The sequence below is a fragment of the Physeter macrocephalus genome, chromosome 12 (genome assembly GCF_002837175.3).
Source record: "Physeter macrocephalus isolate SW-GA chromosome 12, ASM283717v5, whole genome shotgun sequence".
NCBI lineage: Eukaryota > Metazoa > Chordata > Mammalia > Artiodactyla > Physeteridae > Physeter > Physeter macrocephalus.
This window is the reverse complement of record NC_041225.1, coordinates 28,394,199-28,466,287: the sequence shown is the minus strand read 5'-3', so window position 1 is coordinate 28,466,287 and position 72,089 is coordinate 28,394,199.

The following is a 72,089-nucleotide window of genomic DNA, read 5'->3' as shown; positions in this document are numbered from 1 at the left end:
AGCTACTGCCAACTTTTTATCGACAAAATAATTTTTATGCAAAGGACTTTGGATCGGAGATTTGTATCATGTTCTCTCTTGCTGCATTCCTGCACCTGTCTTTCAGAAATACTCACACATTTCTGCCTTAATACCTTGCATCAAAGCAATAGAATACAGTCTTAATATTAGTGGCATTTGATCCCCAGAAAAGGTATTTTTTAAGCGTCTCCCACTTTGAGTATTTGGTTAAAGAGAGGGCATATGAGAACTCAGAAACCCTTGTGGGGTTGCATGTCTAGACCCATGTGAGGAGTAGTAGAGTTATAACTCACATGCACCACTACATTTTTCTTAGAACATGGAGAGACAATGTAAGTAATGCCCTTTAAATATGGACAATTGGCTCTTTCTTATACTTATAGCAGTGAAAATTAAATTTTCCATTAGCCAGTTTGGATTGTTTCTTATTTTCCAAATACATCTCTCTAGGAGATAAGCAACTCCCTTACTGAAGAGACACTTTCGTCTTAATCAGATGGAAATTAGGGATCCATTTGTTGATGAGGGGCATGAAGGGAAAATCTTGAGCTTCACATCCATTGATCATTAAAAAGATGTCTGGTGCTGGCACATAGGTCCAGAGCAATTAAAATGGCACTGATGTTTCCACGAGGGATGGTGTGTATGGGGGAGAGAACTGGTCTTCAGGGCGTCCAGCCTTGGTCTCTCACAGTAGAGATGTCCTTGGCCCCAGTGAGTTTCTCCACTTTACCCTCAAAGTAACATTTTAAGAGCAAAACATGGTATACGATTTGTTTTCCCTAAAAGATAAACTACCATTTAAGAGTTTTCATTCTAGGAAGTTAGATGTGACAAAAAATGTCCACACAGTGTAAGGATTTCTTTTTGACAATAACTCTTAAAAAGATCACAATTTCCTCTACATCTGAAGGTAATCCATTGTGATGTTGTTTGGTTTACCTGAGCATGAAAACCAAAAAGCAACTAAAATATTAGATAAATCATCAAAAAATGCAGCTCACGCAATGTCACCAAGCCTCTCAGATTAGATACAGCAGTTGAATTTCATCCTTACGGCGGCTGTAACAAATATCTTGTGGGTGTCAGCCATTTATTGAAAGTCATTATTATTCTAAAATCAGCAAGTTTTCAGTGTCTTTCCCGTTACTGCCAAGTTTTGATTAATCTGAGCACAGAAACAACAAGAATTGTTTTCGACTGGCATTTTGCTTTTTAGGGGAAAGTAAATCCACGACTTTATCTGGTCTTCCATCACAAGGAAGTACATTTTAAGATGCTCACACTCAAAGTCTGCTTCATGTGTCGGCATGCAGTTAGCTTTCAAAGCCTTAGACACTTACCTCTACAATACTGTGTGGTCATAATTGAGCATTTTGCAGACCCAAAGGATCTGTAATAGTACCATTTGTTCACGGAAAGACTCCATTACCTTCTCAGACTCTAATTACCACTCAGGGGGTTCAGGTTTACACTTTGGGCTCAACTCTGGCCCTTTGAGAAACAGAGACCTGAACAGTTGAATCATTCTGGACGTCACTGCAGTTATCAGAAGCTAGGATGTTAATCACGGCCATCATCCTGTGTACCGCGTGGTATTGTTGCCTGATTTCTCTCAGTAGAAAATCAGAGCTGAAGACCAGTGGGCACCGTGCTCTGTGTGTTTCCTGCATCCCATTATTCCGTTCTCCCAGCTATTCCAAGATGTAAGCATTGTTCTCACCACACTGTATAAGCGAGGCAACGGAGGCTTCAGGAAGTGAGGTCTAGCCACCACACTCAAAACCACAAGGATTAGAAATGATGGATCAAGAGGCACCTTGTGTCCCGTGTGACCCAAACGTCTGAGCTATGCTGCTCTGAAAGTACATTCACACCTGGCCAACTCCATGGCCCGGGGTCTGTATCCCCAGAGCAAGTTTAAGAACGCAATACTAGTCAGGGGCACAGCTGCAACGACCAAAGTGGAAGACGTGTTTTGAGCGACCTTCCTGGAGAATATTCTGCTCTGCCCATTTGTGTTTACTCTTTCCCAAATGTCAGCCGCCAGATGTAACCTAGTAACTTGTTTTTCTTCTTGTGGTTACTGCTGAAGGTGGGCAGAGTAGAGACCTTGATCTAATGTTTTTGTTTTTTGCAGCCATAAATACTTAACAAACTGTTTTCCGGTGTCCTCTTTGAGCACTTCTGAAAGGCATTATTTTTTTTTTAAGGAAATGACCTGAAATTCCTGGCCACACTTAAATGATCCAGGAATGAACATTTGATCTAAACGGGGTCAAGGAAAGCCCCAACTCCCAGAAATGCGGGGACAATAGAATGGAGAGGAGCAGGTGTGGGACGGAAAAGAAATGACATTAGACCACGGAGGTATCTGCACGCTGCACTGAATGCCGCTGGGCTAAGCAGCTTGGACTTTATAAAGCTCCCAGTGAATGGCGAAAACACAATGGTTCCCTTAGCTCTGTCTTTTAAGAGACCCGGCCTTCCACACACACACACACACACACACATTCAGTAATTCCCAGGGTGACATTTCCTTTTCTCTGATTCCCCTAGAGTTTTCTGACCTTTGCATAACTGCTGGAAAGGAGGCTGCTTGTCTGAAACAGTGTGTGTCTCTTAGAGTGAGGGGGACGGGCAGGGTGTCAGGAAGTGCGATTGGAAGAGCTTCGTCTGCATTAAATGCTTCTAATTTTGGAGCAGAGCACGAGTGGAGAGAGAGCCATGGGGGCCAATTAAGAGGAGACAGCGGACTCCAGGGACGTTTGCCTCAAGCCATGTGGCACCACAGCCATGTCATTTCCAGGCTGGCCTGTGACGGTGCATCTCGCTTCCCAGGGAGAGGTGCAACGAGAGAAGATGAAGGAGGGAAGGAACTCTCCCACAGGGAAAAAAGGAAGAGAGCAGCCTCAAAGTGACACTGCTTCAGACAGGCTGTGTGCTCAGGATACTGGGCAAAGATGAGGTCTGCTCTTCAATCCGGAAGGGTTTTGCTGTCAAAACCATGGTGAGAGCCTACGTCTTCATAATGGAAGGTGTGTGCCGGGACTTTTCCGTGTCATCTGAGAGTACAGCACAGCCCCCTCACATCCGGTCAGCTATTCGATGGAAACTTCTCTCAGGTGAAGCTTCAAATTATGCAAACAGAAGAGCAGAATATACACACTCAGTTTCTACCATCTTCCAAAGGAGTCAACTTCCTAGGATGTTACAAGAAATTCCCCTAGCCATGTTTTCTAAATTATACTGTTCTCAGTGGCCCCAGGACAGTTTATCTAGTCATTATGTTTTTGTTTTTGTTTGTTTGTTTGCTTGCTTTTTGCATGCCCACCTCTCTGTTAAGATGCAAGTTAGGCAAAGAGGGGCTTACAGATTCGTAGGGGCAATAAAGCATGCTGGGCTGATGATTTTGGAGATGGGTAATTCAGTGCCTTGTACAGGTCCTTTTGTGGTGGAGGTACATTTGCTCCTTTCCAGAAACAGTTCCCTGATAACAGGAAGGTGAGTCTTGTAGCTCTGGTCAGGTGCCCCTTGCTGGATGAGTTTCACGGCATGAACTGTTTATTTTGGTTGAACCTGCTACTGCTGGAGCAAGCTCATTTTTTTTTGCTTAGAATTCTTTTTTTGTGAATGGCGAATAAGCTCAAAAGGGCTCCTGGTGAACGGGAAGAAAGATTGTTTTACGAGTTGATGGGCTCCTCCTTTGGGGCCTGTAGAGATCAAAGCCAACGAGTATTACACAAAATACACAAAATAGGGTTCTAATCACTGTACACTTATCACCAGGTGCTGTCACTAATGGGATTGAACTAACTTATTCTCCACCTAATAAAATGGTCGAGAGATGTACGTTCAGGACATTAGTCACACACACACACACACACACACACACACACACACACAAGTGTGTGTGCATGCAGTATCTTAGACAGTGTTTTCCGATAACACATGTTTGTGTGAACCAGGAAGGAACTTCTCGTGCTAATTAATTTCGAGTTTAAAACCTTTAGGAATGAAGTGATTGTGTCAAAATGAGGAGCTCTGGTCCGTATTTACCGGGTCTTGGTCACTGCTGTGTCCCCGTGGAACCTGGGATGAGGCACTGTAACCATATACTATAGTTAACTTCTCAGTCTTCAGGAAGAAAAAAATAATGCCACCACTGTCACCACCATCACCCCCAAAACCAAAAACCTAGCATATCACAGAAATCTAATTGATTCTCGTAAGCATCACCAATGCCACTATTATGCATGTATTCAGAGCTGTGAGACATTCATTTTGCTGATGGTTTGCATTTATAATTTGCTGATAACAACTTTATAAAGCTAATTATTAGTAGTATTTCAATTGTTACTAATACCCCAGTTTTTAAAGTGAGAAAATCAACATTCAGACAGGATTACCTGTCTGAGGTTATACAGCTATTTAATGACACAGCCAGAATTTGAACCAAAAATGTAAACTTATTCCTGCTTTTCTCCTTAATTTTTAACACACTTTTTGAGCATCTCTTACATGACCATCACCATCTTAGAAACAAGGGATTCATTAACGAACAAAACAGGGCAAAGCCAATGCCCTTGTGGAAATTACATTACAGTTGATAAAAGAGATAAATGAGCAATGTGATCTGCGGCGGGGTGAGGGGCTCTAAGGAGAAAGTGGATCCGAGGAAACAGCTGGGGTTACAGAGGGCCACAGCATTTTGTGTGTGGAGCATGTATTCCATCAGACATCACGGTAGTTGTTTCTATCACAGGGATAGATGTCACACTCCTAGAAGACATTATGTATATCTTATACCTCCTTCCTGTCACAAGCTTTCGCACACACACTCATAGGAGCCAACCAAATATATCACATAATTGGGTTAAATGTATTTAGTTTGATGACTTGTCCCAAAATAGCTTTCAGACCATCTCATATGTTCACAGGCAGTAAGGACTCTTAAAGATGGCCTGGTCTATAGGGCAGGGCTAATGGGCACCCGGGCCGTTGTAGGTATAGCTTGTATGGCCTTGGACCTGGAGGTTGCCTCTTTGAGCCTCAGCTTTTAATTCGTAATAGAGGTATTATTATTCAGATTATTAGCTTGATTCTTGCTCTGCTACTTATTGTCTCCGTAAAACTCTCCTGGCTCTGTTTCCTTGCGTGTAATATTTGGTTAACAGGAAAGCCTCACTATTTGAGAAGGGGCTCACTTTATATAACATATGAGAAAGCTCGTATTAAACAGCAGATGCTGTCTAAACATCAGTGGATTTTTTCTTTTTAAAGTTCCTCAAGTGCTAAGGGATACTTTTCTCTTCTGGAAGCGTGTTATTATTTCTGGTGAATATTGCGTCTGTATGCAGCCCTTTCCAATGGTAAATAAAAGTATTCGCATAGGAGCAGGCAAGATTGGAAATCACACAGGAATTGTGAGAAACAGCTGAGCGTGTTTAGAATTAAATGAAACTTGCCTGTTACATTATTATTTCTTTTAGAACGGTTTTTTTGTAATTAATTTTCCCCATTGTAATGACTGGTAGATTATCAATATAGTTGATTATCAGATGAAGACATCATGATTTCTTTGAAAACTATGAAGAGGAGGGGAGTGAGAAGGAAGGTGGGAATTACGAAATTCAAAATCAGGACATTTGTGACATTGTGAAGCAATCGTCTGAGAATATTACGCATTAGAGAATTGGACCATTTGTTGGTTAATGGTAGTTGTAAACTCTGTGATGAGAAGTGTTTCCTAGTAAATAGCAAATTATAGAAATAGGCCAAGAGTCACAAAACCAGTTTCAACAGCAATCTTTTATATTACTGTGAATAGTTCATATGCAACCTCCTGGGCAAATGTGTATCACTTTTAATACAGAACTATGCTTGTTTAACAAAATATCTTTATGCAATAAGTTGCACATTTTGAAAAATAAACGTCTTTAAGATTTTTTAGGAAAAGCTTGATCATTTCATGAAGCGAAAGGAAATATACAGACATCAGCAATAAACTTAAGATATTTTAAATACTATCATTTATAAAGCACAAATGTACTCTGTATGATTTTTTGGAACTGTAATTTCCTTTTTCACTCTGCCATGTATCGTGGCTGTTTTCCATGCCAATTATAAGTATTTATTATGCTGTTTGCTGCCCAGTATTGCATTCAGGTTATCCTCCACCCGGGTCCAACTATAGAGCATTTGAGAGGTCTTATCTGAGTTTGGCTATTCATATTTCCCTGACTAAATTTTCTACATATTCTTACATTTGCCTTTCATTAATTTTTAACGTAGAATGGATGTACCGAAGAATGTGCATGTCTTTAATGGATTCGGATTCAAATTTCAGTGAATCGGTCCTTCTTTGCTGGTTCCCTAATGAGGCTCTCAACAGTTTGCGACACTCTTGGAACAGATATAAGCTTCCCAGAGTTGAGATGTCCTAGTCTTGTAATCACCAGCATTGAGAGCCTCATCCCAATAGCACTGGCACTGATAAGAATCTAATCATGATTATGCAGGGTTCATTTTGCTTTTAACATTCCAGGATTATTATACATTGTTTTAATATAATATTTTCTTGTTATAAACTTCTTATAGCAACAAAGATTTTACTGCATAAGAATACCTGCTGAAGACCATTTTGAACATGATGCACTGTCAGTTAATATTACCTAAAAATAAACTCACAGTTGATATCAAAATCAATTTTGTATTTTCTATTCATTTTAATATCCAAAACAACCTATTTCATACTAGATGCCAGAGATTAAAGCTTTTCCACAATTTTGTTTTGTATATGTTCCTGAAACCATAACCAAAATATATAGACATCATGTTTCTATGATTTCAGAGAGTATATTGCAGCAGGTAACTTTCCAAACATATTTCAAGCCTACCATCTTCATGTTAAGAATTATGAAATGAAAAGATCTCAAAGATTAAGTAGTCTATTCTGAGTCACATACTTCTCATGTATAACATGAAATAAATGCCAATCCCTGAATTTATATACAAGTTCAAACAGAATGGCTCTTTGCGTAGCATAATCCTTGATCTTAACTTTGAAGTTAAGTTCATATAGAAAAATTACACATACTAAGTTAATTAAATATTATGAATATAACATTCTGATTTTAAAATTAGAAAAAAGAGGGAAAAGTTTCAGAATGTCTCATCCTGAGATAACTCCTCTTATTTGCTGGTGCTTTTCCATGAGGAATGTTAAGTGCCTGGGTGCAGCTATAGCTTGTAATTCAGTGGGACACACATGGTGCCCCTTGATGAAACCTTTCTCCCTTTGGGAACTAGAATCTACAACCCTGCAAAGACTAGAGTTTCAGGAATGGAAACCACAAGCCCCCCAAAGTAGGTCCCTGGAGGTGACTTTAAGCAGAAACACTCCTATTTCCACCCGTTGTTTCCCAGACCCACGTACCCTAATTCCTGGGGACTCAGCACCAAACAGTGGTCATGATTTTAGGTGGAACTCCTAAAGATGGCACACCATAAGTGTCAACTGGTGTAATCTTTCCAGCAGTATCACTATGCTCCACCGTACCAAAAGAGACGTCTTCCATCACCATGGTGTCATCTCAGATACAGAGTCTCTGTTGTGCCTTTGAGAGGCTGGTAACAAGCTTCAGCGTGGAGGGCCAAGGGAAAGAAACCAGGGATGCTATTGCCAGGTGCCTCTTGCTTTGCTGTGAAGTGGACCCCTTGGTCTTCTCTTAGCAGGCTCTGCCTTTCCCCAGTTATTGGTCTGCTGCTCAGAAGCAGACATTGGGCTAGATCCTGATGGGGACACATTTTGTCTGCTAGACCAATGTCTCCACATTCACTTCAAGAAAAGGAGAGCACTAGCCTCTAACAGGAGGAGTAGGGCTCCACTGGGGTCCTGTGGGTTCAGGGGAGTCTGGAATGCAACTTTTCAAGTGTATCAGTTCATGTGTCCCCACCTCAACTGCCTGGGACCTACTTTTTCCCAGTCTGACCTGGAAGGTCTGCCTGAGTGAAGAGTTTGACCTATTTTGGAGCTGTGCCTCTCCTAGGACTTAGCTCTTTGCCAGCTGACACATGCTTGTGCCATCTGGGTGCAGGAGGTGACAGTCATGTCTATGAAATGCACCTCTGACTTTTACACCTAGCCTTCAATTGCTGATTACAGGTTCTCATCTTTCATTATGTTTTTCCAAGTAATAATTTTCCCTACAATCCAATTAATTCCATTGTCCTTATAATAGCTATTTATCCCATGTTTCTCAAACATCGGATGTATTCAATCTTTTAGTCCATTTCCTTCTACTGGTATGTTAACCCAGTTCATCCTCATGAAAATTCTAACGATTGTACTTCAGCTTGTGCTTGGGACTATATGTCTTCCACATACTGCCTGTGGTGGGCTCCTCATTGCTGACCCTCCAACCGGTAGTTCAACTCCAGAATCCAATTTTAGTGTCTGCTTTCGTGGACCACGGTTGGTGTAACAGTTGAATGATGGTGTATTAGCTTCCTATGGCTGCCATAACGAAATGCACCAAAGTGGGTGGCTTAAAATAACAAAAAAATTAGTCTTTCACAGTTCTGAACGCTATGAGTCAAAAATCAGAGTGCCATTAAGGCCACATTCCCTCTGAGAATCTGGCAAGAATCTTTTCTTGTCTCTTCCAGATTCTGGTGGCAGCTGTAGATCTTGGCATTCCTTGACCTGCGGCTACTTCACCCCAAACTCTGCATCTGTCATCATAAGGTGTCTTCCTCTGTGTCTCTGTCTTCACATGGCATTTCCCTTCTTATAAGGTCACCAGTTATATTGCAGTAGGGCTCAACATAATGACCTCATCTTAACTGAATTACATCTGCTAAGACCCTATTTGCAAAAAAGGTCACATTTACAGCTACCTGGGGTTAGGACTTCAACGTATCCTTTGGGAAAACACAACATTACCCCTAACATGGGTCCTTCAGGAGGTAGATTCTAAGATAAGACTATTTTAGGTGGGTCTGTGGGATTAACACATGTTCTAGGAAGGGGAGAATTCAGGGTTGCAGAGGAAGATTTTAAGTGGTGAGAAAGTCACAATAAAAACCTCAGCCAACTTGAGAGAAAAGTCTAAATCTGGAAGGAGCCCATAGAATTGTTCCATATTAGGACAAAAGGGCTGGAAAATTGTATCACCTACATGGTCTTAACCTTAACCTTTGAATAAGTGGACCACTTAGCTGAGGGCTGTCAGCTGGCAGAATCTCCCATCCTCAGCCCTGAAGTGTCGAGGTGGGGAGAAGGGGTGTTGTCGGCTTTCAGTGACACCTGCAGCCTTTCACAAGGTGTCCATATTCTTCACATTTATCTCCCTTTTGAGTTGCTGAATTACCTCTAAATACACTAGAGACAAGTTAGAATAGTGATTGCCAAGCAATGACCAGAAGTCATGAGAGTGCATACTTCAGTTGTTAACAAAATTTTATTTCATGCAGATTGCTGATTCATTGGTCTTTGGAAAAAAAAAAAGATACACCAATTAACTAGGTACATATTGCACATAAACTATTTCAAAGACAAAGTGTGTGAAGGGAAAGGAAAAGGTTTTTTGTGGTAGTAAGAATTTTGCAGACCACTGCTCTAGGTGTCTTTAAACATACCTACTCATGTTTCTTCCTTCCCCTGATGGAAGACCAGCCTCTGCACAAGGGCCGAGGATACCATGCCCCTCTTTCTTTGTCAGCCCCTCCAGTTTCTGCATTTTTGCCTCTCCCTCTCACCTGGCTCATCCTCATGGGTACACATGTCTGTGCACGAGCATCTCCCCAGCAAATGTCACTTGACCTGCCACCGCCACCCACTACAACTCAAGTCCTCTGTTCCCCTTCTTCCAAATTTTGCCCTTCCTATTTCTTGATTCTTAGCCTCTTTGTTGCTACACTTCTCAGAGAGATTTTCTACTCAATTCTTTCTATTTTCTTATTCCCTCTGTCAGTTCCACCCAGACTATTAACTGAAATGGCTTTTGCTAAAGCCAATAGATATTCACGTGTTGTCCAATTCAAGAAATGGCAGTCTGCACCATTAGATTTCTTCTTAGTTGCCCAATCTCAGGAATGTTGGACACAGTTTACCATCCTTCCTTCTTTAATCACTCTTCAAGGGTTTCTTGATTTCACTTACTCCTGCTTTTGCTTCCTATTGCTTCTCTCTGCCCTGGCTTATTTTTTTTCTTACTATTTTCCTGGTGACTTTTGAAACCAGTAGAATTTAGGAACCTCTTCCTCCTCACCCTCAGTCCTGACTTTCTTTCTCTTTCTGCATTGTATCTGATGGCTCTAACCACCACCCAGGCACTGACAATTTCAAAATGTACATCTCATACCCAGACGAAATCCAACTCTGTTTTTCATGTCTAACTGCTCAGTAAATGTCTGACACAGCTTTGATTTTTAAAATTGACATGTCTAAATTGAATTCTAATATTTACTCTCCTAAACACATCCATGTCGTTAGCTCCTAAAAAATCCTTTTCCCTCAGCATCCCTTGTCTCTGCCAATAGCACCAATCTCGAATCATTTGCTATAAACTTACTTCAATATTTGGCGTAATTTCTGAACAACCGCTCTTCTTCCCTTCAAAGAGTCCTGTGAATCATATATTCACTAGCCTCAAATCCATCAATTTCTCTCCAGTTTCACAGCCACCAGCCTACCTCGAAAATTTTTCAAAAAATTGTTTCCAGTGCGTTTCCACACAGAAACTTCTTACACGCCCAAGGACGCGCCGTGTGAGCCGGACCCAGAATCACTTACTTACCATTCTGTTTCCTCCGAAATGAGACTCCTTTTCTGCCTCAGGACCCGCACACGGCTGCACCTTCAGTCTGGATGACCCCTTCTTTGTTCTTCTCCTGGTGGCTTTTTTTATGCCTTCACATCTCATCGTAAACATCTCCGCAACAGTGATGTCTTTTCACCCTTCACCACCTGAATCCTACCCTGCTTTCTTCCCCAGAGTCCTGATTACGCATATTTGTTGTTTTCCTTTTTATTATAGATGTCCACAGCTAAACTCTTCTCAGAAAACAGGAATTATATCTCCTCTGAATTCTTATACATTGAACAAGGGACTGGTAAATGGCAATTACTTGATATGTATTTGTTCAGTGACTACATAAAAGGATTCCTCTATTTCCACTTTCCAGAGTCACTTGGGGTATACTGGGTCACATCTCGACCCTTTTGTTATTTCACTTGACATGGAATAAGCTGGAAAGCCCAGTCACAAGGCCTACTCACCATCCACCATCCGTAATCTCACCTCCATGTGTCACTGCATCCCATGAGGGACCAGGTTTGAGCAGGCAGATGAAGAGTTATGAATCACAAAGAGAACGAAAGATTTCAGCTGTCCAATGCAGTTCAGGTGCTGGGCTCCTCAAGGAACAGGTGGCCTGGCCCAGGCTTTTGGGGGAGCCTCTAAGACCATGATTAGTGAACGGCTCACATAATGTGTTAATACTTTACATCTGAATGCCTCCACTTTTTGTACATATATTAGTGCTCTTAATCAGCCTTAGCTTGAAGTATAAGTAAGGTTGGTATGATATACATTTTATATACATTTTATAAATACAAGAAATACCTAAGAGTCAAAAAGATTCTTCCTTACGGGACCTCTATGCCCTCAGTTTCTCATTTAATCCTCTTATGCATCAAACACATTGTTGAGGGTTGATGTCTATTGAGAGTTCTGCAAACACTCCATTCACACTGACCCTTGGAGAACTTGTGCTGTTTAATATCAAGAATTGGACTGAGATTAAGGATGCTTCCTTTGCCCTTAGTTCTTCCTTTAATGTAGTGTGAGGTCAGAGATTGGGCCTCTAAAATATCCTCCAAAAAAATAATGTAATGCACTGAGACCTGCCCTCTGAAAATATGGCATCTGCTTCACTCAACAAATCCTTGACAAACTGCTCAAGGTGATGAGAGGCACGTGGTCTCAAAGGAAGGCCGCTGTGAGCACTCGGTCAGCCACAGATTCAATGCACACGTGTTCAAAGCATCACAGAGACAGCCAATCTTGGCCACAAATCTGGAAAAAAAAATGTTGCAAGAACAGTATCGTTCATGCACTCCTAAACCGAGGTAGGCATATAGAAAATCAGAAAAAAAGAAGAAATAGAAAATGCTGCAACGGTATATCATTGTAAGAAAAAAAAAGCATGCATTTATCCCAATTGTCTTAATTATTGCAAATTATGCAGCTAAAGGAAAGGAGCTTGTCAGATCCTTTCTAATTAAATTCATACATTTGTTCCTCTTCAAAAATGGCCACACACTCCGTCTGCTAGTGCAGAATGCTTGGGTTTTTCAGCCAAGATTCTCATGTTAAGCTGTTCTACTGAGTCAAGGGGCACAGGGTCTCTGGACTCTTAAAGCAGCTCCCTGAAAAGTATTAAAAGAATTTCTGTGTGCACTTGAGTTATTTACCGACACTTTTATGGTAAGAAAATGGAACCCTGCAGGAAAGGTAAATCATCAGAGTGTTCAAGTTGCAGGCACAGCAGTGACAGGCTGACGAGCATTTTTAGTGGTATGATAATTTGGTTGAAATGCAGTGATTCTTTTCAACAGCTCATATTAAATCAGAGGGGTCGTTAACTAGAGCCACCCCGAAAGTCTCAGACATTTCCAGTGCATTTTCCCTGGCACGCACGTTTAATCCACACTCTGGGTTCCCGTGTTCCATACTGCTGCACAAACCCACAATGATCACTTCTACTCCCTGAAGGATGGGAAGCCCAGCTTCTGTTATGTCACCTTCATTATGACCCGCTCCAACGGCCCGTGTAAACCCTCATGCAGCCTTCTTCCAGCTTCAGCTCAAGTGAAACCTCTGTGAATCGCACAACAACACCCCCCCCTACAAGAATCATGTCATTCATTTCCCCTTTCGTGCTCATCGCTCTTGGACTCAATCAGTTTGCAAATATTGGGTTGATTTTTGTTCTCTCAAGGCAATCCTTTTGCAAGAGCTTAACTCTCTTATTCCTCTGGGTTGCAGGTACTTACCGCATTCATCATCCTTGCTTCCTTTAACAATGTACCTTTAATGTGATTTTATTATTTGTTTCCATATAAAATTTGTATTGGGGTCTGATTTTTAAAGTAAATATATACTATACGATATTCCATTAGGTAAACTTTAACCATTTATTTATTATTATTCTATTGTAAATAATAAAGTCCATAGTAAGTGCTCAATAATTTGGCTGGAAGATTATTTTTGTTCTTAGAAGATACCATTGGACAGTTTCAGGCAATTTTCTCCGTGAGTTATGTGTCACGCTAGTCAATTCCACATACTAACAGGCAACACAACGTCTCCTTGGTGTGCGCAAGTGGCACAGCCCACCTGAGCGAATTACACTGTCCTTCCCCACCCCCCTTAAAAGTTCAGTATCGCATACGAATTTCGAAAAGAAAAGCTTCTGCCCTTGCATAAGTGCATTGCAATTTTATTTCATAATGTTTGGAGAAGTGAAAACTTGTCTCTGATTTATACCTGGAGAACTATGGAGAACTATATGATAGCAACTAAACCTTCATCTGAAGCGTGAGAGACACCCGAAGAGGAGGCTCTGGTCCTCCCCACATTCCATTCTCTGTCTGAGCTCCGAGCAGACTCCCATGCCCAGCCATTTCCGGGCTCTTTTTCTTATTATTTGACACCAACCTTGTCTGTAACTCAGTGTCAAAGAAAGAAGACGTCTCCGGAAGCCGTCTCTCTGGGTTCCACTTGCTGTCCCCTCTTCGGCCACCAAACGGTGTCTTTCTTCGGGTGGCCCCTCGGCTCTGCCCAGACCCCGTTAGAGACACTCCTCACACCTGGGGAGTAGTGGGTACAGGGGTGAACCGGGTTTACCCGACTTAGGAGCACAGGCTCTCCTCACAAGCAGGTTCTGAGCTGCTTCTCTGAGGTCACATGTTCTCTTTCTCAGCCAGAAGCCCTCTCAACATGCATTCTGTTCAATGAGGATGAAAAACACAGCTTCAGATCTAAGTGGAAAACGTTGTCTCTGGGAGGGTTCTCAGGCCAACTACGTATTGTACATTGATTCACGTTCATTTACGCCCTTGCTCTGCAGATCAGAATTATCATCGCATTTCCCAGAAGAAGGCACTCATGAGGCACGGTTGCCTCCTGTAGACAACTGACATCCCACCCACTCTGGGGAATTTCAAAGGACCTTACTCTCTTTTCTCCATTCAGCCCACTGCGTGGCAGAACCCAGAAACCTAAAGATTAGTGATGCACGCAGACGCGAGGCTCCTGGGGCTGCATTGCCCTAATCCAGGTGGAGACTGTTTCCTTCTGATCGGCCATTACCTGTTGGGGCCAACCAAAAGCTAGGAGCTTGTTTTCCTCTGGTCCTGGGAGCCTGGAATGGGCTGTTTACCCAAACTATGTCAAGAAACAAAGGAACAAAACTTTGTGGTATCTGAGCCCATGTTTTATTTTTCAAAAGAAGGGAGATGTAAAACAGCAACACATTTTACTCTGAGGGGAAATAGAGCCAAAAATGTCAAGGCCACCTGTCGTATACAAACTCACTGCTAATCAAGCAGCTGTGAGAGTGGCTTAGGATGGAATTTGCTAGAAAGACGTAAATTTTTGGTCAAAATCCTTTGCAGGTTGACGCAAGCCTTTAGTTCTCAATTGCAAGATCGTTGCGCCTACGTTGGTACCTAACCAAACGTCCTCTTGAAGTCACACTTTCTGTTAAAAATTTTAATACATAATTACTATGAGAGAACTCTTGATAGGGTTTCTGGTCATTCATTTGGAGGAACGGGATAGAGAGAGAAACTCTTAACTGTTGAATATCTATCATAGTCTAAGTAATCTGCTGGGTATTTATTTTATTGAATACATTTAACATGTAACATTGTGTAAGTTTAAGGTATATGGCATGATACATTTGTGTATTGTAATATGATTGATGCAGCAATGTTTATCATATTATGTATTTATACTGCAATACTACTGTCTCTATTCATATAGACATATATTCACTGTGCATTTGATCTCTATGGGTTATTTGCTATTTGTTACAATTTGTAATCTTGGAAGAATATCCTTCTTTCTCATGGCTGGATAATATTCATTGTGTACTATGTACCACGTCTTTTTTATCCATTCACCCAATGATGAGAATTTCGGTTGTTCCCATATTTTTGCTATTGTGAATAATGCTAGGTATTTATATACATCTATTATTGTAACGTTCAAAGTGACCCCAATGTTTCAGTATTATTCTCATTTGAAGGAGAATCTGCAGCTGAGAAAGTTTAGTAACTCGCCGTGTTCACAGAGTTGAACAGACACACCAGGATTCAACCTCGGGTCTGTCTGACTATAATATCGTTTCTCCCAAACCACACATCATTCCAGAAGAAACCTGCATGCCATTTCTTTAAGCAGCAGACCTTCTCTTCTAAAAATTCAGCTTGTTGCTTTGTAAATTTGGGGGACGTGTTTTCCTATTATCACTGAGCCCTTTTTTATAGTTTGTCTTCCATAAAACAATAACGATTCTGTTTCAAAAAATGTAGCATGTTTATTTATCCCCCTTCGCTGCCACTCAGCCCCCTGTCCCAATTTCCTGAAATGTATCAGTTGGGCTAGTTTAGATGGCAGCTGCACTAACACATGGCACTGCCACCTCAGCCACCCAAATTGCAACAGTCTCGCACAGAAATTTACTTCTCCTCCACATGCGTGGCTCATATTATCTGGCAGGGTGCCTGCCCCTCCCAGCCACCCAGGAACCCAGTCTGAGAGAGGAACCACTACCTGGTAGCTGTGGGTGACACTGTGGCCTCCTTCCTTGCTTCTGTGGCAAGTAAGTGCTGCGGCCCTAACTGCACACATCATTTCCCCTCCCAGCCTAGCGGTCAGAAGCAGTCAAGGACTCCACCTCAGTGCAAGAAGGCAGTTGCAGTGTACTCCTCCCATGTGCCTGGAAAGAGTGGAGAACAGACACTCGGGAATCCTAGGAATCTCCACCAGGGCCCCTTACTAGCCTTCCCATCACTGGCCCTCTCCAGGCATTCTTTAATCCCAACAGCAGCCTATTCTTAGAGGGTCAGCATCTCTGCGCTGGCAGTATGAGCAGCCTGTTCTCCATCTGATGTCCCCAGTACGCTGTAAAACATTCCCCCCGGACAGTGCATGTTCTCAGACCATATGAAACATATATCATCCCTACCTCCTAAAGATGACATTTTTTTTTTTTACCCAATATACCTGGTACAGTGAAAAGGAATTCAAATCTTTTAAATACAACTTTTAATATTAGGGTGAACATGGAGAAATTTAAGAAAGAGCGGAGGCGGCAATTTTCCAGGTCCTGCGTGTAGTAATACTTACCACCTAAGGGGAGGTTACCATGCTCCATGAGGGATGTCATTTTCGCTAATCCTTACAAAATCCTTGCGGGGTAGATGGTATTATTTCCTGTTTTTAATTGGGGAAACTAAGACCCAAGGAGGTAAGTTATGTGTCCAGTTAGTAATAAGAGTCAGTATGAGGGCTCAGTTCTACCTGATTCCAAAATACCTGATCCTATCATTATACCATTCGGCCTGTCTGGGGAAAAAGCGGGGATTTCACTCACAAAAATCGGGGTCATTTTATTAACAAATGGAGTACACACAAGGATACTAAGCAGTTATTTACCTTGCCTTTGTCATACAGGCATCTGGATGTCAATGGTTTAAACATAGTGACATCTTAGGTCATGCAATGTCACTGAAATAGAGTCCAGCGATCTAAAGACTCACCTTTCCGGAGAGATCTTCATGGTGGTTGAAAAGGCCTCCTCAGACCCTGGGCTTGGCATCAGCATGGTCAGCATATTGTCAAGACAGAAACTTTAAAAAAAATTTATATCAGAATATAGTTGCTTTACAATGTTGTGTTAGTTTCAGGTGTACAGCAAAGTGAGTCAATTATACATATACATACATCCACTCTTTTTTAGATTCTTTCCCCACATAGGCCATTACAGAGTATTGAGAAGCGTTCCCTGTGCTACACAGCAGGTTCTTATGAGTTATCTGTTTTATAAAGATATAAACATTTGAGGACATTTCTTTACCTGAAAAGTCAACCTTTCAGGCTACACTAAATATACAAGAGAGCTCCCTTGATGACATATTCCACACATGAGAAATGAGATGAAGGCAGGAGAGCACCTAGTCAAGCCCTAGCTGAGTCTATTGTATTTGAGCCCTAAGTGGTTTGGGCATCACTTGGCAAAGCCCCTGGTTTTTGACCAGTTTGCTACCTTTATGGTTTTTGTGCTGGAAGATGCATCAGTGTAGAATTCCCTAAGGAAGCAGAGATATCACCAAGAGGGATCTTCTACTGGAAGCAAGGCTCAGGGTTGCTTGGTTTTCTCGAGAGGTGTGAAAAAGTTCTAAAGCAATACTAGAAAAACAACAAAACATTATTTCTAGTAGGTAAAACAAAATACATGTTTCCTTTCTGTCTCTCTGACCCACATTATGTCCTGTGTCCTTGTGTATCTCTCTTCTGTTCTGGTTAAAGTAGATAAACTTAGTTGATTATGAGATGCCATGGAGATTAAGAGAAATAGATATTTGTGTCACTTTAATGAAAGGACATGTGTTTCTCAAAATCATTACCAGCTTCACGCATATGTGTAGTATTATTTTTTGCATTAATTTCTGGATTAAATGAAGGCAGGTGGATTAATTGAAGGCAGGTGGATTCTCCTGTCTGCTTCCCCATTAAATGTGTTTGTATATGTGTTTTGTTTTAAACATATGTAGAAAATCTAGCCCCACACAAATATGTAGAGGAAAAAAGAAGAGTATTTTAATAGCCTTTTCAGATAATTGAGGATAATCTTCTTTAATATTATTCCAAAACTCAACAAGTGATAATTTAGTTAGGTTGATTACAAGGCCGAATCTGAAATCATACCAATGAGCTTTTTTGCACAATCCGTTGGCCTCTCTTGCATTTTGAATGTGTCTTTACATTATTTTGGATTATTATGGCTACAGATTATCCAACTGTCTGATGTTTTAATGAAAGCTCCAAGTTCCTCATAGACAACACATACTCTCAGTTCTTTTCCTTGAAGTGGCAGCCTTACTTTATTCATTTTCAAGACCCCTTTGTCCAACATTCACTCTCAATAATTACCAGTTGTCTCTCAGTCATTCTTTCCAATTAAAATTGTGTTCCATGAAAAAAAAAAATGACCAGATCAACTTGAAACTCAGTCACAGGAATGATTTTCCTTAAGACGGCCATTGTATTTCAGCATGTAACAGAAAAGCTTAATGCATACTTCCTGTTTCATCAGATAGACTATTAAAAAGATATACCCTCAATATTGAGATTTAATAAAGTAATAATAATGCTGCATCAAGGGGATCCGTAAGTGGAACTGGCTTTATTATTTTTCTGTCCAGTGTGTGGAGGTGAAGAACATAACGACTCTGAGTACAGTCTGGTGCCACTGCCTTGATTCCAGTTCAGGCACCTGCAGTTTTACCCATTACTGTTTTTACAACATTAGGGCAAATGCCAAGACAATTAAAAAGGCAAACTACAGCTTAGTATTTTTGTGACAATATCAATAATTTCTGCCTCTCAGGGCCCCTGGAAGTTTCTCAGGGGCCTGCCCTCCCCTGGGGTTTCGGGTACAGACACCACTTTGGGAATCACTGCTATAAACACAATTTTTACTTTAGGTGTAGTCAAGGAAATTAGATTATTCTTTAAATGGCGTCATCTTTTTTCCCCCTAGGTTAAATTAATACGGTTTATTGCCATGGTAAGAGACAAAGTTGGCAAGCTCTGAAAAATTAATTCCCCCAACACTTCTTTCTCAGCCTCAATTGGGCCTGCTGTTGATAATTATAAAATCACTTAAAATAGTTTGGGGTCAGAGAAGAGTGATGTAAAATCATAGGGCCTATTTTTCTTTTTTCCTCGTGGAGGTGTTATTGTAAAAAGATGAACTTTTTAACTAAAAAAACCCTGTGAATTAAACCATTATACAATGTTCTAATTCCTTTGACATAGCTCATTAAAACTGATTGATAAAGAGGAACACTGACTAAAAGGGAACACTTTCAAAAGCTGTAAAAATGGAAAAGTAGGAGTAAAAATGGAAAAGTAGGAGGAAAAATGACTTTTATCAATAGATATTTATTCTGGTAAATTATTATTTTTCAGATAAACAAGGGCAGCAATGTGCCCACTTAAACACAAACACACACAAAGGTTCTTGTACGTTTCTATCATGTACAAGTTGTGTGATGATAGACAACTGAGTCTCAAATACTTTTATGTCAAGTGCCAGAAAGTACAGATGCAAATAAAGAAGTTGGGAAGATCAAATTCAATAATATATGAAAAAAACATTTTAATACTGTTAGACTGACTTCATGTATTACTGCAGTCACCATAGATATGCCTGTGACTCAAGGCCTATTAAGTGAATAATTGCACAACGTGTGTCTTAAGTGGTTTTCCCAATCTCGTCGCTAGTTCCCCCGATCCCGCCATGTCCTTGTCAAATTTTATTATAAGTAATGACTCACGCTGTGAAGATCACTGGTAGACACCATGGAGCAGATCAAAACCAAGGCCTTGGCAATCTTTGTACCAAAGTGACCTAACAAGACAGCAAGTGAGTAATATTCCCCCAAATTCAAACAGCAAAGGTGCATTAATCGGGGGATGGTGGCAATTAAAAGGTTGATATAAATTATTGAATATTTAAAAGAACATTTAATAATGGATTAATGTTCTACCAAATTCTAAGCATCCATCTCTTTATGTCTGTAGCTGTTAGAAATATTAGAGCATCAGGAAAAACTTCAGTTGACAGATCCTGCTTGAAGAAATTGCATTAACTTCAGCAGTTTCTAAAATGGTCTTGTTTTCCATAAACTGCTTCTTGTGTCTATGGGAGACAGGCAGAACTGCTATTATCTAACTTAGCACAAACACAGACAGAGGCAGGTATTGGAATATCACCAGTCTTTCTAGGAACAACGCAAATAAAGGACATTCTAAAGAGAGAAGAGTTTGTATCTGTCAAATTGGTCACTGAGCCAAAGTAGCTTGGAAAGGAATATGCAATGTATTTTATTATAGAATTATAAAACATTCACATATTTGCTGGATCTCCATCCGCAGGACTGGTGTGACATTTCAAGAATTTTTCCTTGCCCGAAGTTTTAACAAGTGTGATCAGAATCACCTGGGTCTCACCTGCAGCACCTCTAACTCAGTAGGGTTGGGATGTAACTCAGAAAGAAAAAAGCATGTCTGCTGATTCTGTTGCCAAATACACATACACTCAGTACACAGCGTCTCCGTGCTTCTTTGGAGGATGATCCTTTGAGAGTTCCTTGGTGATCAGAGCTAAATGATTTGCCTTTAAGTAGAGAGAGGATACATAAAATCCCAGTTCATTATGACTGTCATATCACAAATTGTGCACTGCCCATTAAATGTTTGTTGTAAAGCACATACCTTTGTGTTACCTCCAGGATGCTGGTAAATATAGTGAAGTTCTAACTCGAAGGTTAACCTCATCTACTAGGGACGGAGTATTGCACAGTGGTTAGATTCACAGTTTCCAGAATCAAAAATCTTGGATTAAAATCTTACCTTCCCTCCTTTCTAGGTGGGCAAATTACTAAACTTTGTTGAGTTTTGGTTTTCTACTTCTGTAAATTGGGGATAGTAATATCCCCTTCCTCGCTGGGTTGTGACGGGCATTCGATGAGATAGTTACATACCGTGCCTGGCACATAGGAAGTGGTCCACACATTTAAACCATTATTATTACTGTTTATATCTATAAAATTTTGTGAATCTTCACCCTAGAATTCATTCAAAACATTTTTTTACTTTGCCTTTAGCAAATGCCAGACACTCTCTAGCTTCTGGGGATACAGCAGCTAATAGGAAATAAATGTACTTTCAGTGAGTTACACATGTACAAGTGGGGAAAACAGGTAACAGAAAATAAGCAAATACCTATACACTAAAATGTTAGAAGTAATAAATGCAATGAAGCGAAACAAAGCATAGTAAGGCAGGTAAAGAGAGGCCAGGGGTTCTATTTTTTTTTTTTTTTTTTTTTTTTTTTTTTTTTTGCGGTACGCGGGCCTCTCACCGCTGTGGCCTCTCCCGTTGCGGAGCACAGGCTCCGGACGCGCAGGCTCAGCGGCCACGGCTCACGGGCCCAGCCGCTCCGCGGCACGTGGGATCCTCCCGGACCGGGGCACGAACCCGTGTCCCCTGCATCGGCAGGCGGACTCTCAACCACTGCGCCACCAGGGAAGCCCCCAGGGGTTCTATTTAAGAAAGTCGTTCAGGGCCATCATCCCTGGGGAAGAAATACTTGAGCAGCACATGAACTGACTATATTGGAATTCTTGAACTTTAGGTATAACTCCTTGGAAATGCCATGTGCCCAGGTGCTAGATCGCACCTCAGTCTCATTCACCAAATCGGCACATTCTAGGCAGCGAGGTGTGTCTTACACATGGGAGTAAACGGTAACGAGCACCTATGCTCAAGATTTGTCTCAGCAAAGTTAAAAATATCTATACGCCCCACATTATTAGAATCCACATTAAACGGAAAGTTTTCTTGTTGTGGAAGAATGCGTACAGTATGGGAGAGTACACATACACAGACATAACCCTGTAGAAAACTGCATATCAAAAGGCACTCTGTGTGGATTTATTTAAATGCTCATAAGGCTTGTGAGCAAAAAAATTGAAAATGAGAGTTTTGAAAATTCAGTTGGACAATAGCAAATGCAACACTTTAATTATTTTACTTGTTTCCCTGAGACAATATGCGCATCTTATTCTTGGAATTGTTCCAAAGCTTTGGCAGCAAATACCCTGCAACATCGAAAGCAGATGGCCCACTAAAGTCCCATGTTAACCAAAACTATTGGAATATGGTAAGAGTTGAATTAATAAAATGATATGCAAACCTCCAACAAAAACTCGTACTTCTGCCAAATTCAATAAATACTCCGTTGGAACTCTCCACTGGTAGGCCCTGCCCAGGCCGCAGTAAATCTAGTCTTTAAGGCTTCCGCAGGCCTCAGCAGGGAAGCCAGATGGAAGTTTTTATTTCATCTGTCCCTATAAAGTGTAGCATATTTCTATTCCTCTTGTCATGTGACCACACTCTAGGCTTGAACTCTAGCGGGGACAGGTCTACGGTATTGACTCTATGTACTAATTTACCTGTGATGTGGTACGTAGAGCACTGTTTTGAACTGGCTCATTCTTTATTGCGGGGAGCTGTCCTGTGCATTATGGGAGTTTAGTAGCATCCTTGGGTTCTACCCACGAGACACCGGTATCACCCCCTTTACCTCTAGTGGATGCAATCAAAAATGTCTCCAGATATGGCCTGATATCTCTTGGGAGGCAAATGCTTCTGACTGAGGACTGCTGTAATAGAGCTTGTTTGCAGGAGCCTGAAGATTACGACGTCCGGGGGGACTGGACCCATCAGACGATGTGTTTACCATATGCCAATACCTTTAAAGGGCATTTAACTCAAATTAGGAAGGAACATTTAATAAAACATCTATGTGGCCTCCATTAACTACTTTATATATGGAAATTGAAATCAAAATTCCTATAAATGTTTGAAAGAAAAACTGATGAATCCCCATATTTCCCCCATTTATTTCTACATCAAGGTTGATATATATACGTATATATATTTATACGTTTCTTTATATATGTGGTATAAATAAATAATTAAAGGACTGAACCAAAAGAATAAACTTTCTGCTTTTTCTCTGCCTAGTGCTTCTTGAGCCGAGCTTGTATTCAACATCTTGCAAGTTGTATCTGGTCTCATCGGCCCTAGAAGACACGGACACGTCCCAGGTAGGTGAATAGCGAGGTGAATTTGCTGTTCACAGAGCAAACTGACCCCTAAACCCATGAATGTACAAGAAGGAAGATACAATCCTGTCCCTGACACTGGTGATGGAACTCTTTCATCAGTCATACCTCACAAATCTTCTAGAAATAACAACTTTTTAATACATACCCAACTAGAAGACTCAACTCTATTAGTAGAAATAAAATATTGCTGCAGGTTCTATAGTTTCAAATGAGAAATATGCTCACAGAGTTAAATGTTTTTTAAAGGATTATGTTAATTAATATCAAAACCAGACTGAAAACACAACGCTCATCAGTTAGAAAAAATTAAACTCTTAGGAGAGAGAGAGGGCTTCATCTGTCTGGTAAACACAATTGCGCTAAAAAGAAAAGACCTCGTGCACGTATGCGGCTTTTCTGCACAATCCTTTAGCTACACTGTCATTCCCAGCAACTCGCAAATGCCAGGAGCACTTTACAGAATTAGTGTATTGATAGTTGGTGGTGATTCGACCCCTACGTCAGTTTATCTCTAGCGCTCTCAAAAATAAAGTTAGTGCGCTAGGGAAAATCAAAACGTGCAATGGTGTGTTCGAAAGCTGGAAGCCTTGAGCGTCACGATGCTAAGCTTTAGAATCGATGGGTGAGCATCATTAAAGATTTCTCCGTGTTTCTCCCCTTTCACCAAACTCTGACTTCAATTCAAACATCCCAGGAATTTTTGCGTCGCCTATGAATTGCTTTCTAAGCTATTTCATACCAAAAAGTCAAATTCATGACCCAGACTAAGACCCAAGTCTATACGTAGTAGCAGCAAGGAACTATGGATTCTCCTTTCCACCCCCTGCTCTATAAAACTTACATGAAGGCACCTGACAAGTGTAACGGGAATGGGATTTAGCGTGAGACAAACTAGACTTGAGTTCTGTCTGTCAGGAGATTTGGGTATGAATTTTTTGACTTTTATGACTTGGAAATGAATGTTTGCAATATTAAATTTGACTTTATTAATAGCAACATTCATAACAGTAATGTATTTAATATCACTAATGAGAAGTGACCTACCAGAACCAAAAATAATAATTCAGCGACTCTATGCCCTTCATAAGCAAGTGGTGTAGGCATTAAAAGAATAGGGGTAGGTATGAAATGTTCTGAAGCTTCCTTTGGATCCTGTCCGGTAAAAACCACTGGTAATCCTGAGCTTGTTTTGTGTGCGCAAACTGACGACTGTTGTGATATGTCCTTGAAATGTGAATTTTATTTGAATTCAACCGTGGTAGCATCAAAGATTATGTCATATGAACAGACACATATGCATCGCCCATGCCCCAAATCGCAACTGCCATAGGGACACTGACCAGGCCTAGGTCTCTATTCATAAGCAGACCTCTCTCGCGCGCTGCTGATTCGTATGTGCTACCACCTGAACACCCAACAGGAAACTCTGACTCCACGTGTGCAAAAGTGGATTAATCTTCCCTCCCTCACCATTTTTCTCTTCCATCTCAGATGTGGGCACCAGCAGTGGGCCAAGTTGGAAACCTGAGAGTCCCACAGATGTCTTTCTCTTCCACCCTCCACATTCCACCTGGCAATACTGCCCATGACATATCTCTAATTTATTCTACATACTGTGACCTAGATGGTTTCTTCACCGTCTCCCATGACTGCCTAATTGTTTTCCCAGACACAGTTTCACCAACCCTAGTCATTCTATACACCGAATGCCCAGGTCCTCTTTCTCACACATAAATCTGATCACACCGGTCTCTTGTGCAAACCCCTCTATTGGTTTCTTACTGTCTCCACAAGAATTTTCCTCCTCCTCGGTGTGGCAAACACGACCCTCACCATCTGATCCCTCCTAATATTTCAGCTCCCCTTCTGCCACGCCACCATACGTGGAGGGCGGAGAGTTGTACAATCTTGCCCTTCCATGGCGATGCCATTCTCTCTCCTCATCCCAGGGCTTTGCAGTCTGTAACCTCTGTTTAAATGCTCTTCCCTCCGCCACGCTCTCTACCTGTTATGATTATAACTAGTATTAACTCCGCTACACGTTATCATGCCATGCGTCTGCCATCTTCATTACCACACATTCAAATCACGTACTGCATGTACCCACTGGATAGGTGTATCATCATCTGCATTGAGCAGCTATGAATGGAAGGTTGAGAGAGATTTTCTTCCCAAGTGTCCGACGATTTAAACATAAGTTTCTGACTACAAAATCCTGGCTATTTCTGTCACACCAAGCTGCCTCTCTCAAAATCCAAAGAAATATAATTTCATCCAGGAAGTCTATCACGATGACTGTCATGGACTGCGTGTCTGTGTTCCCCCTGATGCATTTATTGAAATCCTAGCCCCCAAGGTGATGGTATAAGGAAGCAGGGCCTTTGTAGGGTGATTAGATCCATGAGGGCAAAGCCTTCATGAATGGAGTTAGTGTCCTTATAAAAGACCCCAGAGAGCTCCCTCGCCCTTTCCCCCACGTGAGGACCCAGCAGAAGTTGCCGTCTTTGAACCAGGGCGAGGACCCTCACCAGACACTGAACGTGCTGAAGCCCTGATCTTGGACTTCCAGCCTTAGAACTGTGAGAAATGAATGTTTGCTGTTTAAGCCCCTCAGTGTATGAAACTCTGCTGTAGCTGCCCAAACCAATAAAGACAACAACCTCCCTCTTCTATGGTCACAGAGGACTCCAGCACATGTTGTGTGACAACTTGCTTTGATCATTTGCCTATGTGTCCACTTACCCTACTCTGAGATCCATGAGGGAAGGGTCTGAGCTGTATTCATATGCCCACCCGCATTACAAGGAAGGAAGGCTAATACTAGGAATTTGAAAATACTGAATGGTTTTGAATGAGTAAACACAGAGATAGAACAGAAAAGAAAGCTGGAACAGAGAATGAGTGATGGCTTACAATTTGAACATTTTGATGGCAAAATAGTGCCCTTTCCTGACCTAAAGACATGCATATGCCTACATACTGGCACCATAATCAGAACATGTTTTTTTGGTAAGGCAATGAACTCCTGGTGTTACAAAAAGAAGATGTACTGATTATATAATTTAATGATATATTAGGGAGACATTTGGGAGGATACAGTTGTTGAAAAGTCAGACAGGGTCTGTATTAGCTCTCTGATTTCTAAAGGAGCTTTAATTAAACCCTGTACATGCAGCTCCTGTTCTTAATAAAAGCTGCTCTGGTTCTCCTCTTTCTGTGTTTAGAATTTTGTCCCAGACTGAGGAAATGTACCGCTAAATGAAACATCTAGCCTAGGTAGATTAATCAGTGAGTCAGACCAGGGCTTATTCTGTTGTTCATATGATTCCTCTTGCTAAACTTGCATCCTTTCAATGTGATTTCTTTCTTCATCATAGCCATGTTCACACACTTACCCACAGATGGACGTCTTTCTCCCAGTGCCTCACTGAATTATACAATCCATCACACCGCTTTAAACATCCTCACCTGTACACATCTCTTCAAACTTTTCTTCTTGGTGACCAGAAACGTCAATTAAAGAGCTTCAGGAGTGCTTCTCTCAGGATTTATCTCCAGTAATTGTCCTTCTAAAATCAGAATTTGAAACGTTGAGTGTCAGATTTGCAAATGTCTCTGCCACCATGAGTTAGCTTATTACAATTAATACTTCAAATCAGAAATGTTAACACACCACGTATCATACAAGGGCATCATTTACTCTGTAAGCCGTCGCCTGATTTAATAAAATGTCAGCGTGAAGTAAGGAATGCTGCATCTGGGAGCTTTAGGTTCATATTTAAGTGCCATTTGTATCCACCTGTTATAACACTGATTTATATACTGAAGAAAACAAGGATGAATCTCTTTTGAAATGTTATGAAGTTATATAACCTTTATATAAGTTATATGGGAATAAAACACAGACCTACTAGAGCATGGACTTGAGGATATGGGGAGGGGGAAGGGTAAGCTGTGACGAAGTGAGAGAGTGGCCAAGACATTTAATAATGTGGATTTTTCCACTCTTGACGCCATAATGCTTTTTTACAAGTATTTTGTTATTTTTGGAATTTCAGAATTATCCTTTGGAAGAGAAGGAACTTCCTGTGCTTCTCCCTGCGACCTGTAGGTAATGATGTTCCATTGGGGCTTCATGTTATAACCAGAGTCAAAACTATTTTTCTTAAGGGAACCGTCCTACACTGTTGGTGGGAATGTAAGTTGGTGCAGCCATTGTGGAAAACAGTATGGAGGTTTCTCAGAAAACCAAAAGTAGAGCTGTCATATGATCCCACAATCCCACTCCTGGGCATGTATCTGGACAAAAAGATAGATGCACCCCTATGTTCATAGCAGCACTATTCCCAATAGCCAAGACATGGAAAAAACCTAAATGTCCATTGACAGATGAATGGATAAAGAAGATGTGGTACATATATATAATGGAATACTATTCAGCCATAAAAAAGAATGCAACCATGCCACTTACAGCAACATGGATGGACCTAAAGGTTGTCATACTGAGTGAAGTAAGTCAGAAAGAGAAAGACAAATACCATATGATATCATTTATGTGTGGAATCTAAAATATGACACAAATTAACCTGTCTAGGAAACAGAAACAGAATCACAGACATAGAGAACAGACTGGTGGTTGCCAGGGGGGAGGGGTCTGGGGGAGGAATGTGTTTGGAGTTTGGGATCAGCACATGTAAACTTTTATATATAGAATGGATAAACAACAAGGTCTTACTGTATAGCACAGAGAACTATATTCAATATCCTATGATAAAACCATAATGGAAAATCATATAAAAAAAGAATGTGTACATATACATATAACTTTGCTGTACATCAGTAATTAACACAACATTGTAAATCAAATATACTTCTATAAAAAAATTTTTTTTAAAAATTACTTTTCTTTAAGTGGCCTACATCCCTCCCAAGGACTATCTTCCAGCTCCTTAATATATTAATATTAAAGGTAATCCAAATACCTCTCCCATCTCCATTTCTTTAGAAAGTCTAGGCACCCCTAGCCAGGAATCTTTGTTACTAATGCTAATTTTAGCCACCGGGCCTTTCTGAATGTAAAGGTGCCCCTCAGAAGGCAAGGTTGGCAGCTCAACGTAGACAGGACTAGAAGAACAGAAGACCAGCAAATTTACATACGTGTGGGAATTATAAGGACCTCAGAAGTCCAATGAAAATAGGTGGAGGGCCCAGGCAGGCCTGTGAATGCTGCTTGAATCCTCACCCTGTGATGAGCAATTTCTCCTGAGCATTAGCCGGAATGACTCTGGTTGACCCATGGGTCCTGTGATTCACCTGGGTGACTTCAGATCCACTGATCCAGGTGTTGGTGGAGGGAACATAGCACAGGTACAAAGGAAGGAGGGACAGGTTGCCATTTGTGTTTAACCACGTGAGGACCCCAGACATGTCTTTGGATCTTCTCTTTTTCTTCCTGGTTGTTTTTAAGGGTTTGTCTATATTGAATAATATTGCCCTAACTTATCCATGCTCTTTTGAAAAAGAGCCTTGGAGGAGGGGGAGTTCTTCCCTGACAGTAATGCTATCTTAACGTTATCTTTGAAGTTAAGATAATGTCAGACTACCCAGGGCCTTGGGCAAATCTCTGTTCCTCTCTGGGCTTTCATTTTCTCATCTGGAAGATAGTAGTTGAAATTGAACTGTGTAATATCTAAGGTTCTTTGCAATTTTAATTTCCTTTGGGGTAAATTTTCATAACCTGGTTTCACAGTCCTAGGTTTATAGCACCTGTTTTGGGAATACATGAGTGAGTGAAGGTGGAGACAGATAGTTTAATATATGTAAACATTTACATGTAAAGGTTATTCTAATTACTTGTATGAACACTTTTATGTAAAAAAAAATGTTCTGACTGGTCGCCATCAGCAAGGCACATGTGAGGATAACGTAGGAGCACCTCCCTCAAAGAGCATGGAATCCAGTGGAGAAAGAAATACAGTCATGTCGTCACTGTGTTGCGAAGCAGCACCTGATATAAGGCATTTGAGTAGCCCAGAGAATCAGGCAGGTGTGGCTGGGAAGGAAGGTTTTCCGTTCAAAAGTGCCAGTGAATTTTTCAGGCTGGAGGAAGCATGTGCGCTGGACCTTGAAAATGAGCAGGGGATACTTGTGGGCAATAGAATTACAACTTCACATGCTGCGTCATTTGTCTACACCAAGTCAGGGAGGTAAGACAGAGGGGCAATGTGTGGGAGAAGACAGAGATTTGTGTAGGAGCTGAGCATAGGTGTGGGAACAGGGGCAGTGGGAAAGCAGGGAGGGTCCGACTGAGAAAGCCTCAGCTCCAGGATCTGATGGGAGGAGGGTAGTTAGAGGGTTGTTATTGAAAATATTACTGATTTTTACAAATAGACAATCAGTTATCAGTATAATTGGATTAAATCAGAAGTAAAAGGGGGGGCAAAAAAGTAGTTGAAAAAAGGCCTCCATGTTTCAGTCAGAAGGTGTTGTTCTTGTTTAAGTTATTCTGGCAATTATTTAGCAACCACGAGTTCACCTCCTTGTTTAAAACACCTCAACCACTAACGACCTCTCTTTTTTTCTCTAATAGTAAATATCTAAAGTTTATCTGGCTTTTAATCCGATTACACAAAATCTCAGGATTCTGATTTTTAAAAATGTGATATTTAAAAGTACATGTCTATTTTACTCGGGAAAAAATGAAAGCATAGAAGAATGAATTTTCACCAGATCATCAAACACCCTGCTGTCTGGGCCCCGATGTTCCTATGTCAGCTCTGCCCTTCCTCCAGCGAGAAGCCAAGAAGCATCATTCTTTAGTATCTGTACACCCAACCATGAGCAACTTGATTTTTATGAATGTGCAAGAGCTGAATTAATCTTGAATTAATGATTAATTAATCATTAATCTTGCTTCTTCAACATTGTTATTGATTAATAAACCACTCAGTTGCACTTCTAACTAATCTCTCTGTGCAGTCAAAAAATCTCCATCATGTTTTTTTTTTCTTTTAGGACTTAGGGACTAGTGATTGGTACTATAAAGACTTTGATCGAGTATCAGTTTTATAAATTTAAATCAAATGTAAAACTATCCTCATTTTTAAAATCCTGCAAGCCATTTTAAGGTCAACAGTATATCAAATTTGAGATCATCAGTAATACCATTTGCAGCAACATGGATGGACCTGGAGATGATCATGCCAAGTGAAGTAAGTCAGACAGAGAAAGACAAATACCATATGATATCACTTACATGTGGAATCTTACCAAAGGATACAAATGAACTTATTTACAAAACAGAAACAATATTACAGACTTTGAAAACAAACTTATGGTTACCAAAGGGGAAATGTGGTGGGGAGAGATAAATTGGGAGTTTGGGATTAACAAATACACACTACTATATATAAAATAGATAACTAATAAAGACCTGCTGTAGAGCACAGGGAACTCTACTCAATACTCTGTAATAACCCATACGGGCAAAGAATCTGAAAAAGAATGTATATATGTATAACTGAATCACTTTGCGGTACACCTGAAACAAACACAACACTGTAAGTCCACTAGACTCCAATATAAAATAAAAATTAAATTAAAAAATTTTAATCGGAAAATATATATCAAATCCTAATTAAACATTAGGTACACAAATATATTGGCAAAGCATTACACAAGTAAAACTAATACGTTGGATTTTATGTTTACACCCCTGGCTACAAATACGAGTCTTAAAATGTATTGGTAAAACCACAAAGTGCCTGTTTCCATGAATGCAGAATTCTTCACATCATCGTGAGAGGAAGTTGCTTCGCCTCGTGTCCGCTTCCATTCGTGAAGACTCTGACTGGACAGGAAGCAATGAGAGGCCCTTTCCATCTAAAAACTCCCATGGTTTTCACCCCACGTCCCCTCAGATTGTGCGGTGACAGTGGTCACTGAGAATTGCTAAGTCGGGCCAGAGAAATAAAGGACGAGTGTGATTATAAAGAGAGAAAGAAGGGAGGATGAGAGGATCAAAGGATGCTCTTGGAGGCCATAAGTGAGCCATTCATAGGGAGTTTCTCTGACCTGATTCAAGCCATGAGCTCTTATCACCCTCCTTTCTCAAATCATTCCTCAGTAACCGCTATGACAGTTTGCATAGGAGTCTAATTATAAAAGAAGCTCACTAGTTTAATGAGAACTGTACGTTAAAGACTGAATGTTGAAAATAAAAATATCGAAAGTCCCGCCAAAATCCTGCTTTTGGTTGAGCAAAATATTGACTATATTCGATCATTGTAAACAGATCCAACCATCAATGCCCTATGTTGCTAAATCTTTCCCAAGCTTCAAACTGTATTTTAACAGGATTTTGGTGTAATAGTCAATAGTGATACTCGCTGCACAACTCTCACCTTCTCTTTTATTATTAAATCCCAGCTGCTCTTAAAATGGCATGTACTGTCATGCAATCACCAAAAACATACATATATTAGTAACAATTATCCTAACCATTTTAATCACTTGATGCCATGAACAGTTTTAATATGTAAACACGATAACATAGATGTCACTTGACAACTCAACACAATAGGCAATATGCTTTTTTATTGCAAACAACTCCTTTGAGATAGTGAGAAACCATATTTTTTTCAGACAATAGTAACATTTATTTTTTTTGTTTTTGTTTTTGTTTTTGTTTTTTTGTTTTTAATAGTAACATTTAAACATAGCTTGCTTTAAACGAAAAAAGAAATTCCTAAAAATGTTCTAAAAAGTTAAGAAACAAAAGGAGCTGGTCTAATAAAAATATCGAAAGTCCCGCCAAAATCCTGCTTTTGGTTGAGCAAAATATTGACTATATTCGATCACTGTAAACAGATCCAACCATCAATGCCCTATGTTGCTAAATCTTTCCCAAGCTTTCAAACTGTATTAAATAAACAGGATTTTGGTGTAATAGTCAATAGTGATACTCGCTGCACAACTCTCACCTTCTCTTTTATTATTAAATCCCAGCTGCTCTTAAAATGGCATGTACTGTCATGCAATCACCAAAAACATACATATATTAGTAACAATTATCCTAACCATTTTAATCACTTGATGCCATGAACAGTTTTAATATGTAAACACGATAACATAGATGTCACTTGACAACTCAACACAATAGGCAATATGCTTTTTTATTGCAAACAACTCCTTTGAGATAGTGAGAAACCATATTTTTTTCAGACAATAGTAACATTTATTTTTTTTGTTTTTGTTTTTGTTTTTGTTTTTTTGTTTTTAATAGTAACATTTAAACATAGCTTGCTTTAAACGAAAAAAGAAATTCCTAAAAATGTTCTAAAAAGTTAAGAAACAAAAGGAGCTGGTCTTAAGTTGATATTGTATGGCAGATTTTCTGGCTGGGGGATTACTTAAGGCAATGAAAACAGTCAGAATGTTAGAAAATAATTTTGTTTTATTTTCTCGATAGAGATATTTTTTTCTGGTGTCCCTAAATCAGACAGCCTTTTTCGGCTTAAAAAATGGGGTTTCCAGAAGTAAAGGCAACAACCCTTCTCTTCAGATTTGGACAGGGCTAGAACAGCATGGTTTCAGGAGAGATGTCCTTGGGAAGTGGCAGAGCCCAGTAGGAGGCGGTGAGCTAGGCAATGGACCAGTGGCACCGCGACAAAGCGGTCTACTCCTAGGCTTGGAGCAGATGTTGACTGAACAGACAAAGTAAGTGCCTTGCACAATTTGGTGTGAGAAATGGAGTGCTTAGAACCTCTGAGAGAAAAAAAAAAATGTGCAAGGGAGGAAACACAGACAAGTAAAGAAGCGAAGGAGACCATTCCGAAAGCAAATTTGCAGATTTGCAGCAAGAGAAGCAGCACTTTAGTACTAACCAGAGGTTGTCAATACAAAGACAATCTGTGAGTTTCCGGCAAATGCCTTTTGTGTTTATTCTCCAGTAATATTCAAACCTTCATGGTTTCCTAACTAATAAGTCTGTGTCACGTGTCCTGGCCATTGCACATTGTCTTCCTGTTGTGTGTGCATCTCTCCAGCCTCTGCGCACAGCCAGAGCATCCACTGGAAATTCTAGGTGGGAATTCCCAAATCCCAGGGGCTTATCCTAGGCTTGGAGCAGATGTTGACTGAACAGACAAAGTAAGTGCCTTGCACAATTTGGTGTGAGAAATGGAGTGCTTAGAACCTCTGAGAGAAAAAAAAAAATGTGCAAGGGAGGAAACACAGACAAGTAAAGAAGCGAAGGAGACCATTCCGAAAGCAAATTTGCAGATTTGCAGCAAGAGAAGCAGCACTTTAGTACTAACCAGAGGTTGTCAATACAAAGACAATCTGTGAGTTTCCGGCAAATGCCTTTTGTGTTTATTCTCCAGTAATATTCAAACCTTCATGGTTTCCTAACTAATAAGTCTGTGTCACGTGTCCTGGCCATTGCACATTGTCTTCCTGTTGTGTGTGCATCTCTCCAGCCTCTGCGCACAGCCAGAGCATCCACTGGAAATTCTAGGTGGGAATTCCCAAATCCCAGGGGCTTATCTAAATGACCGGATCCTGAAAATCTATGCTGGATTCAAAATTTGAAACGAAAAACAGTAAAATTATAATCAACCAATGTTATGTCTGCAACACATACATTATGACAACTTTATTGTTTACTATAATTCCTAATTTCTAGAAAAAAATATTATATTTATACGAGTTCAGATGTTATATTTTCTTATTTCCATACTTGCTTGGCTAAATTATCTATAATTGCCAAGAAAGCAGAGCCAACAATAATGAATATCTTCAAAGCAAAATTATAAAATACCTCTAAAAATTAAAGCAAATCATTCTTTTCGTGGATATGGATTCATGGAGTGTATTTTATGAAATCAGTGTGCTGGGTGTGGGAAAGTGGTCCACACAGAGACCCTGGGGATTTGGAAACACCCCTCACCCCCTTGGGAACTAGTTCACAACTCACTCTTCAACAGACTGTTGAGGTGTCAACTCTTCTGAAAAGCTTTCCCTAATCTCCTCAATCATTCACTATTTCACTCCTTTCCTCTCCTATCTGCCAGATTCTGCTCTAATTATTGTTTACAAGTATGTCTCCTCTCCCAGGTTACGATCTACATTTTACTCTTCTCTTTATCCCAAGAACCCTTTGGGGTTAGAATCTACATTTTATTCTTTTCATCCCAAGAACCTTTCAAAGTTTTGGAAATTTGATACAACTTAATATTTGTCAAATGGAACTGAATGCATAGACAAAACCACCAAAACGAAAGCATACCAAAGACAAAAAAAACACATTATAGAAAGAAGATGTAGCATTTCAAGACCTAAAAAAATATAGCAACAACATATGTATATATATAACTGATTCACTTTGTTGTAAAGCAGAAACTAACACACCATTGTAAAGCAATTATACTCCAATAAAGATGTTAAAATAAATAAATTAATTAATTAATTAATAAAAGAAGTAGCGCACACACACACACAAAATACCCAAAGCATAGGTCTGATGTTTGATCTCCTGGCTAGAGAACGTTTGTCCTCACCACCAGTAACACCCCATTAAGGAAGAATCAGGGAGCTCTTTTCACCCAAAATATGTGTATTGAGCACTTATCCTGTATTATGGACCGTACTGTTTGATGAGGACAGAGATGCAAGTGTATACCCTTTGCAGGTTCATAGCTAGCAGTAAAAATACAAGTGAAAACATAACCCTTAGTAGGTGACAAATAGTACAGTAATGAAACATACACAGTAGTTTGGGAGAATCAAGAAATTATTTTTCTTGGAGAAGGTTCATGGAAACTTCACAGGGAAAGTAGGTTTAGTGCTATGGTGTGTGTGTGTGTGTGTGTGTGTGTGTGTGCGCGCGCACGTGTATGTGAATTTATACATATGTCTCTCGTACAGGTACACAAATAGAACTACATGATAACATACATGCTGCACATATTAAACTGGAAATTAGTTTGTATGAAAAGGGCTTTTTCTGAAACAAGATGGTTTCTGTGTGTGTGTGTGTGTGTGCACGTGTATGTGAATTTATACATATGTCTCTCGTACAGGTACACAAATAGAACTACATGATAACATACATGCTGCACATATTAAACTGGAAATTAGTTTGTATGAAAAGGGCTTTTTCTGAAACAAGATGGTTTTAATTCAGATCCTGGCTCTGCCCCTTAATGATTGGATTATCTTAGATGTGCTCCTTAAACATTTTATGCCTTTACTCATCTGAAATGGAGGGAATGGTAGTAAAGACCTCCTCAGTTATGGGTCCTGATGATGCACATATTAAACTGGAAATTAGTTTGTATGAAAAGGGCTTTTTCTGAAACAAGATGGTTTTAATTCAGATCCTGGCTCTGCCCCTTAATGATTGGATTATCTTAGATGTGCTCCTTAAACATTTTATGCCTTTACTCATCTGAAATGGAGGGAATGGTAGTAAAGACCTCCTCAGTTATGGGTCCTGATGAGACAGCTGGGCAGGAGTGGGCACTCAGGTCTGTCCGGGGTCTTTCCAAAGACAGTGTGAGCCCTGCGGGCAGAAATGCTTTCTTACATTCGCCTTTATGTCTTTCAAAGACCAAGGCGATCACAGGAATTCATCTGTGACCACAGTTAACATCTGTTCATTAAGTAGGTGTTAGATGTAAGAAAATATTAAGAATGTTTAGATTAATTTCAACCTTTCTGTCTGATCTGCCCTATTTCCACCTCTTCCACCTCCTTTATCACCTGGTCAAGCTGTTTGGCATTTCCTAGGGTCATGTTTTCTCTCGTGCCTCTGAATTTGGTCACTTTCTCTTCCCTGTTTGTGATGCTTGAGGCGACGTGCTATTTCTCTGAGGTCTCTTCTGCTAACTTCCGCCCCTCGCCCCAGTGTGCTGCCTTCATCCATGAGCATCTTCCCTCCCCATCCTTAGGCTATAAGAATTGAGGGGGAAGAATATGTTCTCTGTGCTGGCTCCCCCAAACCTAGCACAGGACCTTGCACCAGTGTGTGTGTAATTGTTTGTCCTAACAGGGCTGTAATGAGACGTTATACGTCATCCAATTTCACCACTGCTGCGCTTTGCTCTGTTCATTCTAAGGTCATGATTATCGTGCTCCATGCTTAAAGTATGTAGTGTTTCTTGGCTGGTTCAGCATCTTGTGGAGAGTGGACTCCTGCTGCTGTCACTTCCCTTTCTTGGACAGTTCCCACCTCAGGGCAACTTGTTTTTGATGTTTTTGATCTTTCCTCCCTGCCCATCCCTGCCCACGTCCTTGACTCTCTCATGATTTTCTCTCTCAAACCAAAGGAACTCATACGACTTCTTCTTCACAAGAACCAGTGTGCGGCATTTCAGGGAAAAGCCTAGAAGGAACTGTACAACCAGAGAAGCTATTTTTGTCATGAAGGAAGGCAAAATGAGTCAGGGCAGACCTAAATTAGTTTTTCTCTCTAGTACATCAGAAGGCAGGTGACTAGGTGTTCGTGAATTTTTGTCTTAGAGCAAATCAGAAGGACAGGTGACACTGGTGGAAAGACTTAAAAGACTTAGAACCATATCAGTATCTGTGGAAAATATTTTGATAAGAGGCATTTCCAAAGCCAACTCTGTTTTTTTTTTTTTTTGAGGAAATTGTCTTGAAGAACAACCATGAGGAGTTTAGATAAATATTTTTATAGAGAATTCCCCAATCACCATAAAAGTCTCTTTCTGCTTTTTTTTTTAATCAAATTTGCTTGTTTTGACCTTCTTCAGAGAGACAGTTAGTGTTTAGAGGCAAATCCTTTCAGGTTCAGCCATTGTGTGGGTGACTCAGGTTGAGCTGAATTTAATGACAGATATGTTTTTTCTTTTGATATTTCTAAATCTGTTTATTAAATTAGTCATGGGATCTCCCTTACAACTGAGGAAACCAGTACTGTGAAATAATGCCTCAGCAGTAAGAAAAATAAAAATAATTTCTGAATAGTAACTTGGAAGTTTGGGGGTATAATTATTTAATTTTTTAGTTAGCCTTTTAAAATTTCAATCTGTTTTCTACCACTTTAAAGTTAGTCAAGGAATTACAGGGGAAAACATTAAGGAAAAAAGCCACAGCAACAACAAGCGCTGTGTAGAGCCACCTAAACACCTGTAACTAGAGGTGTTGTGTTCTTTGGAAGACATTTAAGGCACTGATAGTGAGCATCTTCTGTTAGCATCAGACAAGAAAATGGGCATTAAACAAACACCCATTAGGAGTTAAAAATATGTAAGGAGTCATTTATGCCCGAGAGATTTACACGTAACAACACATTGGATTGAGATGGTCCTCGGGAGGAAGGGTAGGACAGCCTGCACTTGAGAACATGTCAGTCAAGAGAAACTTCTACTTTGACCTCTGAAAGTCAGATGACCTCCCAGCTAGAGCTGTGCCTTACAATATAATGACTGCAAAGAACATGGGCCTTGAGGTCAGACATAGTTATGACTTTAGTGTTATCACTTACTGAGAAGTTGTCATTTTCAGCAAATTACCATCCATGCCTCTGTTACCTCACCAGCAAAATGAGAATACTGACTTTTCATTCTTGAGCCTCACACCATATCGGATACAAGGCAGGTTCCATTACTGGACTCTCGCATTACTATTACTAAATTTCCAATTACTTATCACTTCATTTAGGCGCTGAGATGTCCTAGTTTTCTTCTTTTCTCTCTATTTTTCCCAAGACGACAGGCACTTGAGAGCAAAGACCCAGTCTACCTGCCCTTGCATTCCCTGCAGCCCTTAGCAGAAAGAGTTGATGCATAATTAAGCATACGGATTTGTTTTACAGAACCAAGTACTATAAAGATAATCCAGAGCAAATCATAGAATCTATTCAGTTTCAGGAGATTTAGAACCACCTACTTTGGGAGTAAATCTGCTTCACAGCTTCCAGATTCCAGACTGTTCTGTATTGGTTACTCCCATTTAGATATCCCATGTGACAGTAGGATGCTTGGGGCCATTGGTATCTCCCCAAAGACTCTTTCAAATCACACAACATTGCTGGTCCAAATAGGGGCTCTCTTCTCCCTCAAACTTCAGTTTGACCCAGAGTTTCCTGTGCTGAACAACAAGCATATATTCATCCGTTAATTTAAAATGGGATACACTCACTGCTATATTTCTCTCTTTGGTTCCTTGTCTCTGAGCTCCTGGTTGTTCCTTTAATAAGACACTTATTTTTAATAACATAGGTTAGACTGAAAAACAAATGGGATCAGGTTTTATTTGTCCCTTTTGACAGATTTGGTTCAATATTATTCATGATATTATGCCTCAAGTGTAAAAAACCAATCTGAATAATTTTACAAGCTTGGAGTTAAAGTTGTTTTCATGGTGGATTGATGAGTTAGATCATGCACTTAGTCATAATCCAGTGTTCTGCTGTTGCCACTGAAGCTTGTTTATCCCAGCTGGAGCAGACTAGGAGCCACTGTCCTGCTCTGGGACCCTGCGTGCTTCCTTCCAAGAAAACCTCTGACGTGGGCCCAAACCCCTTTGGATCATCAGTAGCCAAAACCTGCAGCTGTACCAAACCTGAATCCGTGCAGGCCACCCGCACTGTGTTCTGAAATCCTCTACAGAAAGAAACAATCATTGAGGATCCACCTTGGTGAGAATATGAGAAAAGAAATGAACAGGAGATGCAGCGTCCAAGGTCTAGGTCTGATTTCTCGCTCTGTCATCAGTTAGCTGGGTAATCCAAGGCAATTTGCCTGACTTCGATGAGTCTGTTTTTTATCCTGAAAATTAAGAGTACAGTTTGTTTCCTGATTAGCTTATTATGGGAAAAACAAACAAAAATGTCCAGAACGTTGCTTTTCATATAACAGTTACTAAATAATTTTTTCTCCTGCTGCTAAAAACAAACTCAGTACCATCCTTTCATCTCTGGACAGCTTAGATTTTTAAATAGCTGTGTCTTAAACTGAAGTGAAAATTTTCCTAAGAGTTTCATTTGGTCTTGGTTTAATCCATCAGGCCAGATAGTATATAAGTCTTATTTTTTTTTTTGCTTGAGTGTCCTTGACATATGAAGTTATTTTTTATGTCCTTCTCAGCCTGTTTTCCATCAAGCTAAGGGGTTGGAATTTCTTTAACTAATTCTTAAAATATATGGTTTAAAACCTCTCAATCTTGCAGTCACTCACATCTGCACAGCTTCTAGTTTTCTGAGATCCCTCTTACATGTATGGACCTGGATTCATGAAGATATTTTGGCTAGAGGAAAAAGCCACTAATGCATGGGACACAGCCTTCCCACACCCCATGCAAGGTTTTTGGTACTCTGTGGGCTGATGAATGACGGATAAGCCACCAGAAAGGAGAAAAACAATGAATGTACTGTGGCAAGTGTCATCAGTAATTGTTATCATCAGTTAGATGAGTCCAAATCATCAGAATGCCTCTACTTATTCAGACCAGGGGTTACCAGAGGGAAAATCAAAAGTTTGAAAGAGACACAGGAGGTGTTGTCAACTGGATCTGCCCATTTCAAATTCTAGTGAGTTTTGAACAAAATGAAAACTGTCCATGGAATGTCAGATATATTTAAAAACCTTGATAGTTAAATACCTGAATATTTTTAAGTAATAAACACATGCATGTTGGTACAGTGTAACAGTTTTTAGGTTAGGCTGTACACATGCAGTGGATGAAGCACTGTGTGTGCGAATAGATGTGTGCCTTGCTGTAGGCTCTGTGAGCACATAGGGCCCTACCTACATCTGTGGGCACACCTTGGGAGCCAGCCTTAGGGAGGTGATCTGCCCTTCAGTGTTTCTCTAACTTGGCCTTCCTTCTTTTCACAAGTGATAACATTTTATTATAGAAAAAGTATCCCAAATATAGGACTTCGTAAACACTGGTAGGTGAACAAGTGCAACTTTAAAAGTGGGAGAATGAAAGACAGCTCCTTGGAATAAGCACAGCCTTGGATTTATATTCAGCTTGTTTCCAATCATATGTGTAACTCTGACAAGTTTCTAAAATATGTGAGCTTCATTTTGCATATATGTGAAATGGGGACGATAACACTTGTCTCAAGAATCTTCAGGCGTGTGTACATAACACCTCTTCCATGTACCCTCCTCAGTTCCTGTGAACAAATCTAGGTGACGTCACCCAGAGCCAGTCTGTAAGTGACAAGAGAACATAGCATGTGAAGGCAGCAGACACTAAAAATGTGTCTTATGTTTTTGCTGCTCAAGATAGATGTCAGGTTTGTACATTCTTTGGAAACAAACAAAAAACAAATCAGTGTATTTTAGTTTACCATATTCCTTCCAAGTATTACTATGCAAGGCACTGTTCTTAGCGTGGAGAATATCCCAGAACAAAGAAGACAAAAACAGAGCTGACCTCATCAGGGCAAACTGATCATACACAATTAAACACACAAGGAGAGTGGTTTGATATTGACAAATTTCATGCATAAATGCAACCTGGAGGTGGTGCTTTAGACGAGGAGGTCAGAAGAGAGGAGGTGACACTTGAGATGAGATCTATGTGGCAATGAACATATAGTCGTGGTAAATACTGGAGATAGAATCATGATGATGATGGGACTCCCAGTTTATTGGACAAAACATCCAGGTTAAAAAAAGGATAAAAATGATTGTAATATATCGTCACCGTGAATGAATTTGACTCTTGCTTATGACGGGCCCAATGGATCATTCATATCAAAGAGTAAGTATTCATGGTGGGCAGCAAGGAGCAGCCACAACTAAAGTAGCATATTTTAATGCTGTGAGTATAATGAGGAAGTACAGCTGACTGTACCTGGGACAAAGGACCACTTCATGATAGCTGATAGCACAGACAGTGAGCCGGTGAAAAGGAATGGAAGCTGATTTACTGCGTGACTGCTATGGACATGTTATTTTTCTGCCTGACTGTCTTTTCTCATTTTTAACATAGAGATGTCATTTTGTTGCAAAGATTTACTAAGACTATATTCATAAAATACTTCACAGTTTAAAATTTGTACATCATGATATGTATACATGTACACATATACATACATTCATATATTTACATATATAGACACACTTTATGTAAAATATCATACATTTTTCATTGAGAAGAAGTAAACATCAAGTGAAATAAACACATATTCACATAGCAGGCCTGTGAATGAGATGGTTTTCATTGAAAGCGAAGGTGAGAAGCCCAATTGCCTAAATCCAATTGGAGCACTTCATCTTAGGCGCTTTGCTGGTTTTACCTACTACTCCAAAGAAGATAATCCTTGCTGCCTCAAGACTTATGGTGATGAAGTTTTGCTCTTATATGATGCTGATAAAAAGCACAAAATTCTTTCTGATACTTTGTGATGATCATATTTTTACGATAATCCAGGGCTATCATCATACATGTCCTTTTTCTTTTTTTCTTTAAATAGTGAATATCTCTGAAGTTAAAGAAAAAAATGGAATGTCTATGGAAAGTGATCATGCTTTCAAATTATATAAAAATCTCAAAAGCCTTTTATATTTCCCAGATGATTTTAGCCGAGCAAATTCAACATCGAGTCCACACTACGATAAATTTGTGTTTTGATTGCAAGCATCCATATGTTAAGGATAACCACATTTGGAGACAAGTATAAAAGAAGAGAACACAAGAGTAAATTTTAGGTCAGGCCCCTAAAATGTTTAGAAGATGGCAATTTCTAGGTAACAAACCATGCTCATGTGTTCTTGAAACTGCACGATGCGATTTTAGTGTGTATATTTGGCTTCAGATTGGCTTCCTAGGTAAATATTGTACATGAGGGTGAGGTTTTCTTAGACCTCAATCTTGAACCCTTCAGATCATTCTAACCTGAAAATAAGCCTCTTTAAACTGTAAAGGATCCTACAAAAGGATTTCAGACCAAAGCCGGTGGCATGATAACATGATTAAATCACTGATCTAGCTGAATGACTGCAGACCGTTAAGAAAGAAACTGCTATTGAATGGAATCAGCAAAACCCTTTAATTACTGATTAAAGATATAAGCAAGTGACAGGGGCTACAGTTTTAGTCTTGGGCCTCATCATTGTGTTTTCTTGTAATTGGTAGAGTTCTACCACAGATCTATATTTCAAATGGATCTTTAGTTAAAAAAATAAAAAGAAGAAAGAAAAGCTTTTCAATTTTATAACCACGCTATACATACACACACATTATTATATCTATTTATCTATCTATTGACCGAGAAAAAATGAGCATGTCTATAAAATACATAAATCTGAGAGAGCTTTGAATGGAATATAATAAAATAAAAACAGCCATTTTCTTTAGAAACTGAAATTATAAGTGACTTTTTCATCTTCGTATTTTTTGTTTTTCCTTTCATCGTAAAGATATGTTGCTTTTATTATTTGAAGAAAAGTAAATCCTATCACCATTTTTTGCTACTAACTGCTTCAGACTCTTCTTATGTGCAGAATTTCTTCTGCGCCAAACATTTTAAAAACAATGTAACTGATACAACCCTTGTCTCACTATTGACAAGTGTCATATCATATGTGCGGTTAAACATGTATCATTGCATGTAATTCAGTGTCGATATGTGATATTTTCTAAGAATTAATGATTTTGTATTTTTCCTGAATTTCTAATAAATGTCCAGTACTGCCCCAACCCTCCCTGACACCTCAGTTTATTTAAACAAAAGTAGAGTGTTGGAATCTAATAGGTGGGGAGTACTTGCACCATGAGTTGTGTGAAGAGGATAAAGATAAAACTTTTTTTCTTTTACTTTTATTTTGGGGCTTCTGAAGTATCTTTAGAAGCAAGCAACTGCCTCTTACGTATAGGGAAATTGGTCTGGATGGTATAAGTGTAGAACTAGGGACACCAGGTAGTAAACATTTGATTTTGTTCTACTCAGTGGCACACCTGTTTCTCTCTCGAGCTGGTATTTAACCCGTGTGCCACTAGCTATTTTTCTCTTTGTGACCTGTGTCCCTGAGTCTGTAACAAGCTCCTTGGGAGAAAGGAGTATGTTTCCTGCTCCTGGGTCTTCTGCCCCCAACACAGAGCACAGTGATTCTCTCTGTCTCCTAGGAGAAGCCCAGAAAGTGTTCCTATAGGCACTGTTCAGTCTAGTATAATCCATTTTACACCCCCAAACATTGATTGTATGTATTTTCCCCTCCTTTAATCAGATAATACAGCAGAGACTATTGCAAATCCTAATTGTAAATCACAAGTGTAGTCCTGGGTAAACCTAGGGTTTGGGGGTATGTATTGCACTATTTGGATTGCTATGCTTTCTTTAAGATTTAACACGTAATTGAGATTCATTATGAGCTTGGCCAGTCATTACCTGCTTTTTACTACTATCGTATTACTCCCCAAGTTTGGTTTTGGTAAGAAGGTTACGCCATTATCGTAAATCACAAGAAGGCACGCTATCTCATTCTCTGTTCTCTGGAGGAGTTTCCATAAGAGGGAATTATCTGTTTATTGTGAGATTTTTTTTTTTTTTCAGTGAAATCTCCTCTATGGAAATCTAGCTTCTTGTTCTCTTTGTAGGCAAATATTTAAGTTACCAACTCAATTTCTTTAATGTTGTATAATTATTCCTCTATTTCATCTCATCCATTTTAAGGTAACTGTTTTCTAGGAATTTGCCCATTTCCTCTAAACATTCAAAATGATTGACATAAAGTTTTTGATGGCATTTTCTTACCGTTTTAAAGACAGCTGGATATGTAGCTGAGTTCCTTTTTGCATTATCAATGTTATTTGTGTCTTATCTCTTTATTTCTTGGATGAATCACTCCAGAGGTTTGTTGATTATTTAAACAAACTTTTAAAAAATATTTGAATAGTTTAAATACTTTTAGATTTGTAGAAAAGTTGCAAATATAGTAGAGAGAATTCCCATATCCCAGGTTCATATATTTGTCACAAATAAAATCTAACATGGATACAGTATTATTAACTCAATTCCATACAGTATTCAGATTTTACTTTTATTTGTTAATAGTGCCCTTGTTATGTCCCAGGATTCTATCCAAGGCACCACACTGTATTTAATCAACATGTCTCTTTAGCCTCCTATGGTCTGTAATAGTTTCTCAGACATTGCCTATTTTTCAAGATCTTGACAGTTTCAAGGCCAAGTATTTTGTAGAATAATCCTCCATTTGTATTGACTTGAGATTTTTCTCATGGTCAGCCTGGGGTTATGGGTTTGGGGGAAGAATCCCACAGAGGAGAAGTGCCCTTCATACCACGAAGCATCAAATGTCCTGTTATCAACATGACATCCAGTAGGTGTTCCCCTTGATGACCTGAGTGATGGAGCATTTGCCAAATTTTTTCACTATAAAGTTTCTTTGTGTATCCCCCTTTCATACTCTCTTCTTTGAAGCAAGTTACTAAGTATAGAACACATGGGGGGTGGAGAATGAGCGGTGAGGAAGGGAATTAGCTCACCTTATCCACATATGTTATTTGGAATTCTCCTGTAAAGAAGATTTGTCTCTTCTCCCATAATAATTTATTTATAAAGTCATTTATTTATACCACTATGGACTCAGGACATGTGTTTTATACTCTTGGTTTTAATCCAATACTACATTTTTTATCTTGTTTCTCTAACTGTTCTTTTGGCCTTTGGGGACCCCTTGGGTACTTTTAATAAACCCCATTCTTTGTTTTTGTTTTCTGAGCCCTCCCTTCCTTTGGGCGAATAGGAGATGATTCAGGTACATTATTATTTTTATGACCCAGATCTAGGAACAGCTATTTCTCCAAGGAGCCTGTGGGGCGTTTATTAGTTCTGATTTTCTACGTGTAATTAACATTTAATTTAATTGCTTTGCTTTCAGAGAATGTACTCTGTACTATACTGTTTGGTTTTTATTTTTGAAATTTGTTAAGTCTTTCTTTATGGCCTAGCATCTGGCAACTTTTTGTAAATGTTTTATATGTGCTCTGGAACAGCAGTAGATAATTGCTGGGTACAATATTTTATAAATATCTCATAAAGCTAGTTTATTGATGTTTATTTTCCATGTGTATGTAACATTTTAACTTTTGGATGCCCTTAACCTATTAATTCAGAGAGAGAGGAGAGAGAGATGTGTTGAAATCTTCCAGTATAATGCTGGGCATGGTGTTTGTGTTGCAATTCTATCATATTTTCATTTTTGCTCATTTGAGGCCACTTAACCAGTGCATCTAAAAAGGGTCTGTCACACACTATGCAAGGCCCAATGCAAAGGAAAAGTGTAGGACCCTGGTCACGGGCGGAGTGGTTAATATCTTCTTCCCACAGGCCTGCTGCCCTGACCCAAGAATAACGCCCAGTGCACTGCAAACTCACGCTGGTACAGGTCAGGTATTTGGATCGGAGGTGAGCAACAGACCCCATCAAGTCACCCGCCACATGCGCCGCGGTGCTGTCCTGTCACTCTGCTCTAAGACATCGTGGGACTCGTGCCCATCTTTCCCATGTGCATATACAGTCCACTTGTCAGGGCAGAAGGAAATGGCAGAATGCGGGCACCCCCGATTGATGTGACCATGGAAGCAGGGAAGGAGGAGGCCAGGTGGGGACCAGGGCTCCTGGGGGCAGGTGTGAGGATCAGAAACTTGTCCCTGGGAGGTGGAGAGGTGGTACAAGGCATGACCATGTGTGAGCAGAAGCTCCAAGCCACTGGCATGTGTTCCATGTTTCACTGAGTTTCAGTTACAAAAATAATTTCAAGGTGAATAGTATTAAAAATTTAAAGATGGCTAATGCAAATCACGAAAACCAAGATGCAGGCTCCTCCTGAGTGCAGGACTCTGTATGACCACGTTGGAGCACACCCAGGAAGCTGACCCTGCGTGCGTGTTCTTTCTGTATTTCTTTTTGAATTTTTAAAAATTAATTTTGTAATGAATTTGTTTATCCATAAAATACTTTTGGCTTCGCATTTACCAAGCCTTTTTCATTACTCTTTGCTCAATATATCTTTGTCATTTTATTATCATTGTTTTGTTTGTCTAAATTGTGCCCCTTGCAAATAGTACATAACTTCATTTAGTAATATTTTTATTTATTAAATCTGTTTCTCACATTAGTGTTTTCCCCATTTACATTTATTTATTTATTTATTTTTGGATTCTTTTTTTTTTCTGATTGGGGTATAGTTGCTTTACAATGTTGTGTTAGTTTCTGTTGTACAACAAAGTGAATCAGCTCTATGTATACATATATCCCCTCCCTCTTGGACCTCCTTCCTAACCCCCCATCCCACCCATCTAGATCAGCACAGAGATTTATATTTATTTTGATTTGAATATTTCACTTCACCCCTTTAACTTTGTACTATCTACTGTCTTGATTTTTCAATACATTATTTTCATTTTCCCCTTTGATTGTTTTTAAAAATTAATTTACAATTCCAGTACTCCTTTAACTGATAAAATGCAAAACATCTGTTTCTCTGCATTTTGTTACTGTCAGTTTTAACATGCATAATTATTCAGTTCTGAAGTTTATGTCTTAAGTCCCATCCTAAAGAACAAAATAGCTTTAGAATCTGTTATGCCGATTCTTTCTACCACTGACCCTGAATTTCTGCACACATGCTATTATCATCGATTAAGTGTTTTGATAGTAATTCCTCAATTTATTTATATTAAAATACCTTTATTTTGCTTTTATCCACAAAATCATTTTTGGCATACGTAATTGAGAATTGGCTTTTTTTTTTTTTTTCTGCGGTACTCGGGCCTTCTCACTGTTGTGGCCTCTCCCGTTGCGGAGCACAGGTTCCGGACGCGCAGGCTCAGCGGCCACGGCTCACGGGCCCAGCCGCTCCGCGGCACGTGGGATCCTCCCGGACCCGGGGCACGAACCCGTGTCCCCTGAATCGGCAGGCGGACTCTCAACCACTGCGCCACCAGGGAAGCCCGGCATTTATTTTTATCTCATCTTTTTGAAGACATATTGTCCACCGTCTTCCAACTTCCACTATTAGGTTGAAGGGTGTAATGTAAATGTAATTTTTTTCCTTTGTAAGAAAGCTGTCTTTTTCCTATTTAAAATTTCTCCTTCACTTGAGTTCTCTGGTTTCACTACAGTTGGTCTAAACGTGGTTTCTTTGTTTTAATTCTGTTTGTCACATGTTCTTCCTGTGGATTCTGTGGCTCTAACTGTAGACTCATGCATTTCATTAGTCTTAAAGAAGTCCCTTTTATTAGCTCTTCAAGTATTGCCTTTCCCCTACCCTCTGTAGTCTCGCCTTGTGGAGTACCCGTTAGATGTTGGATAGACTTTCTCATACTACCCCTTTATCTCTTGAATTTTTCTTCAAATTTTCTGACGCTGGTGACTTTAGGCTGCATTCTGGGTGATTTTTGTGGATTTATCTGAGAATATGCATTTTCTCTTTATTTAATCAACTGTTAAATAATTAATTGGGTTATTATGTCTCGTATCTCATATATCCCACACACACATTTATATACTTACAGATAGATACATCTATACCTATCTATATCTACCCATCTAAATAGATATATCTCTACCTATACCTATATCTAGATATCTAGACTCTATATAAATGTTTTGTTACTTTTCAAAGCTGTGTTGTCATTTAGGAGAGTTTCTTGTTGCCTTCTCAGTTCACCAATTTAAAAATATACATATCTGATATGCATAACACTAAATAATATTTATCTTATAATCCCAACACCAGGAAGTCTAAATATGCTGCTTGCATTTCTAGCTGAATCTCATGCACATGGTGGCCTTTTTGTATGTTTGCTGATCTTTGACTGCAGTCTCTCATATTTGGTTTATTGTAACACATGGAAAGCCAGAATCCCAAATCTGAGGATCTTTTTCAGGGGGGACTTACGTTGGGTTCGATTTAGATCTTGGGTTACCATTGACATGGGACCATTTTGTTCTGAAACACTGGTGAATGATGAAGCCATTGGACACAGTGAAGAGGTTTGATCAGGTAGGAATACAGACTTTCCTTTGATAGTGGGAAGTGGCCTACAAGTAGTTTGAAAAGTGTAATGTGAGTACTGGTGAAGTTCAGAACTTCAGAAAGAAAGACTGAAGAATGGTGTTTGTAGAAATAAAAAAGCTGAAGCCCTAAGTGTGTATGAGATCACGAAAGGACTGAAAAAAATTGTAATTTTAAAGCTTTTCTATACAGTAAGTTTTCGAATTAGGATATATTTAATGGAAGGAAATTGAAAGAAGTAAAGATTATTTACTATATATATATAAATCTTTTGCTCATAATGTGTATATAAACACACACACACACACACACACGTACAATGGAATACTACTCACCATAAAAAAGAATGAAAATTTGCCACTTGCAAATGGCAAATGGATGGACTTGGAAGGCGTTACGCTAAGTGAAATAAGTCAGACAGAGAAAGACAAACACTATATGATATCACTTATATATGGGATCTAAAAAATACAATAAACTAGTGAATATGACAAAAAAGAAGCAGACACACAGATACAGAGAGCAAACTAGTGGTTACCAGTGGGGAAGGGGGAGGGGCAGTTAAGGAATGAGGGAGGGGGAGGTACAAACTATTGGGTGTAAGACAGGCTCAGGGATGTATGGCACAACAGGGGTAATAGAGCCAATATTTTGTAATAACTGAAAATGGAAAGTAACCTTGAAAATGGTATAAAATTTTTTTTTACTTTAATATATATATACACACACACACACACACACACGTACACACATACAGTCCTTGGTGTAAGTTCAAATATAATATGGCAGAGTGAGAGAAGAGTATTTAGCTTCAATCTTCAGCTCTGTAACAGAATAACAATCTGCAGAGTGGTTGCTAGTTGTCATTCTTCCCTAGAACCAGAACTGGCTTTTATTTGGTATGGCAAAATGCAAAGCAAAAGACTGCATTCTCATCTTCCTTGCAAGTCTGTGTGGCCACTATCTGTAAGCAGAAATAGTCACTAGTGCACATCCCAGAAAATACCTTTTAAAGTGTGCTGACTCAGGGACTTCCCTGATGGCACAGTAGTTAAGAATCCGCCCGCCAATGCAGGGGACACGGGTTTGATTCCTGGTCTGGGAAGATCCCACATGCCGCGGAGCAACTAAGCCTGTGCACCACAACTACTGAACCCACACGCCTCAACTAATGAAACCCACGAGCCTTGAGCCCGTGCTCCGCAACAAGAGAAGCCACCGCAATGAGAAGCCCGCGCACCGCAACGAAGAGTAGCCCCCGCTCGCCGCAACTAGAGAAAGCCCACGCACAGCAACGAAGACCCAACGCAGCCAAGAAATAAATAAATTTCCACCTTTTTAAATTTACTGATGTTCATCCTGATGATACAAAAGCAGTGATGGGTAAACGGCCAATGCCTTACCATGAATCAAGGCCGTAGCGCCCAACCATGCATCCCAATACTTGAAGACTTTTTGATGATACTAATGAATCACCATTGTGAAATGTCGTTTCCGGCTATTACACAATGAAACATGCCAACATTTGGGAGATTTGCACAACTCAGTGAGGTAATATTTTATTTTCTAAATGACCACTGCATGATGTTACAAAATTATGATAGGTAAATGATCCATTCAAAGTGAAAAACAGACGAGGACAATTTAAGGTAAGCATACTAAAACTTAACTGATACGCTTTTGGATTTCACATTGAAAGTAAACTTTTGAGAAACTACTGCTTCTTGAATTTTTGTTTGCATTTAAGGGGAATAGTCACAAACGTCTGAAGGGCTATTAAAATATCCCTCCTTTTTCCAACTACATATTTGTGGGAAACAGGCTTTTCTGTGTATATTTTAAACAAATCAACATATGACAATGGATAGAATCAACAAACATATATGATTATCCAGCTTTCATTTATGAAGTCAGATGTTAGAGATTTGCTAAAACGGAAAATAACATCACTCTTCTTACAAAAATTTTTGGGGTTTGGAAATTACAGTTAGTTTTTTTTACAAGAAATACTATGTTCATATATGATGGGCATATTACTGTTATTTTTACATGAATTATCAAATAGATAATTCAAAAATTGAAGTTTAATTTCTAACTATCTATAAATATCACACACACAAATAAAATAATTTTTGGTGTCCTCAGTAGTTTTTAAGAGTATAAATGAATACTGAGACAAAAGTATGTGAGAAACTCTGATGTATCAGGAAAGTAATTAGAGACAGATATGTAAAGATACACTAGCTCCAGACTGTAAAAGAGCTGGCCTTTTATCAGGAGCAATACATGAAGATATTATAGCCAAAGAGTAATGCTTTCCTAATTACACTGGACTTAGAATACAGCATTGATTAGGATAGGAAGTGACAGAAGGTGGAAAGACCAATTAGAAGACCAGCTATAATAAGGCTCTTCCAGTGGGATCTTAGAATAGAAACTAAGAGAGTGTCATTTGAGAATTTGCAGGAATATGAGTCAGTGGCTGATTAGATATGGAAGGAGAGATTGCACAACATTGGGATTCTTGGTGCAGTGACTTGGAGGATAGAGACTCTGAAGGTGTTCCCTGAGACTCCCAGCGAAAAAGACACGGGTAGAGGAGAGACTGAGGTTTCAATTCATGGCGTGAAGAATTTTTGTTTCCGGAGACTCACGCGGTAGACTGGATATGGTGGGGGGAGGCTCCCCGAGAGGTTGTTGTGCAGTTTGGAATTCAACTTGAGAAAAATATACAAGCTGAAGGTGTATGGTTGATTCTATCAAGATGGAAGGGGTCGTAGAAGCCTTGGGAACGGGAAAGGACACCAGTGAAAATAACACACGTAGAGATGAAAAGCAGATATGTGGTATTTCCAGGCGGTGGGGCAGCGGGCAGGAAGAATAGGAAGGGTGAGAAAAGAAATCATAAGAGGGAGGAGAATATAAAAAATCCCGTAGCAACAAATCGGGACAGAAAGTTATTGCAAAGAGTAGACTTTGTGGGACTTTTCATTAGTATCATTTACACAATTGCCAAATAAAAGGCAAATAGATTTTCTTTTCCTCTTCTTGTGACACAAGAGATTCTCACAGCTGTATAAATGGATAATTTTCACTTAAGTATAGCTGATATTAACTTTCATATATTCTTTTGCTGAGTCGTATTTCTGAGATTTGCATGGTATTCAGATACTTAAGCAATTTCAAATCCAGTATTGAAGTAACCCAGTTACTTGCCTACTGCTGCTGGAAGAGGCAAGGAAACAGATTATTTCACAGAAATCTGACATGGATTTCACTGGGGTAAAATCAAGGTATTGGATGGTGCATTGACTTCTGGAGTCTGTAGGGAGACTCCATTGCCTCGTTTTACTAGATTCTAGGGGCGAGCTGCCTTCCTTGGCTCATGGCCCCTTCCAGCTTCAAAGTCAAATATGGCCAATTGAGTCTTCTTAAGTCACATCATTTGACACTGAGTGTTCTGTCACCCTGTTCCACATTTCAAGACCCCTGTCATTACAATAGACCCACGGGAATAATTCAGCATAATCTCCCTATTTTAAGATCTAGTGATTAGCAGACTTAATTCTATCTGCTACCATAATTTCCCTTTGCCATGTAAGTTAACATAGTCACATATTCCAGGATTAGGATGTGGGTGGACATCTTTGGGGACTGGTCTTCTGCTAAACTCATGTGTGCTTACTGACTCATTAACTATTTAATACGTATTTATAAAACTTAAGAAACCAAATCGTTAACATAGCTCTATTGAGTTCCTTTTCTTTAACTGAAAAAAGTACAGAAATTTTTATGTCTTTTGTTTGGGAAGAATTTTATGAATAACAAATGCATTTTATAAAATGGCAAAATAGGGCTTCCCTGGTGGCGCAGTGGTTGCGCGTCCGCCTGCCGATGCAGGGGAACCGGGTTTGCGCCCCGGTCCGGGAGGATCCCACATGCCGCGGAGCGGCTGGGCCCGTGAGCCATGGCCGCTGGGCCTGCGCGTCCGGAGCCTGTGCTCCGCAGCGGGAGAGGCCGCAGCAGGGGGAGGCCCGCAAACCACAAAAATAAATAAATAAATAAATAAATAAAATAAATAAAATGGCAAAATAATTTCCTTCTTAAGTTACATTAATCAAAGCATGCCAACATCTTGCAAATCATACTTGTGGCAAAAAATTATCTTTGGAAGACAAAAGTTTCCGAAAAGCTGTTGATGGCAGTGGTTCCTCTGGTGTAGGAAAAAGATACCCTTTTTGTGTTATATGATCTATTGTACTGCTGAATGTTATTATTTAAAACATAAATATATGTAATTTTCATCATGAAATTGATTTATTCTTTGCTTGATTTAATACAATATGGTTCTCTATTTTACAAAGCACTTTTGATATACTGTATGATTTGCTTCCCATACCAGTTTTTATGGGTTATCATCATTTTGTTGTTGAAAAATTTTGAAATATATTTCGGAGATTTGAAGTAATTTGCCCAATGTAGCACGTCCACTAAAATATTAACAATAGAATTTAAACACATATCTTTTCACCAGAGAGCTTTCTCTTTCTACCGTGCCGTTTTATTATTAAAATATGTAATTTGAAGTTAATAGTTAAAAGATAATGTCAAGTCTCCTGATGACTTATTTTATTATATTGCCTAAGAGGCCCTACAGTCATGGAAATTGACTCTATTCACTGGAGGCCCACAATTAAAGCTGATTTCTGAAAACTGTGCATTCCAAGTCATCCTGACAGCTGATGCAGGCAGATGGGTTTCTGCCTGTTAAAAGGTGGTGTCTATTGTTAGAAGCAGCACAGGTACCTCATATGGAGCAACTGGGAAAAACTAATGCACCTCCAACCCCGCCCATCCTTTTGAGGGAAAAATATCATTCTGGTAAGGAAGATACTCATTTGCAAAGACAGGTGAAGGGACTGTATTTTTGTTCCTGTCACGTGAAATACAATGTTTGAAACTTGGGCATTTGAGAGAAACGTCTCACCTTTGGAAATATTCTGAAGCAATACCAGTGCGTGTGGTTTCTTCCTACCTGGAAAACATCTGCTTAGTTGTTTGGTGAAACTATATTAATATGGTCTAAAAACAAATGTTACAATACATATTTATTTATTTCTTCATTTATTTCTAATTCCATCAAATATTTGAGGGACATAAGTGAAATAGGAAAAACATACAGGACATCAAGGCAAAAACAATTACTGAAAGAAGGTGTCGATAAATAACCTATCATAAATTAGCTGTGATCCCTTTTCTTCAATTATAAATCTAATCTGGGCCATGTCAATTCTGTCTCTCCTTTTCTCTTTTTGTTTGTTTGTTTAACTAGACCAAGATAGCTGCGTGGGTCTTTGGAACAGAGCCCTGGACCACGTCTTATTCTCCTTCACGGTGGAAAACTGGAATAACACTCAGGAAATTTAGGAACTCCCTTGTCAAATTCTTTCTCAACATTTCAATCATGTTCAATTCAAGTCCTTGATTTCAATATCTTAACTCCCTTCAATATATTTATGATGATCAACATTTTCCCCACTTGGAAAGGCATGGAAATGAGTTGCCACATCTGTAATCATTGAGCTAATGCCATAAATGTTCATGAATGTGCTCCTAGCTCTTATTAGGGCTGTACACAAAGGTAGGGGGTGGGAGTCGGTACCTTAGAAAGACTTAATATGTTTGCGTTTGACAATAAGTCATAGCTCTCTCCCTGGACTTCTGTAAGCATGTTATTATTCCACAGTACCTCATTTCTATTTACGTGAAACAGAAATATGGGATATATGAAGAGTCAGCCAACGTTTTCTGTGAATGGCCAGAAGTAAGCATTATAGGGTTTATGGGTCTGTCACAACTACTCAGTGCTGCTGCAGGAGCAGGAAAGTTGCATAGACAATATGTAATGAAGGAGTGTGGTTGTGTGCCAATAAAAGTTTATTTCCAAATACAGGTGGTGGGTTGGATTTGGCCCATGGGCTGTAATTTGCTGACTACTGGGTTATACACTGAGTACCATAAGCCATTTTACCTTTCAGTGAAACATAACAGAAACTCATTTGCCTAAAAGCACATTGAAAAACACTAAGTAAGACATTACAACTCGGTGCCAGGAGGCTGGAATGCAGTGTGATACAGGCAGGGGGGTTGGAGAATAAGTAGTTTCTGTTCCTAGTTTTGAAAAATAAATAAATGCAGAATGCAAATGATTAGCTCTATAACCTTAGCTAGATTTTCTGATCTCCAGATAATCATTCTAAATCATCCTTATAAGAGTCGAGATCTGCTCTACCTACCTCACTAGAAGCTAAGACATCTCTGGGTCTCCGTTTCTCATTACATCAATCAGGGTCTCAACAGGAAACAAATGACATCCATTGGTCAACGAGGAGAGTTTACTGAAGGTATTACTCAAAGGGGTACATTCAAGGTCAGGAAAAGCAACATGAATAAGGAACCAACTTAAGGACTGCAATAGTGGAAAGACATGACCAGCTCTGGACCAGAAAGAGAACCTGAAAAGTTATTGAAGGAATTCAGAGCTAGGAGGGGAGGGGAGGGTGAGAAAAAGGGAGGGAGGAAGCCGGAGCCTGAGCTACAGGAAAAGGCTGCCTGACACAGTTCCCATCAACCTGTGGCAAGACAAGGTGGGAGCTGCGGAGATAAATGCCATGATTTCTACATTTTGCTTAGATTGGGAAATGTGGGGGGAGGAACATTTTTGTTACAGTGTGTGAAAAGAATTTAATCAAGAGATTAATTTTTTAAACTAATTCTTTTGAGTTTGGAGTGTCTTTCTTTAGTCAATATCATGGAGGTGTTAAATGAGCAGTGAGATACCAGATGAGGAGCTCAACCTCGAAGTCAGGAATCAAATAAAACTCAGCACTGTGAGCATATTGACTATCTGTATTGTCAAAGGACAATAAGAGCCCAACTGGGCACAGAGAGCGGAGAGAAAATTGAAGGGTCGGACCAAGAAAGGGCTCTGGGGTACTCCAACATGTAGGTCTACCAGAAAAAGAAAAGACAGTGAAGACTTATGAGAAGTGTCCAATCAGGTTGGGAGAAGACCAGCAGAGTTTGGTATCATCAATTCCATGAAAGAAAATTGTTTCAATTAGGCGAGGAGGGTCAAGTGTGTTGAACACCCCCGCAAGGCCAGTTACAATGTTGGCAGGTCATGAATATTAAATTTAATCTCTCCTATGCAGTGTGATAGGAATGGAAGTCACATTAGAAGATCATTGAGAGGTAAAAATTTGGAGAGAGGGCATCTGAATATATTTTAGGGAATTTCTTCTGTGAATCAGAAGAAGCAAAATTATAAAGTAGTGTACAGGAATGTAGGATTCATCTGAAGTACGGAATTAATTTTATGTTAAGGTGAATATCCAGTGGAAAGAGAGAAGTGATGAGTAGGGAATGAAGGTTTTTCATAAGAAGGGGAAATAAAGGTTTAAATACTTATTGGCTTTTAGAAGGGCAGAGATGCATCTCCCTTTGTAATGGTAGAAGAATGTATGTCCTTAGAGAAGAATTAATAGAGAAGAAATACATGCGAGGAGGGTTGTGGATTTTGATTTGAGATTTTGCGATGATAAATTCACTTCTGATTGCTTCTATTTTCCCCCAAAAAAGGATGAGGTGATGTCATCAACTGAGACAGACTGAAATAAGTTGTGGGTGAAAATACAGGGAATTTGGCAACATTTTAATAGAATCACACACAAGATTAGGGAAGTAAATTTACTAAGATTAGGGAAGTGAACTTACTAAGGAATGTAACAGGATCTGCCAGATCTGAGGTGGACTCGTTCCCTATCTGTGCTTGGTGTGGCTGCAGGGCAACCTTCAGCAGCTTCAGAACACATTCAAGAGGACCGGGGGAACTGGACATGTCTGCAAGGGCCTGGCTGTGGATCATCCAGGGAACAAAGCAAGTAGGAGGTGAATTGAAGGGAGGAAGGTGATGGAGAGTGAAACAGTGGAGAGTCAGGGCTGAGGAAACTTCATGAGGGTCAGTTTCCGTGGGGATCTGGAGTAAATGACATAGAAGGACAGGAGATGGAGGTCAGGGAAAGCAATACTTGTGATGGATTTTTGGAGGAGGTGCAGACATTGGTCATCAGAAGGTCTGGAGTACAAACATGGAAGTGAGATGATTATAGCTTCGAAAAGAGGGGTGCCAGATAATTTATTATTTATTATTTTTTTTGAACGTGATTATGTGTAGACCCTGTTGGAAAAGAATGAAAAATTTATACTGCAGTCCTGTACTCATTTGTGTGGTGGAGATGTAAGAACTGCATCTAAAACGACAAACTAAGTCAAATGTTTGACATAAAAGGGGAAAAAATGTGATGGGGGAGGGACCTGACGTTTTTTGACCTCCTTTTCTTTTCCAGACTTGCTGTGATGTGTGGAATATGTTGTAATTATTTACTCTTCTCTACATGATGGGGAATATTAAGTAGTGTTTTTGATGTCTTGAAAGTATTAAAACAAATAGCAAAATATATTATCAGAGCCGGCATTCCAATTTGATTAAGATTTAAGCCATTTTGAATTTCCCCTCCTGTCCAGTGCCTTCATGGAATCGTATTGTGCCAGGGGTGGGGTGATCTTAGTGCCACATAATCTGCGCCTCTTTCTTGCCCCACATTTACTGTTGGGAAACCAAGGTCTAGAGAAACAAGGAGAGTTGCCCAGAGTTTTCCACTGAGTAGGCGGCAGAGCCAGGTCGTCAGCAGTGTACCCTGGTCAGAAACTGTCACAGCCATTACTCAGAAGGCAGGCGATGGTCCCAACTCCCAGCACCTTTGCCGGGCCCGAATAGCCAGGACTAAAACCCGAAACTTAAGCATAAAAATGGTTGTCATCACCATGAGGATATCAAGTATCATTTGCTATACTTTATGTAGGAAAATCAATTGACCAAGTTTTTTCCAGGTTATGAGCAATGATTTTCAACCTAACTAAACCTCATCACCAGTAGGACTTTACAAATAAGCACAGATTGTTTTCCCTAGGTACAGTTTTTCAAGAAATTCAAGCCCTGCATTAAATAACTGAGTGTAAGACTTTCCAAAAGGATCTCTAAAAGGGTTTTATTTATTTTTCCAGTTTTGAAAAGAATCAGTGAACAAAAACTGTGGATAAGGCAATCAATACATTTTAACTTATTAGGAGCTGTCAGATGAGAATTATTTCATTGAAAAAATCTACAGTATACCACTTAATGTAAAAGTTTAATTACAGAGCAGCCTGAAGTTTCCAATAGCAATTCTTTAATTTCCTGAGGGTTTAACTGTATGCCTAAGTTAGATTTGAACTGTACAGCCTCTAGTTTATTATGTGGTAATATAAGGACGTATTGTGACCGAAAAAAGGCTGAATTTCAATTATTTATTTATAAGGTCAAAGGTTTCCATCTTAGATTCTGAAGAAATGTATTGACATCTAAGCATGCTAAATATTTTATATTTTTAAATGAAACAAGTAATTCATCAAGTTAATTTATCTCACTGTATGCACTTGCTAATTCTATGCACATATTATACTAAATACATCTGTGTGTTCTTATCCAGGTACCATTTAAAATTAAAAGCATATGCTAAAACGATTTATCACATGTCTTCAGGACAACTGAATGCCTCTCTGTATATAAAAGATAACTTTCAGGAAAGTGTTTTATTCTTGTTATATAAACATAGACGTTAAAAATAACCAGAGTTAATAGCTATACAGAAAAATCCTAACAATATGCAAACAGGCATACCCAAATACTGACAAGACAAACACTTTCCTCAGACCAAGGATACAGTTATTTCTCGGAAAGCTTTAAAATATTTGAAAGGCAGTGTTCTTGTGTTATCATTCCTTTTATAAAATTACTTGTTGGCTCTCTAAGAGATCACCTAATTAAAGATCTAAGATATTCATTCAAAATGAAAGCCTAAGTCTGCAGAGCTGAAAGCACTGAGGGGACATTATTACAAGATATTTGCAAGATCTTAGGATAGCTTAGAAAATGGAAGGCAGAGGAACAAGAGAAGTGAATCATTTCATAGGGCAAGTTCCTTGTGAAGGAAGTGGATGCTTTTCTGTTATAAATCTCGTGTAGAGAAGGCTCACCCTGTAAGTACTTTCCCTGCACCAAGCATGGTGACATATATTGATTACTGATTAGTTGACCCACTACAGCTCTGAAATTTACTGTTCTCCCTATTCTACAGATGAGGAGGTTAAGTCAGTGAACACATTCCAGAGTCAGGACTGGAACCTGTATTTCCAGGCTCCTCAGTTCACTGCTCCTCCTATCACACTTCGGTGGAAGTCATATTCTTTTAGTGTCTCCATCAAAATTATGATAATTGCTCAGTAAAAGGTAACAGCTAAAATAAAGTTCTTCGTTCAAATGCACTGTGGCGAGTATGAACGTGCCTACTGACTCAGAGCATGCACAAATGCAAGACATAGAATCTGCCACCCCAAGCCCTCACCACCGCCCCATTACCATCCCTCCAAACACAAGCAATATACAGTCATGAAATAGGGCAAGGGCAGCCGCAGCAAAGACACATTTGGGATTTGGAAAATGGAAGAACAGTAGCAGGAGTAGGGTCATGGCGGTGACGGTGTCTGGAGGGAGCCCCTGCCCTGGGTGTGGGGAAACCCTTGACTAGGCATGGATTCTATTTACTGGGTAGAATGATCTTTCTGTTTCTCTATTGCCCCCAGCATCCCTCTCTGGGGGGCGCTCCCCTGCCCAGTCTCCTTACTGGAATTACCTTAGTGGGTATAGAGGAGAATGCTTTCCTTGGAAGTAAATGGATGTCATAGGTCAGTTCATGCTGGTGCTAGTGTAGGTGCTGAGACGTTGGCTTGATGCTGCGGCAGTCAATCACAGGCTCCCGGTTTCTTTAGGAAAAAGCTAATAGCTCCCCTATCTCTTTTAAATTTTAACGCGAATTTATTTTGTCTGCTCTTAGAAATGAATTATATCAAGTTCATCGATAAAAACGTCATATCTTTTATAATAACTATTCTATTATAAATATTTTAATCTACGTAATGTTCATGATTAAAAATAAGTAGCCCCAAATTTGAATAATGAACAATTCCCTCCCGCTCTCTACCCTAAATAGAGCCAACTTGAACTCTTTTAGCTCTTTCTTCTGTTGTTTTCATTACGTCTCCAGAAAACATTGTTGTCATTTTTCTTTACCACCTGTAGACATTGTCTCTTTACTTCCTTCCAAGATGAGAGTTTACTTGGTTGCTTTTCCCATACTCCCCTCTGCCATCTGCCCACCATAGTTATATTTATTTATTTCTCTCTACTCTGTGTCAGTCACTGTCCAAGGGCCATCCTTCCTCTGAAGCACCCAAGAGAGGATCCTTCCTGGCGTCTCCCAGCAATCTCGACATTCCTCGCCTTACAGCTGTAGCACTCCAGTCTCTGCCCCCATTACCATACGACCTTCTTCTCCCAGTGCTTCTGTCTCTGTGTCTATTCTCTTCTGATAAAGACACCAGTCATATTGGATTAGCACCCACCCTACTCAATATGACCTCATCTAACTCATTACATCTGCAACAACCCTATTTCCAAATAAGGTCACATTCTGAGGTACTGGAGTTAGGGCTTCAACATAACTTTCAAGAGGACGCAATCCAAACCATAATACCCTCTTTCCCTCTTCTATTTTATTGTAATTCTTCTCATCTTTCTGTCTCTTCCTCTCTTCCTTCTACATTGTCAGATTTTTCTTCACTTTATTTCCCAAAATGCCAGTTATATTTTTATTCTGGCAATCACATGCTTAATTGATAACAACTCTTTCTCAGTCTAAAACTGTTGCTTTCTGTTGCTCTCCTGATTTTTTTCCCTCGAAGCTGTCCAAATATTCTATTTAGAATAATATCCATTTTGCTTCTTCTTTTTCTAAATTATTAGTGTTTCTGTTTGTTATCTTTTATCCTTTTTTATTCTTGGAAATTTCTCCTTAAATCTTGGGTGACTGTTAGGTGACCCTTCATGATTAAGTGCAAGACCTGGGAAAGTGGTTTTAACCAATCTATACAGATGGGTGAAGTTTATTACATGAGTTGTATTTCCATGCAGACTGACACGCACTTCCCACTCTCTTCATCCTATGACTTTGAAAGTTTTACAATTTTGTTATCACTGTACTATGATCTCAGAACAGACAATATATAATAGGAATATTGATGGCTTTGGTGTGTGGATTCCATCTGCAATATTTGCTCTATATTTTTGAGGATTCTGAAAAAATGACAGAGAAAAGACGCCCTAGTTCAAGCATAGAATGTAATTTAAACTTCACTATTCCTTGCTTCTTCCAAACAACAACAACAACAAAAACAAGACCCCAGAACCTTGAATCTGTAGACTCTGATAATTTTTTAAAGCTTTACAATGGCCTCTATTTTGCCTTCCTAATTTTCGTATATTATCATGTGATAATCAATTCAATGTTTGACACAACAAAATGATTTGAGAAACACAACTACAGAATTACCATTTTATTCATAAGAGATTCTGGTTAATGAGGTTCACTCCTCATACGGGCCAAGTTGATTTTGTCCTTCAAGCAAGATGATTGCTTGAACAGAGAGATCCTCTTCATACATTTAAAGAGAAATGTTATCACATGAAGATTATGATCAGCTTGTTTCTGCATTTTTACTCAGGTCGTGTGGTTACTGGTCCTCACATGCTTCCCCTCTGATGACAGAGAAGTAAAGCAGGTCATCACGTTTCCATCTTTCAGATCTTCTGTAGACCAATGAGGCGGGGTTCTTTTTTGCTCCTAACAATGAAGTACTATTTGTAGGGCTAACTATGTCTGGTTTCACAAATGACTTGCCAAGGCTGCCTTATTAACGATATGAATATTACTCACATTTGGTACTTTAAAACATTCTCTGCTCTTCTCTTGAAACTAGAAAGAGAAAGAGAGAACATAGGAAAAAGTATCTGACTCCAGACCTGGCAATGAAAGAAATAGAGTTCAAATAAATGGCTACCTTGGTAAAAAATTTTAAAGTATTTATTTACATGTAAATTACTTCTTTTCAGACATGGCTTTCTGACTGCTTAGCAGTATCATTATCATAAAGAAATCCAGTATTTCCCCTAGAGCTGGGATTGAATGAGATCAACCTGGACAACAAAATTTGATCGTTAAACAATACACAGAGGTTATCATTTCTACCAGGCAAGTCTATAAATGCCCTTAAAAAGGGGTCCTTTGTGCCAGCAGAAAATCAACCCTTAAAACCCGTGTTGTCTGTGGCGGGCAGTGAGGTGTCCAGTTTCTGTAAACCTGAAGCTTGCACTGGACAGACTTAGCAACAAGCTGGGCACTCGGGCAGCACACGATTGTCACTCTCTCTGGGCTCTCACAAGGAACCCATAGTCAATACGGTCAGCTCTCTTTATCCACAGGTTCTGCATCCATGCAGTCAACCAACTGGGATCAAAAATATTTTTAAAAATTCCAGAAAGTTTCAAAAAACAAAACTTGAATTTGCCATGCACTGGAAACTATTTACATGGCATTGACATTGTATTTACAACTATTTACACAGCATTTTCATTTTATTAGTTGATATAAGTAATCTAGAGATGATTTAAGTATACAGGAGGATGTGTGCAGGTTATAGGCAAATATCTCACCATTTTATGTAAAGACCTTGAACATCTGGATTTCGGTATCCATGAGTGTCCTGGTTACCAGTACCCTGAGGATACAAAGAGACGAGTGTATGAGACTGATATAGTTGGCATTGCTAGTGAGATTTATCCACTGTCCAGACTTTGTGTCCAAGTCTGTCAGATTCAGAAGACTTCAGTCTCACCGCAATACAAGCTGACCTATAAACATGCAACGTGTCTAAACTCAGACCCTTTACCACCCAGAGGTTTATACATAAGATCATATAACTTTCAGACACTCAAGGCATATTGGTTGAACAATGAGAATATTAGTGAGTAATATTTTATGTCTTCATAGGATCTATCTGAAGATTATGCCCAGACTTTACATAATATCTTGAAGTATGAAAATGTCAGTTCTTAGACTGCAGGATGAAAGTGACTTAAGGCAGAAGAGACTTTCATATGCATCTTTAAATTTAGAATGATTCCAGGATGAGTTGCTCTCATGAACAAATATGTTTATGACATACAGACATTCACATTTAGAGACAATCCAAAGGAATGTGTCCTAAAGTTGTACCAGCACTAAACATATAAAATGTCAATTGATCATCTCAACTGCTTACTAATTACAGAAAAGAATATCAAACAATAATAAAATAAAACATTTGTGATTCAAATTGCAGGTTATTGAAAAGATAATTTCATATACATTACTTTACTGAAATGTAAATTATAACGATTACTAGAGAAAAGTTAGGGAAAAAAATGTTAAAATGAGGATATACTCTCATGATGTATTAGTATTAAAGATTATTGTGTAAACATTAAAATTATATTGATTTAGTAATGTAACTTTTTGTATTAATTAAAAGGGCAGCACAGATATAGATGTAGACTATCTCAATTTGTATAAATAATATTTAGAATAAATTAGAAAGAGGTATAACATACCACTTGATGGTGGGTTGTGGGTAATTTTATGTCTTTATTAGTCTTTCACAAACTTTCATTCATTCTGTGTTATCAGCAATATCAGCTATAGCATGATAAGAAAAAATTTTAAACTGCCACTTCCTATTAGACAATCTGTATTACTTAATGTTTCTTCTCTGCATAATACTTTTCTTCTGACCTTTGACCAGTTTGAAATTGTACTTATTCTTCAAAGTACAACTGAAAAGTAGTCACCTCAAAATGTATTTATAACACAGAGTGTAAATAAGTAAATTAATATCTCCAAAGTTACTTAATTAAGTCTTCCCTGATTTCTTCAGTGCCAAGCAGAATTAATAACATTTTTTTTTGTTTTCCAATCACAGTGTGTTTATACTTTTCTGTATTCCTTACAGCAGCTCAACCACAGGGCAGCCAATGGTGAAAGAATTTTTTTTTTGTCTCTTCCCCTCGACTCCAAATTCTCAGGAGAAGGTTTTCCAAAAATACTTATTACTCTCTTCTCCAGATAATCTCTTACAGTGACTTACAGTGACTTACACAGAGGAGATATTTCAATAAACTTTTTGCTAAATTGAAATCTTTCACTCTTTTTAAGAACCACTAAAAACCTTAGTTATGTGTCAAGATCAAGTGAACAAGGTGAAAAAGATTAAAAATTAAGTTGACAAATGGTCTACATTTCTTTTGAAGGTGATTTTTTTAGTTTTGTTTCAAGAAACCCTAAATGTATCGGATCTAGTCACTAACATGTTCCATTTCCAGAAATGAGATAAAACAGTGTGTATGTGTATTTAGTTCTATATAATTATGTATATTTAATTTTATTTCCCATTTCCCCCATAAAATCTAAACTATGTTGAGAAGTTAACCACTGCCCTCCACATCTAATTATGCATGTAAAAGTTGATGTTCAATGAACAAAATCTCCTATTATAGTCTTTTTATATTTTTTAAAGAAACACACTGGAGACATAAAGTCCCCAAGATTATTTGCAATGAGAAAAAGTAGAGATTTATTTGACAAAGACACATTCAGGTTTTAATATCATATGTATTTATAACTGTTTTTAATGTACTTCTATATTACCTTGTTGGAAGCACATGCAAACCTGTGAAGTAGGTGATTTTATTCTTAACTACACATTAAAGCAGGGGAAACAGTTGATGGGAAGCTATTTAACAAGGACTGTTTTACTTTTGGCAAACAGCATCATCCAGTTGAAATAAGGTAAGCTGAAAAAGGCTCTTTATTGTAAGGATAGAGGAATGGGCCAAAGAAGAACGTCTCTATTCTTTGTCTCCATTTCTTGGCCCCCATTCCTGGGCTCTCCCTACGTCTCTTGATGGGATTCTGTCTCTCTGCCCTGTGTGGAAGTAAGAGGAAGATGTGGAGACCACAGGTCCGAGGGTTACCTGCTACAGGCTCATCCAGAAGAGACAGTTTTTTCAGCCCAAATTCCAAGCAAGACGGTCTTCTTATTGTCCCATCATAGCTCAAGTCCACCTCCCACACTTCAGTCCATTTGGCCACAAATAGGTGTCACAACTGAGACCTGACTGCATGGCTGGCACATCGGTGACCATGTGAATGAAGACGACAGGAAAGCCGCCCCTGGTGGGATGTCATCCAGGAGGAATTCCATCCCCTACGAGGGCAGTTGGATGGCTTGGCCGTAGTCATTCAGGTTAAAGTAACAGAGCCTGGAGCCAATAGGAGGACCACTCTCAACTCCCTAACTGGAGGATTCTTGGTGAAAGGAGAGGGCAAGTTTTGACATGAATGAAGTTTAGACGTTTAGATTGATATCTCTGGCTCAATATTCTGTTTTCTGAAGTGAGGATGAGTTTGTGTTTAAAATGAGCCTAGGAGTGTTTTCATTCAGAGACTGAACACAGCACAAAAGTGTTAGCCCTTCCCTGGTCTTGACTGAAGGGAGAGTATGGAAGGTGGAAGTTTATTTTTGTACATATGACAAAGGGTCACGATAACTTTAACAGCAACAGCACCATTCTCAATTTGCATACTCTGTGCTATGTCATCTTATTAGTAACTAAACCATGATTCTCCGCTCTCCATTTTCCAGACAAGGATTGTGAGTATAATGGTTAAGAGAGTTGTCTCAAAACATGGAGCTAATAAAAGAGAGAGTAGGGTGTGTCACCATGGCTGTCACTCCAGCAGACCCAGATGGTCATGTATCTGATGCTTCCCTTGCGGAGATCTGGGCTGTCCCAGCTGAAGGCCCATTCCCACTGTCTGTTACCCACCGAGAGCAGTGGTGACTTCTGGCTGACAGTGTAAGACACAGTTGGCTGAAATAGGCGATGGTATGATGAGAAATCCAGAAAATGTCTCTTTGAGAATAAGAGTCATACAACAATCGAGCAACTGGGCTGGGCCCTGATTATCCCTGTATTGTGTTCATTGGTAAAATATGTATTTGTCCACCTAACATCTTGTCATGGCTGGTTTCCCTGTTCTTGACCTGAATCTTGCTTGAGATAAGTGCTCTCGTGTTCAGGCCTTGTGGGCATTCAGACCCTGGAAAGCTGAACGTTATGAAGACCAGGAACTGACTGAGAGGAGAGAAACTAATTCTGAGGAATGAACTCATCCTGCAGTAGGAGGGATGCGGACAAGGTTAGGAGGAAGGAAGCTGAAGAATGAGAATGAAAAGATTTTTTTTTTCTCAAAACAGGAAATTTTCTAATGGGATATCCAGGAAGACCAAACCAGCAAGATCTGAGAATTGCCGGATGAGGTGTTTTAGCTTCAGTCTAGAAGATGGAGAGCTGGGTGTTAAGGGGTCTTTGAGAATGGCTTGAAACTATAGCCAGGTGAGTCAGAACTCAGAAGAAACCTAAGCAGAGGAGGGAGCTGCAGGTATACAGATTTTCACGTAATCACACTGTTCTCAATATTTCTGAAAATAGAATCTTAAAGTCGTGCTATACATTTAAAATTGATTCATTAGGTCATAATAACGAGATATTTCTTGGGTACTTAGATCAGAAACTGAGCATATGCTGCGATCTCTTTCAAATTAGTAGGCAGGGCTTCCCTGGTGGCGCAGTGGTTGAGAGTCCGCCTGCCGATGCAGGGGACGCGGGTTCGAGCCCCGGTCCGGGAGGATCCCACGTGCCGCGGAGCGGCTGGGCCCGTGAGCCGTGGCCGCTGAGCCTGCGCGTCCAGAGCCTGTGCTCCACAACGGGAGGGGCCACAGCAGTGAGAGGCCCGTGTACCGCAAAAAATAAAATAAAATAAAATAAAATAAAATAAAATAAAATAAAGTAAAATAAAATAAAATAAAAATTAGTAGGCAGAAGATATGACAGCTTCAAACGTACAAATAACATCTAGGTTGTGCATCTTATTCTCTGCTCTGATTCTACTTATTTAATTAGGACTGAAGAAAATCTCATTTACAGAACTACAGCGTGTCAGATTTTTGACAATTGACTTTATGACAACGCGCGTCTAAGTGAAGCCACCGCGAAAAAACCACTGCCGACGGTCTGCGTGTGAAAATAACGATTGTAACCGACTGTCACCCCGTGCTCTTGCCTCGCTGGGCGTTAACGGGCAGTCTGTGGAAAGGCAGCCCATACGTTCAAAGGTCATGATTCTGTGACTTAGGCTCGAATTTATCACAGGGATAAGGTAAGGCCCACTCGCCATGGAAAGGTCAGCTTCAGAAAGAGCGTCAGAAGCCGTGTGCCGGCTGGTCTCTGGTGACTTTCCTAGGAGCTGCACGTCCTTTCCAGCTGCCTTTGAAGCCCCGTGTCTAGCGCACTTTCTGCTCCTGACAGTAGCAGCGCCACCGTCCCAGCGACACCGCTCTGATTAGGAAAAAACTTCGCCCGCAGAGAGGACCTGGCTCTGGCACATAGTCCCACAGGAAGCAGACGTGGCACTGCCATTTTCATAAAGGAAGAGAACATTTTTTTTCCAATAGATAATCGTTAGCAGTCGAAGAAGGGTTAATGGAGAGACTGCTTTATGGATAGAGTCAATCCAAATGCAAAAGGAAATATTAAGAAAAGCATGCATTCTGACTGAAGCCGTCGCCCAGCATGAAGTGCCAGAATTGAGGCAGCGATCCTCTTTCAGAAATATTTTGCAGCACCAAATAAAACAACCTTAGTTTAACCTGGTCTTATATCAAAATAGCTTTTCCAGCGGGTTGTGCCTTTGAGACAGGCTACATTTCAGCATCGCATAAGAAATTTGCGGAGATTCAAGTGACATATCAGAGATAAAGAATCAAGTCTGTAGTTGTTTAGACTATAGCCCTTAAATAGTGGAGGTCATTTATTCTCGTAACTGATAATGGAGTTAAAGCTTCTTTTTTGTCTGTTAATACATAGCATTGCCTCATAATTGATTTGGTACAGAGATACTGACAGTGTCATTTAAAACAACTCAGTGTTTGAACTAGAAATTTAAAACACGTACCATTGGAGCATCTCTGTGAAGAAACAAAACAATTTTTAAAAAACCTCCCGACTTCTCAACCTCTAGTGTAAGCACTAACCTATTAAATCTCCTCCCCTGATGATGAAAACACAGGATCTATCCCCATTTGGAAAATTCAGAATTCGAATGTGAGTCTGGAAATTTAATTCTTACTGTAATAAGCATGCTTTTAATTTAAACTAAATGAATAGTTTATTCCTTTAGTTTATTCATATTCATAGTTTATTTCACGCCTATATAAAATTATATATATAATTTTATTAATCTCTTCATAATTTCAATTTTCAAGATTTTATTTAGGTGAAGGGAAATTTTGGAAGTTGTGATCAATTGGAAGAAATTGAAATTTCCTTGTTTATTTGCTCTATACACATACATCTGTCATGAATTACGCACTCATCTACAAGCCACCCAAATCATAGAAGTCATATTTTAAAAAGATTTCTAGGGTGTTGCTTTGTATTTCTTTGGTGGTGGGGAAACAGATCTAATATTAATTCACCTTTTGAAAACTTGCTCACTCATAATAAATTATATCCAAAAAATTATATTTCCTGTTTGTATGGAAAAGTTGTTTGTATTAATAAATCGATTATGAATAACTCTCTTGAATATTTAAACCAGTTCAGTAGCTGTTCCGGTTTACATGTCAGAGTATGCTCACATTTAAAGTAAGCTTATTAAAGTTACACAGAAGATGAAATAATTCCTTGGCCACTTTTAGTTTTTTTATATCTATTACACAGAAGATGAAATAATTCCTTGGCCACTTTTAGTTTTTTTATATCTATTTACTCTTTATTTGTTAATAAATATTTATATAAACACACCAATTTTCCTTAATATCACCTTTAATTTTCTATTGATATTTCACTTACATACCAAATATTTTAATCTAATTTCCCAATTACAGTCTTCGGAAAAGTCTAACACAGATGAAAATTTCCTCTAAGAATTCTGTACCTAAAAGTCTCTACATTTAAAATGGCAACAACCAAACAATGAACTTGCTCTGTATTAAGCTTAAATATTAGATGTTAATCATTGAGTCGGTCTTTTTTTAGAACAATTGATCATCTTTTCAAGACTTCTTTCCGAGGAAATGCATAGTGAAAGTCTTAGAAATACGCTTATTTTTAAGAACAAAAGAGTTCAGAAGTAACATAAAAAATTGTTGAAGATAGGAATTACAAAGCACTAAATAGAAAATAAAAATTGAATATGATTTCAGGTAAAAGTCTACAAAGTTGCGAAAACTAGTCATGAATAAAAATGCCACTTTGCCTTTCTTAGTATCTAGTACAATGTTTAATGCTGAATTTTTACCTAGAACATGCCATTAAGATAGTCTCTCATCGTGTTATATCTCTTTATGATAATATGTAGATTTTAATTAATATCTAGTTAAGGATATGGCATTTTTTCAACTAAGCTAAAGCAAGAATATTTGGTTTCTTCCCATAACATTAGGGGGCGACCTCCCCAAGGGGACAGCCTGCCCAGCAGCCCCAGTGAGACGCAAACCTCAGAAAAGCAGCCCCTGCAACACATTGTCAATGAAACAATTGTCTTATGGTTTTCCCTGATCTCATTCTGTTTCACAAGTTGAATATGGGTAAGCCTGGTCAGTGTTGAAACTAGAGGTCAAGGTTGCTTCCGGAACTGCTTGAAGCCACTGATTGGTGCATTTGTCAGCCAGATACCTCTTCCCTTGAAGCAGAGGATGAGGGCAGAGGAAACAGGATATCAAACCAGCCGACTTGATTGGGGTTTTGTGAGCTTCACATATATGTGTGTGCTCCATATTATTTATATATATACACACACACATGCGAGAGACAGAGAAAGAGAGTGTGTGTGTGTGTGGTGTGTGTGTGTGTGTGTGATCGATTTGGATTTCTATTTGTTGTCATTACATCACACACACACACACGCATCATTTCATAATGAGGTCTATTGGACTTTGGAGTTCTGCTACTCTGGCCAAATTCCAAGGTATGTGATTATATTTCCCTTGTTCTAATCCCTTCCCTACTGTTAATTTAAGATGAAATGGCAGTCCTCAGCTTTACTTACCACCTCCCTCAGCTGACTGAAATACAGATTGCCTGGTAGCAGTCCTGGAATGAGTGAATGAAGGGCGTGAACCGGGCATCATTGTATTGCTATTTTCCTGATAAAATGAAACAAAAATCTATATATTTTATATCACAGCATGAAACTTTGCACATAATGTAACAAGTGTAAGGTGTGAACCATACTATGTTGATGTTCGTATCAATATTGCTTAACTACTCTTACTTTACAAAATTGACGACATTATTTCACTGCAGGGCAAGCAGGATAAAAAGGAAAGAAAGGTTAGGTGGGTAAATGTAGAAGTACTGAGTATTCATTGTGGATGCTGAAAAGGTTTGCATCAAGCTGCAACTATTATTCAAGTCTCGTGTCATGACTAAACAATGAACTCACAAGCTTCACTGGAAAACTGCTCAACTTTGACTTAAACTGCAGTATTCAGCTAAGGGTCTCTGTTTTCACCAGCGAGGCTGGCTTTAGGGGTGATTGCCTAAAACAAACAAATTTAAAAAAAACAATGGAAATGCCACTTATTTTACATATATATAATTTATACATTTTATGACTTATGCTTATAGTTGTTATTACTTCCAACAACTCTGTGAGGCAGGTTTTAATTGGTTCAACTGCACAGGTGTAAAAGTTGAGTCTCAGAGGTATATATGTCAGAACACAGGACATGCTAATTATATACACTCGTGCTGAGATTGGAACACAAATTTTTCTAACCCAAAATCCATTGATACAAACATATGGGCATCTAGGATAATCCTAAATGCTAGAGAAAATCTTACATTCTGGGTGGACTTGTGTCTCCCATATTCATTGTCAATATTCTGCAGCCACCGGTCACCCTATGGGTTGTATCGATACTATCTTCATGCTGATTGATATCGTTTACTGGGGTCCAGGCAGAAGGACTCATCACAGAGGCTCAGTTGAGGGGAGCAAGTGTACGAGAACCATTCTGAGGAAAAAGAGTGGCAGCCTGATGCTCTGGGGCAAATAGAAGAAACAAATGAAAACAATCTATGCCTGAAAAACTGAGACTTGGTTCTTGTCCTGATGCGGGCACCAACCAACTCTCCAGTCTGGGGCATGTCACCGAGCCTTCATCTTCTTGTGAGATGCAAGACACAAGGACAGGCTTTCCCTTCTAGCTTTCCAATTTCTCAAACTTATGTTAGTCAACAATCTGACATTAATAAAGTGAATGACATTAATAAAGTGATTTAAAAATAAAGAAGGATATTAATAAAGTGATTTAAAAATTTGAGGGCTTCCCTGGTGGCGCGGTGGTTGCGCGTCCGCCTGCGGATGCAGGGGAACCGGGTTCGCGCCCCGGTCTGGGAGGATCCCACATGCCGCGGAGCGGCTGGGCCCGTGAGCCATGGCCGCTGAACCTGTGCGTCCGGAGCCTGTGCTCCGCGACGGGAGAGGCCACAACAGAGGGAGGCCCGCGTACCACAAAAAAACAAAACAAAACAAAACAAAAATTTGAGAGACCACAGTCTGAATCTTGGTGCAGCTGCATATTAGCTATGAGACTTTGGACAAGTTATATAATCCTTTTAAGCACTGGTTTGTTCACATAGGAAGTTAGTACTAACTACTTTACGGATTTACTGAAAGGATTAGAGACAGGGCAGAGAGTCTACTGGTCAAAGTGTCTGTGGACAGAAGACAGAAAATTACTCTGGCGGTGACTGGTAATTTCTTATTTGATTCAGTTGTTCATCTAAAGAGCTGAGTGCTACCCCTGAATGTGCCCCCAGATCTCCCTTTATGACTCATCCTCGTCCTCATGAGAACTTGAAATTCGTAACACACGCCTGTCTTTCTGTGTTATCCTTTCAGCAATTTAACAATCAAAGTCAGGACTGGCCTTTCCTGTTCTCAAAAATCAAGCTGATAATAATCTTTCAAAATCAGCTCTAGCTCTCTAAGAAAAAAGCTGTTTTAATTGAAAGAATCTCCTTTTAAAGTGCAAGTTTCCAGAGAGGGGCCACCTTGAATTTTTAGTTTCGCTTTCCTCAGAACCAATTAGTGGGAACCAGGCTGTGCATTTGGTGAGAGGGAATGAAGGTTTAAAGAAAGGATGGAGTGAGAACCTCAAAGGGAGGAGAAAGAAGAAGCATGGACTTCTGTAGCTCCTCTTGTCGGTAGTGTAGTTCTCTTCCATCCTGTTTGTCTTGTGTGTGAACCCATGTCCAAGACCAGGGGGACGAGGCCTCAGCTTTGGAGATTTGGCTCCAAGTTGTGATTCTGCCAGGAACCTATTCCTTGACCTTGGACATAACCTTGAACTTCTAGGACACAGTTTATTTTGTTAAGATTGGTGTCTTCTCTGACCTCCTTAACTAAAAGTTTCAAATATGACTCAAATGAGATGAAATATATGGAAATATTTTGCACATAGGACTCCTTATGCAATAGGGAGTTATCATTTCCAATATTTTAAAATACATTCTGTACTCTTTCCCAGCTTCTTATATTATCCAGTTTCTTCCAGTAGTACTACTTCTTTTGGAGGGCCATAAGATTAGATTTAATTGTCTTTAGAATTAGGTATATTTCTTATGTAAAATTAATAAGATTGTTTGCAAATGCAAATTTATGTAAATATCATGCAAATGGAAATTCAATGCATCATGATGAGCTCTCTATAGAATACAGAAAACAGGCATGGCTCCACTTACAGGAGCAAACATAAGCTCGAACATACAAATTCTACGGCATAATTAATCATATGCAGTATTATAACTGTGGTAAGCCAAATTTCCAGTAAATAAAAAATGAATTATGAAGCATATACACTTTTAATTTGATGAACTGTCT